The 72,089-nt window shown below is 36.5% G+C and overlaps 2 protein-coding genes and 1 pseudogene across 2 annotated transcripts; 2 read left to right on the top strand and 1 right to left on the bottom strand.

Annotated features, from left to right (window-relative positions):
• The first annotated feature begins 36,159 nt into the window (after positions 1-36,159).
• On the top strand, positions 36,160-40,000 carry LOC104596966 (uncharacterized). The gene is made up of 3 exons (XM_010258306.3): positions 36,160-36,447; positions 36,897-38,733; positions 39,172-40,000. Exons 2-3 carry the CDS (start codon positions 37,160-37,162, stop codon positions 39,428-39,430), a joined length of 1,833 nt encoding a protein of 610 aa, XP_010256608.1. The 5' UTR covers positions 36,160-36,447; positions 36,897-37,159; the 3' UTR covers positions 39,431-40,000.
• Positions 40,001-40,692: 692 nt separating this feature from the next.
• Positions 40,693-41,386, bottom strand: LOC148801963 (S-locus-specific glycoprotein S13-like; annotated as a pseudogene).
• Positions 41,387-63,768: 22,382 nt separating this feature from the next.
• Positions 63,769-66,342, top strand: LOC104597325 (transcription factor MYB119-like). The gene is made up of 3 exons (XM_010258801.2): positions 63,769-64,226; positions 64,351-64,477; positions 65,247-66,342. Exons 1-3 carry the CDS (start codon positions 63,769-63,771, stop codon positions 66,084-66,086), a joined length of 1,425 nt encoding a protein of 474 aa, XP_010257103.1. The 3' UTR covers positions 66,087-66,342.
• Positions 66,343-72,089: the final 5,747 nt, after the last annotated feature.

Genomic DNA, 72,089 nt, shown 5'->3' with positions numbered 1-72,089 from the left:
TTCACTCCTCAGTATCTCTCCTCCTTGTGTAGGGCCTCTCTTCTTCATCCCGTAGTTGTGTTTGCGCTTCTTCTGCGTTGATATACTTTTCTGCATGGCTCATTAGCGCAACCAGGGTATGCGAGAGGTTCTTGGAGATGGAAAAGTTGAATGGGATGGGCGGAGGCCGTGCTGGATAGCGGTGACAGCCACAGATTGGTTCAGTTTCGTGACCTGTAGTGCTTCCTTGTTGAATCTAGCCAGGTAGTCCCTGAGGGACTCGTTTTTCCTTTGTCGCACCTGCATGAGGCTGGTCGAGGTCTTCTAATGATTTTGACTCGCTATGAACTGAGCACGGAATTGGGTCTCCAACTGCTCCCATGACGCTATTGAGCGTGGAGGCAGGGAGGAATACCAGGTTAGGGCTGGACTTGCAAGAGTGGCCACTAAGGTTTTGCATATTAAGCCCTCAGAGGATCCGTACAACATTAGCTGAGCCTTCAATGCTTCAATATGGTTCGCAGGATCTGTGTTTTCGTCGTACTTGTCAAGCTGAGGTGCCCGCCATCCTGTGGGACGTACCTCGTCTACAATTTCCTGGGTGAAGAGTGGTTCCTTGGTCGTGGGCACGGTCAGTGGCGCGGGCTGATCTACAACCGGCGCCGTGCTTCTCTGGCTATGCTCTAGCTCTTCTAAGCACTGGCAGAGTTCTCGAATCTCGTCATCCCTTTGTTCCAGAGCCGCGGTGTGCGTTGCCCTTTCCTTCTTGGGGCGCACTGTGCGGTATTTCACGGAGCTGGATTCGGCGACGGAGACCCCGTGAGGCGGCGTTCGTCTACTAAGCCTTTCCTTGGCCGGGATCTTCGTGGTTTGGTGCATCCTACTATGAGAGCGAACGGAGGGGGCCGATCTTCTTGTTGTATCCTGCTTTTCTTGGTTGGACCCGCGCTATGCCCTTGTCTGCTCGACGCATTTTGGGGTCCTCGGGATGAGGATCATCCTTCGTGCGCGTCCGTGGATAAGGGGGGACGGTCTTGCTAGGCGGTGCCACGGGTCCTAGGTTTTGCATCATTTCAAAGATCTTGTTGACCTTTTCTTGCATTGCTCAGAACTGCTTAGGATCAACTGTGGCTGGAGGTTGTGGAGTTTTTTGATGGGGAGGACTGCTGTGGCGAGATTCCCGAGATGGGGATCGACCTGTTGATTGCTCGGGTTGGTTCTTGGGCATCTTGATTGCTTTCTTGATTGCGCGGCAAGGAAAGATTTTCGGGAAGGGCTTTTTGTGCATTTTCCACAAACGCCGCCAATTTGATGCTGTTCAATCCGAGATGGTGCACGAATTGAGGAGAGTAACCAGATAGTCCTTGCTGGCAAGGCGGGGCTGAGCTACAAGGACGGGGCCGCGCTTCAAGACTGTGATCAAGGAAATGGAAGTCAGAGGCACGAGGAGTTATCCCCGGGTAAGGACTCCGACGCTCAAGTCAGTCGGACGTGATGGATGGCCGGGCCGAGCTATAGGGATGCCGGTTCGAGCTAATTAGTAGTCTGGGTGTTAGAAGTTGGGGATCCCTTACCTTGAGCATGGAGTACCTTTTTATAGCCGAAGATCCATGTCCTGGTCGGGTTGGGCTTCCAGGGTTGATGGGATGAGGTTAGCCGCCGAGGTATTCGAGATAGAGTCCCACTCCCCAGTAGAGTCATCTTTCCTTATTCCTCCTTATTTGTAGTTGTACTCATCCATATGATGTGTAATTGACGTGGCTGAAAAGATAAGGTGGGGGCCACAGTAATAGCATAGCTTGACCGAGATATGCTGACCTGGCCGAGCTAGGATGACGTGGTAGGGTGATAACTGGGAATCGGCATGTCTCGCAGGGCCAGCTCAGCCATGACCCGAACAACAACTAATATATGCTATTATTAAGTCATGAAATTATTTTCACATTCTTAAAGGGAGAAAAAAGCAAATGTTAAAGCTTGCAAATGTTTATTTATTTATGGTAAAAAATGTCATCCCAACCAAATGGGGTAGGCTATACATATTCCATTCAATTTAAAACCTATACCTTCAACTTAGGTGTAGGTTTTCTAGAACAATTAAATTCATAATGAATTTGATTGGATTTCATAGTTTCACAGTTTCACCTCCTTTTTCTCACAGTTTGATTTGATTTGATTGGATTTCTAGAACAAATTGACCTTCAACTTAAGTGAGACATTAAATCTATCCATCCTTTCTCACAGTTTCACCTCCTTTTTCTCTGGACTGCAACTCTGTAAGCGTATGGCTAAGGAAAGCATCATGAATAAAATGCAATTTCAAAATTACCAAAATGCCAAAGATGATGAATCCCATTTTTACCAGCGCTCTCTTGCCTCATCATGTCCATTTGTGTGTGTATGCATATTCCTTCTGGATAAACTCTCGATGCTTCTACTTCTGCCTAAACTCTCGACTGATCGATGCTTTTGTGTATGGCTTCATGCTTGGGTCAGTGGGTGGATGGGGGATTTCCATTTGCCATGACCTGAAGGAGTGGGTTGAACGTTATCTCATCATATCTGGCTCCTGCACTAGGCCCACACTTGTATTGTTGTTTTGTAACTTTTGTGCAGCCCAGTTTGATATTTTTTTTCCCTTTCGGCTAGATGCGAGAATGGAGCCTTGCGGCTAAGGTCATAGGCCAGGCTCTGAATATGTTATCTTATCGGTGTACATATTCTAGGATTTACAAATTCCTCGGCTGTTTTGCAACAAAGAAAGTTTGAAGTTGGCCCATCCAATTCACTCATTCCTTTAGGTTATATTTGGTTTGAAATTTGAAGAAAAAGGTAGGGAAAGATAGAGAAAACCCATATAAACTTTATAAAGGTTTTCTTACCTTTTTTTGTTTTTTTCCTTTTCCTACTTTTTCCTCCAAACCAAACACAGCCTTATAAGAACCCACAGAATACTGGCCATTAGGCCACAATATATATATGCGTGAGCATGTCAAATATATATGTATGAGCATGCCAAACAAGTAATAACTTTTGTTTTTTGTGATTGGCCAAAATCCCCTTGATTTGGTGGTTCATATTTATTATGGGATTTTTGTTCGTTTAGGCCCATTAGCCACATTTGAGATTTCCTACTCACTTTTCCTATCCACTCTCTATCCGCCGTGAATTGGAGCCATACATCTTTATTATGAATTGAGAGATGTATGGCTGCAATTCACGACCGGTAGAAAATGGGTAGGAAAAGTGAGTAGAAAATCCCAGTACCATTAGCCAACAGACGGCAACCAGGAATGTCTCCTATTTATTATGGGCCGGCCTTGGCTAGCTCAAGATCAATATAACTTCATCCTGGATTAGACATGCATTTGGGCCAGCCGGACCTAGGAACAAACTTGGCACAAGTTCTTACACCTGAATCCTGGATTAGACATGCATTTGGGCCAAGTTCTCATATTTATTGTGGACCTAGGAACAAAGTTGGCACAAGTTCTTGCACCTGAATCCAGCATTCCAGCCCAAGTAAAAGTGGATAGGGTTAGGGTTGGGCCAGATTTTCAAACTAAACTATGAATTATGTTCTACATTTCAAGAAAATAGCAGTTGTTGAACTATTTCTTGACCTTATGCAAATATTTTTGAACTGCTATGAAGATTTTCGTTCTATTCTAATAATTTATTTGAAATAAATAAATAAAATAATGCCATCAAATTATTAATGTATTTGAATGCACTATGCGTCTATGCCCATACCCTCCCAATCTCAGAACGAGACTTGGGCCCTTGGGGTGGGCCTGTTCTTCCAAACCCAATCTGAATTCGGCTACCAGTCCTCAAATTGAGCTTTGGCAAGGCCCTACCCTGATGAACCCACGCTTTTGGGCGACCAACTTGGGGATGAAACAAAAACAAATAGTAGCATCATTGCTGTTGCCGCTGCTAATGAAATCGGTTTCCATGCTCACAAGACCATGCTCATACTATTTGTATAGTCCATTACAGTCTTGCATTGGGAAAAATATACAAATACGGAGATATTCCCAATACACGATGTAAAAAGCTGTGTAAACGGTGGGTGTAAGCACTGAAGCCGATCTCACTGCTAACCTCAATCTTCAAGTTCATGGTTTGATGGATGAAGAAGCTCTATACATGATAACGTGAACCACATATAGGGCTGCAAATAATATCTGTTTTTCTAAATCCAAATTTGGGTTTGATCCAGAGGACGACCCAAATTCGATTTGTTTATAAATTGGATCAAATATATATCCACTCCTATCGGTTCTGATATAAATCAATTCAAATCGATGAATTGTATATGCTTATATATTACTCAAATTTTATATTCAATCTATTAGTAAAATTGGTTTGTATGTTGTGTTTTTACTATCATGATAAACAATATAAATGCCGTTTTTAATTTATTTATTAATGCCATATAATATTTGAGTATATATAAGCATTAATGAGTTAATAAGTTAAACTAACCGGAAGTTGGTCGGGCTGGATTTTGATTTCCATGATGTATTCCTTCCAGAATTTGTGGAGAATATGGGCGTGGGCTATGTTAACTGGCATCTGGAACTCGGCTGAGGTGGATTTTGATTTTTGAAAGCAAGTTGATCTTAAAGTTAAGTTTGGAAGAAAAGTATAAATAAAAATATATACAATGTAAATACATATAAAATAATACAAAATTCAAGATTTTGCACTCTACAAATTTATAGTTGTATTCTGCCACCTTAGAATTTGTTAATCAAGCAACTTCAAAAGGAAGGTAAAATAATACAGGAAAAGACATAGTCCGCCTTGCCCCAAAACCCAACAAAAGAACACACTTCCTTACACTCTCAACCTAGCCCTCAAAAATTAAAAGCCAAACATAACAAGAAGACAATAATACATTGATCAATACGTAAGACAGGAATCTTCATATATAATATATATATAGTCTTCCCTCAAAAATTTTCTAAAGGTCTTGAGGAGTATCTTGAATTGAGCTAAAACTCTGGAATCTCTTTTCTCTAATCCCCATGTTCGCCAAGAAGTCTGCACTTCTATTTCCCTCTCTAACAGTACGAGAGGATTTAATTCTCATGGAATTGCACATGTTATTGATATTTCTTAGTAAATAGGTAATATTCCAAGGATAAAAGGTCTGTCTTTTGAAGTAAAATCTTATTATCACTCTCTACCTCAATCTCAGTAATGCCACTATTATAGCATATTTGTATTTACACTCTTCCTATTGTCAATTCGGGTGCCCCACCTTAGAGCACTGAGGTTTACAATTAATTCCAATGTTAATGTTTGAAAAAAAAAAACACTGATGAAAGGGGAAAAAATGGCAAAACAATAATGCATCTTGCACCATGGTTGGTTTTGTTTTTTGGAAATAAAAAGTCAAAAACTGCTACATCAGCAAAAATAATATAATCTTGTTCATGTGGCAATTGTTTTTGTCATGGTTTTCAAAACTGGACCAGACCGCAAAATTAGGAACCGGTCACCATTTTATCCCAAAACTGTAAATTTGCTCAAAAACATTGATTTGGTCAGTAAACCATTGATCTGGATGGTCAAACCATTCAAACCGTTTGAACCATTCAGCAGTTTTGTCCATTTTTTTAAAATTTTATTATTATTATTATTATTTTTGTTAGAACAGACTGTCCGTTCAATTCGAATGATCGGACCATTTGACCCAAGAACTGGACCCCTAACCGATTAATTATCTAATTCGATTTTAAAAACCTTAATTTTTGTTTAACTACTACTATGGGTGGGTAGAAGTAGTCAATGTTGGGTTGTGATTTTCAGTTTTTCACTAATCCAACATGTTAATTAGTTTGCAAATATTAAGTTTTTTACACCAAAAATCAGACCAATGTACAAGAATGGATTATCTTTGAACAGTAAAACACATGGTTTATAATGATTTATATTCTTGGAAAACAGTCCATATATTTGATGATTAGATGCATTAACTCAATCAAGCAAGCTGGTTATTTAGTTCACACCAGGTCTAAAATAACTATGCATGGCTCAGCTTCAATAGATCTTCAACTTGTAATTCCAAATAAGCCTAATAGAATGTTTCTCTTTACATACGGAAGAGGGTCGAACTAACTGCCAACAAGATAATGACACGTGACAACATCAAAATATATGATTGAAGACCTTGAATTCGATAGAATCACATCCTGTCGATATGAGCTTGGGCCGATAGAAACACTACTTTGCCAAGTGCCAGGATGACCTCACATCACAAGAAACAGATCCATGTACGTGTGGTGTGGTAAGCAACAACCACCTGGCAATACGGTCATCCGATTTGGCAGAGAGTGGGGCCTAGACTTTCTCTGCATATACTTGCTTACGTCTCTTTGATCTAAGTTCTAACAGTAACAGATGTTCCACAGGTGATTGGCAAGATAAATGCCCCATGTTATATAAAAAGGTAAATCCCAAAACTCTAAAGATAAGTTGCATTTATTAGCCGAAACAGCCTCTTCACGTTACTGATTCTGACTTGGGGGGTGAGGCCACACCATGCCATAGCAGAACAGGCATTGCCTTAACCATCTCATACGTTCAAGCCACACCTTTTAATTTGATTCCGTGTATCTCATATATATAATATATGGTAATTTATGTCATTGATTACAAGTAATTTTTTTTAATGTTTTTAAGCAGAATGCAAATCAATAATATGAATTAATTTAATATATGATATAAATTAAAAAAATAATAATAATTAAAAATTAATAATATTAACAATAAATTAAAAAAAACTAATATTGATAAAAAATTAAGTAATATAAAAATATAAAATACATACACAAGAAAACTAATAAAATAGTAAAATAAAATCAATTAACTATGATTCAAAATATTAAAAACTAGACCGCAAAGCATTATAAACAATGTTGGGGCTATAGCTCGTTGTGACGTGGTTGAGACCAGAAAAATAACTTGTGGCCAATATTTTGGGTGTGGTGAGAAACACACCATGATATTATATCATAGGCTCTTTGACTTATTTTCCTTTTAGCTCAGTTTGGAAGGAGTAGAAATACAAATATGTACATACTCTTCCAAACTGAGCCATTACTGCTATCACCTTATCCCAATTTGAATCGCTGTCCGAAGAGCTTGATCATCCCTTCTTTTCCTTATTTGGTGACTTTTATTATCATCACATACCCAATAAGCTTGTGATTGTGATGGAGGTGAGATTCTCAGTTCTCAATTCTCACGCACTAAGCAAGGATGGAATCCCGCCTAAGTCTTACTGGTAATGAATTTCCACTGCAAAATGCAGAATCATGTTTTGCCGGTGTGGTCTTTCATTGGAAAATTATTTGTAGCCATGAATTAATTTTAGAACCTAAAAAGAACTACAAAAATTGAAAATAATCTATTTTGTTTACCTATTTTTAACTTATTGATTATGTAATAAGTGGGACTCACCCCTGAAAATGAAAATAGACAACATATAAGGAAAGGTTTCTATATATTGGCGAGTACCACTTTAATTTGCCAAACAAGAAAACTATTTATTAACTTTTATCTTCCTCATTAATGTCAACCTAACCATAAGACCAGCCACCTAAAATCATCATCCAAATCTTGGTTCTGAACCATTCATATTAAACCTTCCCTGCAGCCATCCCATTTGGAGTAGGAAGTTTGAAATCACAACCGACCTGAGAGGTTTGGTTTTTGAACCGCCTTCCTTCTCCTCTAATTGACAATGAAACAAGCTAATAAAATTTAGATAAGTTACAAAGACCCTCTTGTAATATGGGGTCAGTGATAAATACTCCCCTGAACTTTCACTTGCTATAAAGACCTCCCTAAATTTTCACTTTGCGACAAATACCTCCTTCGATAGAGTTCTGTCAATTAACTTTAAAAAAGAATCTCCTTCAGCAGTTTTAAATTTTTTTAAGTCCCCAAATTACCATTTTCTTATTTATTAGAACGATTTATGATTAGATTTATTTTTTAAATATAACATTTAAGCCCTCTTAGTTGTACCAATAGAATTTTGCAGATTTCTAGCTAGATTCAATATTCAAATAAAATGGTAGACGTTTCTTTGGTCAATTAAATTTTAAGAAAAAGGGAAAGAAAAATAAAATAAGAAAGTTTAGGTGATTATTTTGGTAATTTAATGCATTTTGTCATCTAACTTACAAGTTGGTGGGTATTTGTCACAAAGTGAAAGTTCAAGAGGGTCTTTGCCACAAATTAAAAGTTCACGGGGTATTTGTCACTAACCCTATGCTATAAGGGGGTTTTTATAATTTATCCTAAAATTTAAGATGATTTAAATGGTGTTTGATAGGGCTAGTTGTGTGGCCATTTTAGGTTGTGGAATTTTCCCTAGGAAGGAGTTTAGCTTTGGTCAGTGCAACTTCCGTTCAAACAACCTTTAAGCATTGCATTTGGGAACATCTCCATATTTATGTGCTTTATTACATGTGAAGATATTCCCAATGCAAGGTTGCAAGAGGCTATTCGAACAGTGTGAGCACCAGCTTGCACTGACCGAAACAGAATTCTCAAGGAAGCAGTCATGCCAAACAAATCTGAAGGGGGCATTCTACAACGTGAACATACTACTTTTCTTGTTGCCGGTTCCAAAAACAAATCAAAACCATCTGGTTTGAAAACAATTTGTTCTTGAATCTGGTTTGAAAAACATGTTTTCTTCTTATTATTCAACTTCATGCTCCATAAATCATATAATTTCTATACAAAAAAAAGAGTTTTTGTTTTAAAAACCAATATTTTGTTCCAAAAATATGTACTATTTTTTGAAACAAAACCAACTTATTTTTCCTTTTGTCTCAATTTGGAAGGAGTACAAATGCAAATTTGTAGAGTGTAAAACCTTGTATTTTGTATTATTTTACACTCTACAAATTTGCATTTGTATTCCTTCCAAACTGAGCCTTTGAAACAAAGATAGAGTTCAAGAACATGTTTTTTTTTTCTTTTGCCAAACAATGCCTTAGATAGATACCAACTTCTAGTAGAGGCTATTAGATACCATCATACAAGCATCCCAGCCCAGCTCCTATCACTATGCCTGAAGCACTAGTGCAGCCCGAGTCTAGGGGTGGCAACGAGTCGAGCTTTTCACGAGCTGCTCAAGCTCGGCTCGGCTCGGTTCGGTTCGGTTTCAACCGAGCTTGAGCTTGAGCTCGAGTCCAATTTATTTGCTCGATTATTAAATGAGCCACGCTCGAGCCTAACAGAGCTCGCCCCGTGAGGCTCGTGAGTCGGCTCGAATATATATATTTTGATATTTAATATATGTATAATAATAATAATAATAATAATTATTATTATTATTATAGAAAATAATATATATAATAAAAATATTATAATTATTAATTATTATAATTCTTAAATTTTAAATATCAAATAAAAAATATTTTTATATATAATTTTTTTAATTTTATAAAATATTTTTTCTCAAATCGAGATCAAGCTGAGCTAAACTCAAGCTTATGAATTTTTGACTCGAGCCGAGCTTAAGCTCAAAGTTCTGTCTCGAACCAAGCTCGAGCTCAAGCCTTATAGAACAGTCTCGAACCGAACTTGAGACTGATAGTATTCAGCTCGGCTCGGCTTGAATCCATCCCTAAGCCCGACCCTAATGTTGCCCCATTTGTCTGTTCCACTCTTCCACAACCTTGTAACCTTAATGAGAATAGATTTTTCAGATGGAAGCTCTTGATAAGTTACTGTTCAACGGATTAATATCCAATTTGACTCCGATTCTGATTATTCCGGATTTGGAAGGACAAAATGGGCACATAATAAGTTAATAACAGGGCCGGATTTGTAAATACCCTATAAATTATAAAACATTCACCAGTCAGTTTTGGTTATAGGTATGTGTGTGCCACAGTGCCACAGTGCCAGAGATATAATGAACTTGGGGCGGGTCTACAATTAAAAATTTAATCATGCAGTAGATCCTTATTGGGTTGTTTACTTGTTTCACTCATAGAGTCGTAGGGGTCTGGGAATTACTCGCTCATGATTTGGGCAGAGATACATCATGGGCAAGCAGGATTGGGCCAATCCAGGTTTAGGACAAAACCATTCCCAACCTTAATATTTGACCAGAGGCCCAGATATATGCCATGGCTTGCCAGCACAAGCTCATCCAGAGCTAGATCCAAACACAAAATGGGAAGGGCCTGGACTTGGGCAGATTTGGCTATAAATTCCTTGTGACACCCTATTCAAGTTGAAGCTGCAGCCTTTCTACAAGGACTGAAATTTGCACTAGATTTGAAACTAACTAATGTGGGTTTTGAAGGCGATGCAGAATAAGTTATTGACCTTCTGTTGGTAGTCTCTCTATCTCGGCAGTGGCGTATTAACACTAAAATTGCAGATTGCAGAGGGCTATTCAATCGTCTACACTCATTCTCAGTCAATCATACCAAGAGAGAAGCTAAAGTTGCTAAGTTTGCGCTTCATTGTAAATCTATTACTACTTGATCAATTTGTCCCGACTTTTTTTTCTGAAAGTTGCAACTGAGATGAATGAAACACTTTTTTTTTTTTGAGTTCAATAAAAAAGGAAATAAAATAAAAATTAAAACAATAAAAAATTATTACAAATCTTTCTTTTTTTCGAAAGCCCTAGACATTTCTTTCTTCAGAATTTTATATAGTTTATTTAGATGCGTGTTGCTCTAAGGTGCGAGCTGAAAACACAAGTCCATTTGTGTAAAAAAAACTCGGGTTGGCATGACTTCAGTTGGGCCCACCCAAGTTTGACTTCTGGATTTGAACCAAGGCCTCCAACATGAATGATCCAGAGAGCCTTGTAGGGCTCTACGGCAAACGGAATGCCCTTGTTAGAGTTAGAGGTTGTGTAAAACGGGTCAGGCCGAGATGGTACGACCTGAGGGCCGGGTTTATATGGCCTGCGGGCTGTGAGGGCTCATCCCGGCCCAGCCCGTTATATATATTAATTTTATTATATTTTTCAATTTCATATAATTGTATATATCAAAATTTATGTAGAATCAAAATTTAAGGATTTTTTATTTCAATTTGTTGTCTACCTTATTAATTTATTTTACTTTTTCAAATTTTCTTAAAATATCGTGTTAACCCGCAGCCCAGCCTGACTAGGCCTGGGCCTTGGTCCGTGCCGGGCTTCCCTTTTGAAGAATTCATGCTAGGCAACCACGGCCTGCTACAGTGAAGGTGGCTTGCAAAAGTTGGCCATGCTGGCCTGGCCTAACCTACAGCGCAAGCAGCTTTCAAAAGTTGGCCGCGCCGGCCTGGCTCAGCCCACAAGACAAGGGCTAGAGGTGGACCTTGCTTTCAGACTCGGACTGGAGTCCTGGACCGCATCTTAACATTCTTTAAGTGTCCAGTTAAAGCTGCTCCATGCGCTTGCCATATCACACATCCCCATTTGACTGAAATTCTGAGATTTTATGGTTGATGTGGACTCTTGTCGACGTAGATTTAACTCTACAGCTTCAATTTGAAACCCACATTCCAGATCAAGTGATAATAATAACTCAATTTCATTAAGCAAATTATGAACACATTACGATTTTTATTATCATTACCTCAAATTTTCATTAAAAATTATGAGTTTCTTCTATTTTTAGGCAATGAGTGATTAATAAACACAGTAGGATGCTCATGGCTTTGCTGAATTACTACTTTCAACTGATAATCACTCTTTCTTAGCAAATTTTTGGATTTTGGTGGACATCAAATTCAATTAGGTAGAGGGGAATTTAACTTCAATGGCCCACCAGGGCCATCTGTCTCATGGGCAGGGCAGCCCTTCACGGTTCAGAATAGCCATATCTTTGCGATCAATGGTATCAGTATTAGAAAATTAAAACCTTCTAATAACTTAAGGTTGAATGGTTTATTTATATAGATATAGTATAGGAATCTGGTTGGTTAAATGGTCTAATATTTTATTTTTGTTGCCTTTATTATAATTAATTTAGGTAGTGTTCGGAATTATGACCATCTTGTGGCATTGACCGTAGACCACAGGATGGCGATGGCATTTGGTTTGCTGTAGATAGGATTGGTCCACAACATATCGTGGATCAGTACCATCCACACCCCAAAATCTCCTCAATGCATAAATATCATGGATGTGATCGGTTTATGGTATTTTAATTGTATTTTTTGATACAGTAGATTCTTTTTTTTTTATCATTGGAAGCTTCTCCGTTGCCACTCCTCCACTGTTGGTCTCTGCATTACAAGCAAAAGCACTCCTTCATTGCTCCTTCATTTGTTTAAATATCAATGTAAACAATAAAATAATAATTTTTAAAAAAAAATATTTTACTACTATTTTATTAAAATTAATATTTATTGGTTAGTATTAATTTATTGATGTCTTTTTCAATTTATTATTATATAAAATATAAAAATTAGACATTTATGATTAAATATGTAAATCACTTCATAAACAATATATGAGATACATGGAATCAAAAGAACATCATTGTAAGTATAGAATGGTCTAGTCCACACAGTCTATTTATCCTAGTTCGTAACAGGTATAAATAGTAGTGTAGTATAGATCGGTCATTGCTACAGTGGTGTAGTATTGACGGGCCCACACTCATCAATTTCCCATCCAAATTACAGAAAACCTATTAAATTTCAGTACAATGTATGAATAGGACTTGTGCTAGACTGCTAGTCTAAAGGCTTCAAAGCCAATAAACTCTAGTGTGAGAGGATGTTTTAAAACCCGTTAAAGACTTCACCTAACAGCTTAAATTTATAAGTTAAACAATTGTTGTAAAAGTAGATTGGGAGCATTACCGGTTAAGGTACGAAGCAATTAACTTGTTGATCTGGATAGGTCATAGGATCATTGTCACAGGTTCAATCGTCTCGTCCAGTCCCAGTCTACGACACTGCTTGCAATACTCAGTAGTTTGTCAAGTGAACTGATCCCATCAGTAGGCACCATATTTGTGAGTAAACACAACAGACTTTCTACATTGATTTTTCTATGAATTCCTTCACCCGTTTGATGGGCGTGGATTTCAATGAATTACGTTGGATCGATTTGGTCATTCTCACAAAGAGTATTTGCCACATATAATTCGAAAACAAACTTGTCCCAGCAGCATTGAATTGTAAGAGAGAGCTACATTGAAGTTTGAATTGAGCAAAAGCAATGATTAAAATTTCTTAACGTATCGACCGAATCGATGACCCTCCAATGTGCCCTTACAGCAACCATTTTGGGGTCCGGCCTGTTTGGGGGATAGACAGGCCTTTTACCAATCCCCTGAATCAGTTAAAAGAAAAAAAAAAAAATAAAAAGTGATGGAGGCCCATCCCAAGGCCCATCTCACTCCTAGGGGCGGCAGCTCCTAGGATAAGGTCAAGATTATCCCAAGACTCATCAAGAATTCAAAGAATCCAAAATTCATCAAGAATTCAAAGAATTCAAGACTCATCAAGAATTCAAAGAATCCAAGACTCATCAAGAATTCAAGAATTCTAGATAATCCAAGATTCATGCATGGATAAGATCAAGGGAGATCGGACGGGGGAGATCAAGTCAAGAAGAGTTCGATCCTATCTACAAGTTTCAGATGTTTAGATAAAATCTAATTTCTTTTCCTAGTTCTTTTATAATTTCTCAATGTATTATAAATACTGTTATTTCCCAAAATTATGAATCAATTCATACTTCAGATTTCAGAATTTATTCAAGTTCTCTTCTTCTTATTTTCGCCACCTTTTCTCTCTCCTAGAGAAATCGGTGTTATTCGCTAGGTGCTAGCGAACGCCTGGTGCTTGCATAGCCAGCTCCGGTTCTCATTGCTTCCACGCTGCATCAGGTGGTATCAGAGCAGGGAATTCGCCCAGTCATGTCCAACCTAGACGGTAGCAGTCGCAACTCACCCCGTGACAGAGATCAGGGGTTCCCAGCTGTTTGGAGAGCAATCGAAGAGCAGCGTACAACCACACGTAACATCGAATGGCAGTTGGCAGAGGTGACTGAACAACTGCAAACCTTGTTACGGGAGGTTGTCCCACGAATCCGGGAAAATCCACAGCAGATCGCAGGAGACGACCATGACAGACCACCCGTCGCTACTGCGTCCCGACGCCCAGTTCTTGACGACGACAGTGATGACGATTTCGAATTTGGTGGTGCTCCAGTTCTTCCCGGCAACGACGAAAACGGTAGAAATTGGCACAATCAAGGTAATTTCAACCCCCGTAGGAATAATGATGAATTTAAACTCAAGGTAGATATTCCTACTTTTAGTGGAGATCTTGGTATAGAGGGACTTCTGGATTGGATCACAGAAGTCGATAGGTTCTTTGATTACATGGAAATACCATAGGAACGAAGGGTAAAATTAGTAGCTTTCCGATTAAAAGGAGGCGCATCTGTTTGGTGGGAACGGATGAGAGAGACCCGGATGAGAGAAGGAAGGGGTCCTGCTCGAACCTGGAGGCGCATGGAATAATTGATCAGAGGTAGATTCTTACCTCCTGACTATGAACAATATATGTTTGAATCTTATCAGAGGTGTGCGCAGGGTTCTCGTAGTGTTAATGAATATACATATGAATTTTTGAGATTAGCTGAAAGAAATCAATTATCTGAAAGTGATAACCAGCAGGCAGCCTGTTATCTAAGCGGTTTAAGACCGTCTATCAGAGATAAAATTGGTGTATAGATGGTTCTTAGTGTGCAGGAAGCAAGGAACCTAGCCTTGAAAGCAGAATTAATATTCCAGGACAAGGCACGCAGTGATAATTATCGTCGGTACAGCGGGAGCGACAACATGCCAGCAACTGTCGACAAAAACAAATCAGTTCCGGCAGTACAACCTTCTCACTCGGAAAGTACAAGTAACGCTGGTAAGGCTACTACAGGAGGACATACACGAGGTAATCCTTCCAACCCTCCTAAACTGAGTAACCCTTATGCAAGGCCTGCTCCTATTAAATGTTTTAAATGTAATGAGGTTGGACATAGATCCAGTGACTGTCCCAGGAGGAAGGCAGTTAATATGGTAAAAAGGGAGGAGGAAGAAGATATTGAGGAGGAAGTATATTGTGGACCTGATGGGGAGGATGAAGAGGGTCCATATGAACATGAGGAGTATACTTGTGTGGTAAGAAAATTAATGTTGCCCCAGAAAAATAAGGATACTTCTCAAAGGCATAGATTATTTCGTACCAGATGTACTGTCAAGGGAAAATTATTTAATTTAATTATTGACAGTGGTAGTCAGGAAAATATTATTTGTAGGGATGTCATCCAACAATTACAGCTGATTCCTGAAACACATCCCAACCCATACACAATTGGGTGGATCAAGGAAGGAGGCGGCATACAAGTGGAAGAACGCTGCAAGGTACCTTTTTCAATTGGTAAGTACCATGATGAAGCATATTGTGATATTGTAGATATGGATGCTTGCCATATTTTATTAGGGAGGCCTTGGCAATTTGATACAGATGCAAGGCACATGGGTAGGAAGAATACCTACCAACTTGAAAAAGAAGGTACATGCTATACTTTGTTACCCATAGCAGAAAAAAATATTACAAATGCTCCAAAGGCACATGAGAAAAATTTCCTTACCATCACCCATCATCATGCTGAATTTGTTAAAGAATGTAAGGATACTCATGAGATACATTTGTTAGTAGTAAAAGGAGAAGATGTTAATGATGAAAATACAATTCCAGCTAAAATACAGAGACTACTGGATGAATTTAATGATATAGTTCCAGAGGAGTTACCAAATGAATTCTCTCCCCTGAGAGATATACAGCACCATATTGATTTTGTTCCAGGTGCTAGTCTACCTAACCTCCCATATTATAGGATGAGTCCCACGGAGAATGAAATTTTACGTGAAAAAGTAGAAGAATTATTGAAAAATGGACACATTCAAATCAGCATGAGTCCTTGTGCAGTACCTGCCTTATTAACACCTAAGAAAGATGGTAGTTGGAGAATGTGTGTCGACAGCAGGGCCATTAACAAGATCACCATTGGGTACAAATTTCCCATTCCTAGGCTGGACGACATGCTGGACCAACTAAGCGGAGCTGTAGTTTTCTCAAAAATAGATCTCAGGAGTGGATACCATCAAATCAGGATTCATCCTGGAGATGAATGGAAGACAGCCTTCAAGAGTAGAGATGGCTTGTTCGAGTGGTTGGTCATGCCCTTTGGACTAACCAATGCACCCAGCACTTTCATGAGGCTGATGAACCAGGTATTGCACCCCTTCATTGGTAAATTTGTGGTAGTCTATTTTGATGATATTTTGATATACAGCAAGTCTATCACTGAGCATGTGGGACATATTAGGGAGGTCCCAAAAACATTGAGGGAAAATAAATTATATGCTAATTTGAAGAAATGCATATTTATGAATGATAATTTATTATTCCTGTGATTTATTATAAGCAAGGATGGTGTTAAAGTAGATGAAGAAAAGGTGAAAGTCATTAGGGAGTGGCCGACCCCATCCACTGTCACAGATGTTAGGCGATTTCATGGGTTGGCAACCTTCTATAGGCGTTTTATTAAGAATTTTAGTAGTATCATGGCTCCCATTACTGAATGCTTGAAAAAGGGGAAATTTCAATGGGGGGAAGAACAAGAGCAAAGTTTTGCTCTCATAAAAGAAATGTTATGTACTGCTCCTGTTCTTGCCTTATCAGACTTCAATAAATTATTTGAAGTTGAATGTGACGCCAGTGGAGTTGGCATAGGGGCTGTATTGTCCCAAGAGAAAAGGCCCATTGCTTTCTTTAGTGAAAAATTATGTGAAGCCAGGAGAAAGTGGTCTACCTATGACAGGGAATTTTATGCTGTGATAAGAGCCTTGAAAACATGGGAACACTATTTAATTGCAAAGGAATTTGTTTTCTATACTGACCACCAGGCCCTAAAATATCTTAGTGGGCAAAAGCAATTAAAGAGTGATTTACATGCCAGATGGTCTGCTTTCCTAGACAAGTTCCCATATAAAATTGTGTATAAGACAGGACAGCAAAATAAAGTGGTTGATGCACTTAGTAGGCGTGTAGTTCTCATCAAGACCCTCAGTGTTGAGATCGTGGGTTTTGAATGCCTAAAAGACTTATATGCCCAAGATGAAGACTTCCAACAGGTATGGGAGAAATGTGTGAATAAGCAGCCAACAAAAGATTTCTTTATTTATGATGGGTTCCTTATGAAAGGGGAACAACTGTGTATCCCTTGCACCTCCCTCCGCGAAAAGGTCATCAGGGATTTTCATGGGGGTGGTTTAGTAGGACACTTGGGAAGGGACAAAACAGAGAAGCAGTTAGGGGGCGATATTACTGGCCAAAATTAAGAAGGGACGTGTCTACCATCGTAAGCAGGTGCTATGTTTGTCAGACAGCTAAGGAACAAACCCAGAACACAGGTCTCTACATGCCCCTACCCGTTCCTACTGCTATATGGGAAGACTTGTCCATGGACTTTGTGCTAGGCTTGCCAAAGACCCAGAGGAACATGGACTCCGTCTTCGTGGTGGTTGATAGGTTCTCAAAAATGGCTCACTTCCTCCCATTCATGAAAACAGCAGATGCATCCGCAACAGCCAAATTATTTTTCAGGGAGATTGTTCGCTTACATGGGGTACCCAAGACCATCACTTCAGATCGTGACACACGGTTCCTCAGTCACTTTTGGATGACCTTGTGGAGGTTGTTTGATTCATCACTTAATCAGTACAGCCCATCCGCAGACAGATGGACAAACAGAAGTGGTAAATCGAACCTTAGGGAATTTAATTCGCAGCATATGCCAGGAATGGCCGAAACAGTGGGACTTCGCCATAGCCCAGGCTGAGTTCGCCTATAACAATGCAGTGGACAGTTCTACAGGCAGATCCCCATTCTCCATCGTGTACATGAAGGTCCCTAACCATGCATTGGATTTAGTGAAGCTACCCAAGGAACCCAGTGCCAGTATCTCAGCAGAGCAGATGGCAGAACAAATCCACTCCGTCCAAGAGGCCGCCGTGAAGCAGAAACTAGAGCAATCCAACGCCAAGTACAAGATGGCCACAGACAAACACCGCCGACCTCAAGTATTTGATGTAGGTGATGAGGTTATGGTCTTCTTAAGGAAGGAAAGAATTCCCGTAGGTACCTACAACAAGTTGAAGCCTCGGAAGTATGGTCCATACAAGATCGTGAAGAAGATTAATGATAATGCCTATATAGTGGACCTATCAGATCATATGGGTATATCCAAGACCTTCAACGTGGCTGACCTTCACCGGTACCTGCCAGAGATAACACTTGCCTATCCTTGTCACGACTCGGGGTCGAGTTCTCTCCAAGTGGGGGAGAATGATGGAGGCCCATCCCAAGGCCCATCTCACTCCTAGGGGCGGCAGCTCCTAGGATAAGGTCAAGATTATCCCAAGACTCATCAAGAATTCAAAGAATTCAAGACTCATCAAGAATTCAAGAATTCAAGACTCATCAAGAATTCAAAGAATCCAAGACTCATCAAGAATTCAAGAATTCTAGATAATCCAAGATTCATGCATGAATAAGATCAAGGGAGATCGGACGGGGGAGATCAAGTCAAGAAGAGTTCGATCCTATCTACAAGTTTGAGATGTTTAGATCAAATCTAATTTCTTTTCCTAGTTCTTTTATAATTTCTCAATGTATTATAAATACTGTTATTTCCCAGAATTATGAATCAATTCATACTTCAGATTTCAGAATTTATTCAAGTTCTCTTCTTATTTTTGCCACCTTTTCTCTCTCCTAGAGAAATCGGTGTTATTCGCTAGGTACTAGCGAACACCCGGTACTTGCATAGCCAACTCCGATTCTCATTGCTTCCACGCTGTGTCAAAAAGGCCATAGATACAGGTCGATACGCACATATCGCTATTTAGAACCTTTAACAGAAATATAGATTTTTTAATTTTATTGACAAAACTAACAGAGTTAAGAAGCGTTCAGAGCGTCATATAAGCAACTAGGTTGATTTCACCACCAAAGTACCAGTTTGGGAAAAACAATCTTTTGGGATACTGCATGCCAGCCATACTCTCATTTGTGTATAAATATAAACAAAATAGATAGATACAGGTCATACAAGGATGTATTCCCGCCATACTGGTAATGAATTTCCACCACAAAATGCATAATCTTGTTTGCCAACGTGGTCCTTCATTTGAAATTTTGAAAATTATTTCTAGCCATGAAATTTGTTTTAGTACCTAAAAAGAGGAACCAAAAATTTGCAAATAATCTACTTTGTTTACCACTTTCTAACCTATTGGGACCTACCCCTGAAAATGAAAATAGACAACATATATTCTAGAAAATACTTCCATATTGGTGTATTACACCTTAATTTCCCAAACAAAGAAAAGTAGAAAACTATTTATTGATTTCCACCTTGCTCATTAATGTCAACCAAACTACATGACCTCCATCCAAACTGAGTCTAAGTTTTTGAACGGTTTTGCTTCTTTAATAAGGTTCAGTTTGGAATGATTAAATATAAAATATATATAATATACAAGGTTTTGCACTCTATATATATATATATATATATATGTATTCTTTTCAAATTGAATCTAAGTTTAGGAAGAGAGTAAACACAAATATGTACAGTGCAAAACTTTGAATTCGTCCTCTTCCCAAAGCTCAGTTTGGTAAGAATGTAAGTACCAACATAATCTGTTTTAAAAACCATGTGTATGGCTTTTATAAATCTTGTATTTGCATTAAGCATATTTGTATTTAATTTGTACTCTTTCTAAACTGAGCCTAATTGACAAGGAAACAAGCTCATAAAAACTTAAGATGATTCAATGGATACCAACTTTTAGTATAGGCCATTAGATACAATTAAATATAGTGTGCCAACCCAGCCTCTGTCACTAGGCCTGAAACACTAGTGCAGCCCAGCCCCTGTCACTAGGCCTGAAGCACTAGTGCAGCCCAGCCCTAAAAGTGTTGCCTTACTCTGTTTCACAGCCTTAATCACTGCAATTAGATGGTCAGATTGAGGTCAACTCTAACACAATCCAGGTTGTTGAATGGTCGAACCCCAACCCTAAAACTTGCAATTGGGATAGGATTTAGTTTCTTTTCTTTCAAACCCAATACAGTTAAGGATTCATGTTATTCAGAATTAACATTAAAGGATTCATGTGTAGTTTTCGTGTTTTGAAAACATTACTGTTAAGCATATAAGTAGGGAACTAAATACCACTGCGCATGATCTGGTCTACAAGGTTTGTGTATATAATATTATAGAAGATGAAACTGAGATGTCCAAGATGTAAGGCAATTCCACATGAATAGTGAATATACATAAGTATAAAATGAAGTAAAGTAAGGTTCAGGTTGGATTGGGTTGGTCAAAGCCTTTACCCTAACCCAATCCAAAATTAAGTTAGATTCATACTTTTAAATCCTAACCTTAATCCAAACACTAATTTTGTGGGTAGGGTTTACTCTAAGCCAGGTTCATAGAATTATATACAAATTCCGTCCCCGCCTAATCCTGATTTGAATCAAAAATATTTTCCGCGTTCTCACTTTATCCCCATTTAAGAGTAGGGCTGTTCATGGGTCGGGTTGGGTCAATTTATTGCAGTTTTTCCAATATGAAAACCGAAACCGACCCGTGTTGTTGAAAACTCGGCCGACTAAAATTGAATCGATTCGGGTTGATCGGTTTGGTCGGGTTGGGCCTTCTTATGAACAACCCTATTTAAGAGTAGGGAAAACCCACCTAATTTGAGGCGGGTCGGGGCAGGGCAGAGCCACACCCCGGTTTTATGATAAAAATTGCCATCCCTAGCAAATTGGTTGATTTCCCACCAAGTACAGCTTGGGAAAACAACCTCTAACATTGAGGGAGGGCTACTGCATGGACCGCCATATTCATCTACGTTGATCTAAAACATTGAATTATGTAAAGTCCTTATAAAATCTTAAACTCTTATCTACCCAAATAAGCAAATTACAAACAAGCAACAAGAGAAATATTATTGAAGTACTGGATGTGGATGTGTAGGTAATCAAACCAACCAACATAAAAGAAGGAGACAATGGGGTTTAGTGCGTGGAGAAAATAATCAATAAAAGGCTAATTAAATAGTAGACCCCGCAAGCAAATCAATAACATGATGCCTAATATATATGAATATGATATACTGCACTTCTAAATGAAATGATGTTAGAGTTGGATTCTTTTATAAATCCTAGCCCTTAAAATGATTGATGATTAATTGCGACGTGGAAGCCAGATCATAATACACATCCGGATTGGCTTATCCAAAATAGAAGATTCAAAATTCACACATAATAAATTAATAAATTTATATTATTTGAAAAATGAAATATCATATATAAGAAAAGGACTAAATTAAAGAAGATCAACTAGTATACATGAGAAAACGAATGACGAATATATTAAATATAATAATAGAAGATAGCCACGCGAACGGATAAGCAAAATAATCCTTGTGCTGTGCATATATATGAATGGAAATAGATGGATTAACTTATCAACTCCACTTTTGTGATTTGTATTGACTGGGTTGGCTAAGAAGGTCTGACGCGGCGCTGAGGTATCACTTGGAGCTTCAGTCTCTCTCATGGCTACGGCCTATCCGGCCCACAAAAGAAAATAATAATAATAAGGGACGAGGACACTCGACATCGACCAGAGGACCCAGCAGGGCCCATCTAAGATATTTTTTGATTCCTGAAATTACCAAAGTAACCTTGGTACTACAATCGAAGTAGTCCAAGTGCGTGACCAGGTTGTCACTGTTCTCCTTAAATTTGTCGTCATCCCTACTCTAGTCTAGTCATGGTCTCCTGGACATGCATGGCATGGCTGCTCATGAGGAGGAAGGGGGCCTCCGCATTGCAGCACAGCTGCATTTACTTAATGGGATTTCCGGCCGAAGAGATTTTGACATTTCTGATGGATTGTTCGTCATTGGTGTGAATGTGAGTATTATATGTATATATATTGTATCTGAAAGGGTATAACAACCATATATACATGGGATGGTGGAACTGCAGAAGAAAGATAGAGATGGAAAAATTAGCTAGAGAAAGTGAGAGTTGTATTATTTGATATTACTTGGTAGAATTAATGAAGTGAAGGGGTATTTTAAGTGGGAGAAGAGGAGAGATGGGTGGATGAGGAGATAAGGAGATCGATTGGCGAGGCCCTGGCGTCTGCTAGTCCCTGTCGATGGGGTGGGTGTTGAATGTTGACGCTAGCTATCTAATTAGCTCTCTCTCTATATATATATATGTATGGTGCTAATTAGACTGTATATAAGTGTGTGTATGTGTGTGTTTGTATATGATGTAAGGGTCTATTAGATTTAAGTCCATTGATTTTGATTCCATCAAATTAAAGCGTGGGACTCGAGAAGGTCCCTGTGTTGGTTATTCTCTCCTCTGAATGCCAACAATCGAGTGTAGACGACCCACCCACATGCGCCAACGCCACACCGACTAACTATATAACGGCCCATAGAATAAATATATGAAAATCAGTTGACACTTGAGAGGGACTTAACACCTACCTACCTTTTTCTTTCTCTTTTAATTTTATGCTTTTGTCAATTCTGCATGTATTTACATACTCGTTCACGTATGTTGTATATGTACGTGTATATGGGATATGGATGGCCATGGCCTTATTAGCTCTGTAGTAACTGTACTGTTTGGAACATCGATCCTGCAACTTGCTCCATGAACTAGCTAGTATTTATTGCTACATGGGTAATTGACAATGTATGTACGATTGATATGATTCATCACCAATAATACAGATTAAGTCGATCAAGATAAAAAGAAGGACGTGGGCACGAGATGGATGCCGCTGCCAACCTAGATATCATGTGATGTGAGGTGGTGGTATTTAGCTTGGAGCATACTGTCTGTCTTGAAGCTGTTGGATGTTTTGAATTTGTGTGCATGGGGAGTAACTTGAAGCTTTTTGCTCATTCATTTGGAAATACACACTAGCTAGCTAGGTCAGTCCTGATGTTCATCATCATCGTGACCCTTGTCCCCTTCAAGGAACGTCTAATCAGGCCACTTTAAAAATTAATCCTGATTTCCTGAAGCATGCATGTGCCGGCCATCTAATTAATTTGAAAGTGCTCATTTAATTAATTTGCTTACAATGACGTAGCCGAACGTGAAAGGAAGAAAGAAGATGACAACACAAGAGATTTTACTCATGAATTCTCTCACAAAATGTTCAACTGGAATAGCCACTGGATCAATTCCGGAGAGTAAGTGCCTTTTCTGATCCTCCCTCCGATTATGATTATATATCCCTTCTTCTTACTCTGTTTTGTTATCTAACTTTAGTCAAAACATCGATTCTGGAAAGTGGAGTCATTACCCAATTCCTTTTTTTTTTTTCTTTCTATTCTTTTGATGATAATATTAATTACATATATAGCTTCAATTTAAGTTTGCACCGTTTCACTCTCATCTGAGAGCTTCGGAAAAGTCCATACAAAATGATAATAATTAAAGACAAGATGTTTGAAAATGACAGAATTGTTGTCACACTGTACATGAAATCTGCAATCCGACAATTTGACCGAACCACCACCCAAATTACTCCGGCTCTGTTAGCCTGTTACTTATATAAGATAATCCTTGATTGGATGACAACAACTGTATTCTCTAGCTAGCTATCTTCTCTTGTGGATGGGAAGGAAAGATGAAAAATTAGATTGCAGTTGATAAGCGTTCCAAAAGCCATCTTATTGTATATTATTATTTGGCACAAGCAAATTTCCCGAGGTAGGTACATGGGAAAAGCTTCAGAAATGGGTTTTATAATAGGAATGGAATGATCAGGCACTACCCAACGTTGATCCTGGTTAGCTAGCTGAGGTCTTGGAAGAGAGATAATCGGGTACAGATCTATGTTTCAGCATTTTATTGCCCCCAAGTAGCTGCTCTCTCATCGGTGGGATATTCTCTGCTACCAATTAATGGATCAGAAATGTTATCATGAGTCAGGAATCAGGATTCCTGTGTTTTGCAATTTCAAACCAACGTGCATGGTAAGAATCATTAATGGTCTGATAATTCCTTTGTTGATTCCAAAAATCGGGAAGGAAAAAAGTTCAGTCATTGATAAAGAAATGAAACTGCCTTCAAAAAAAAAAAGATAGAGAAAAGAAACATGTAGAGGATTTAATTAAAGGGTTACCAGCTCTCTGAGAAGTTTCAGGGAGTCCATGCTAGCTTTCTTAGAAACAAGATGTATATATAACACGGGCTAGTACACCAAAACATGTCAGCGATTCATGTCTGATACGGTCTTCTATCCCATGTTATATTGTTATACATCTTGTTTCTAACTGATCTCCCGACTCCATTTGAGGTTCATAATTTCTGCATTATAGGGAAGGGGCCTGTTAGTTGGGTCAGTCGGAAAAATCTGAGGGACCCAAGAATATTCCACTTGAGGGTGGTTTGGGAAACAAATTAAAAGAAACCCATACAATTTGTGTTCAGAGGATAAAATGGATTTGTGATCTAGTAAGAGCATTTGGTACGTAGTATGTTCTGTCGAAGTAATACTGTATAGTCTATGGAACTATATTTCTATTGTATTTTAGACTTTTTATTTCGCAATTAATTACAAACTATTCATTTATTTATTTACTAGTTACTAAAATACTTAATCATACTCATGCATGGACATGTCTTAATTATTGACATCCATGGGTAAGATTAATTAGGATACACCCTAACCCTGTATTTTGTTAAGAACTTTCCCTCAACTTTTATTAATTTTTATTTTCTGTGAAGCCAAACATAATAGTTAATTGAATTACTAGCTCTTCAAGAAAAACCAGACCAAAGAGCTTTCAACTATTACAATCAAGGACAAAATATACAAGGAGCATTAGTAGTGGTTACCTTTAGGATACCATGGGTAATCCAATAAAGAAATAGAAACTTTTACAGTGGGAGAAAGTTGATTGTTACTTATATATATATATATATGTATATACATACATGTTGATTTACAATTGTTTCAGAAGAAGGAAAAACAAAAAGATATTGTCAAACAAAAGAGAACCAACAAACTATATACCCTCACCTCAGTAAAGCCTTGAGATGGTGAAGTGTAGCGATCAGGGGATCGAATCAAGTAGGTACAACAAAATAAATACGTTAAATGAGCATTTGATAAATATTTGGATGGGTCCGGATGTAAAGGCACGTCAGGTAAGCATAGTGAGTGAGCATGTAATAGCTGTGTGACACATGTTCTAATTAATGTATCTTTTATCCAAATGGTTTTATTCTGTTAGACAGTAATTATTCATTATTTTGTTATCTTTTGTCAAAATAATTAAAAATAAAAAACAATGAAAAAGGAGAACGTAAATGAGTTCCATCTCTCAATACGTTTAGGTTTTCCTTTTTCATTGTTTTTATTTTTAATTATTTTGACAAAGATAATAAAATAATGGATAATTTCTATCTAACTAAACAAAACCGTTTTGATGAAAGGCACATTAACTGGGACATGTATCACACAGCTATTATGTGCTCACTCATTGTGCTTATCTAAGGTGCCTACTACATCCGGACTCTATTTTGACAACTGTCAAAAGTAGGTATTAATCTTTTTCAATGATAGACTGGGGTTATTTGAAGGGACAAGTGTCAAAAAAATATTATAAGTGCTCATTTAACGAGTCTAGATTTTCTACTCATTTTTTCTATCCGCCGTAAATTGCAGCCACACATTTCTCAATTTATAATAGAGATGTGTGACTATAATTCATAGCACATAAAAAACGGGTTAGAAAAGTGAGTAGGAAATCTCAAGTATCAACTAACATGCTTTGTGCCTATTCGATCCGGTCTTAGCGCTTAGATGGAATGGAGAAACAAATTAAAACATTGATAATACAGAAGTTGGTAGTTTTCCTATCTGATGGTAGATGTGGGTAAGCTGATTACTATACTATCGTCTCTATATGATTCAATGGGAGATATTAATGTGTAGAAAAATGGCATGACATAAATGAGATGAGATGTTTCAAATAAATGAGGCATGGATTGGAGACCCATGCAAATATTACATATGAGATTGAGTCATTAATTTCTGATCATCGGGAGAATGCTCGGCAAAACTGGGGTCTCAGAAAGCAACCTTCTCTAACCACGTAGTGATAAAATAGCAAGTCCCACCTGAGTGGTTTGGAGAGGTGAGACTAGTTTTATTCTCCCAATCCTCGTGATTTAAATTCTCAAATATATAGAAGATAAGAAGAGTGAGAATAACATTTCTTTTCTATTGAGACCTCGTCCATGGTCTCATTTGTTATGGATGGTATATGGCAATAACTAATTAAGTTGGTGATTTATTTAGGCTTAATTTAAAAAGAGTATAAATATAAATATATATATATATATATATATATATAATATAAATACATATAAAATACAAGATTTTGCATTCTTTATATTTGTATTTATACTCCCTCCTCCAAACTGAGTCTTAATAATTAAAATATTGCAACTTGGACTTCGATATTACCACGCACTGTGCGCTCATCATTATGATGTGCCACCGGATAAATCCACTATATGATGTAAGATTAGAGAGCCCAGGCTTTTGAATTGCCACACGTCTGAAGAATATAGAAGCCAAAATTTGTTACCCACTTTCGAGACTTTGTGAAGTGATAAGGGATATCCTCTTTAAGTAAAGCGAAAATTTGATTATCTTTTATGGGTAACCTGCTGAATGCTGATGGGGGCCATTACTTGGGCAGTAGTTGTGTTTGTTGAGAAATCCAGTAAAGGCATTGTAAGGAAGACGAAAAGCATGTGTACAACGATCAAAATAGCTTTGCTTCACCATTTGAAATTGCACCAATGAATAAATGATTTACTAATCCCTATGTGCTAATTATTAGGGATAAGGCCTTTTTTACATCCCCTCTGCTAACTTATTTTTATCGATACTGCGGTCTTCCCACCAATTGGACTAAAGTTTGAAGTTTAAATAAATAAATGATTTATTAAATATTATTAAGAGATTAGTTGTAATTAATAAAATAATTAATTGATTCATTTGATATTATTCTAGATAAATCATACATAAATACATTATATATATATATATATATATTGTATATGAGAATATATGAGATAAAAATAAATCTTTGTTGGAATCATTGTAAATGTACAGTTTGTAGACAGCAACATTATCTATCTACACTGGAAGAGGCAGGTTGAGTGGTTTAGACAGGTGGATAATGTTGTTATGCAAATCGGCTATTTTTCCTAAAATATCCATACCACTGGAATCTAATCATCCAGAGATAAAACAACAAGTGGGCTAGCTGAAAATAACACTTCTTTTCCCGTAAGGCCTTCATCTAATTGCCTCTTCTGAACAGTGATAAAATGCCCACACAATGTGTATTGCTAATTAATTCTTTATTAGTTATTACCCAGTGCAACTGCCCATTTAGACAGGCCTAACCCCCTACTACGAATTGAGGTTTTTGTCTCTACAGGAGATGCTATCACACCAATTCACGAGCTGATTTTTGTTTCTATTCTATATATCATAAAAGAGGAAATCGTCCGGTTCATGATATATATTGGTTTAGTATTGAGCCCATGGCTGAAGAGTGAGAACCCTCGGCCGGTCCAACCAAATGAGAACCCTTAATCCCAAACCCTGATCCTAGTTGGTCTCTTGCTACAATAAGTCAGAGATCTACTACTAATACTGTATATATTTTGGAAGATTTAATTTGAGACTGAAATTGCTAAAATGTGGAAGAGGTGATGCTTCAAAACACGTGAATTATTCTAGAAGCCCAGTTGAGTAAAAGTCATCGACTTTTCAGATTTTGAAAACTCGAAAGAAATATCAACATCAAATCCCTGTATAAGAAGGAAATCCAATGCTTTAATGCCATTTATTCACTTTCCGAGGTACATAAATACCTCTGATACATTCAAGGGCCGTTACTCACAGCTTTTTCCCAACGCTACAATCCTATCTCAATGGGAATAGTAGACTATTCTCATATGTATCGTGGCTCAAAAATCAGCTATTTCCGTTAGAGCGTATCAGGGCTAAAATCGTGAATTGCAACCCTCGATCCATTGCTATGGCTCCACTTTGAATCGGATGAAGTGATGTAAGATGGGCCACACCGCCACAACAATGCATAGAAGGCCGTGCAAATTAGGGATGTAACTCGGGTGGGTTGAGAATCAACCCGTGCCCACCTGTAAGATTTAAACCTCGGATTTGGGCTGGTCCAATCTGAGGTTAGAACCTATGTTTGATTATTTTAAAGGGTTCGACTATAATATGGAAAATATATGATATTTGAAAAACTTTTGATTAATCAAATAGAATCATAAATAGGATAGTCAATAAAGTGTTATTTGGTTAAAATTCTTCCTATGCCATATCTTTTCGGCATTATAGATTTTTCCTATTTTAAAATGGAACAGATTGAAAATATATACAAATCATATTGAATTTAGGTCAAGTCCAATTTAGCTTAGACTCAACTCAGATCTCAAAATTTCAGGCTCAACCTGTGTAAAAATTGGATTAACTTGGATCAAACTTGGTTGAACCCATCCCAGCTGAATTTTTTATTTTTTTTGAAAAAATGAAAAAAAAAAGACCGATAAATGGTAATACTAGAATAACGTGAAGGACTGTTGAAAAAGGATTTAAGGCTGTATTTGGTTTGAAATAAAAGATAAGAAAAGAAAGGGAGACAAAAACAACCTTACGGTAGAGGAAGGTAGGAAAACAATTCATTTTTTCCCTACATTTTCTTTCAAATCAAACTCCAAACACAGCCCACAAGAAAACCTTCTTTCCCTATCTTTTCTTTCAAACCAAACACAGAATATGAGAAAAAAAAAAAACTGGAAAAAAACAGGCATGATGCAAAAACAACGCCTGGGATGTGGGAAGTAGCTAGGAAGAAAAATGCCACTTTTGATTCCAAATAAATTTCAGTGTGAAATCACGACCCACTTACTTGCGGTTGTGGACGACCACGATCATTTTCTACATGCTTGTTGCTTTGTTGCGTAGTTGCAGGTATTTAGTTTAAAGGTACATTAGTGCCAGCCTGCCAGGGGTGGAAAGCGGTTAGCGTGTGAGTGACCTTCCTAGGTTTAAATAAATTGCAACTTTCCAACCATTTGCTTGTTTCAATTTTCATGCTTCGAATCTCCGATCCCCGAAACCTATTCGTCGGATTAGGTATTCATACCCTATTCCGATTCGAATTTATTCAGTTAAATATTTGAAAGGATTATTGTCGATCCCCTCCACTTCTTTCTCTCTCTCTCTCTCGTCGTCGTCGTCTTCTTCTCCTTCTCAACTTAACCAAAACCTATTTATTCTATAAGACTTAGCCCATCTTAGGTGGAAAGCCAGTAAAGTCGGTACATAGGTTTGGTGGTGGCTAGATTGAGGAGGCGGTCTCTTTAAAAGACAAAGAAAGACCGTGGGTAAAGGGGATTGAATCTAAAACTAGGGCATCAGGCTGGGATGATAGAGTTGGGAGTCAATGATAAGGATACTCGATAGCTTACTGACTTTCACTTTGGGAAGGATCTCTATTAATGGGAGAGATCCCGAGATCCTGAAAGGAATGAGCTATAGGTGCTAATTTCCTATTAAAAAAGGGAATATTGGATTCATTGTCAGTCGATAAGGGCACTACCAGCGTTTCGCAACACGTCCCTCTTGGGATCTTTCCGATGATCTGCTTTCCTTTTACTCAGAGATCCTTATAACTCATGTATGCTACTACCTTTTGTGCATCTTACTTAACTGGCGTGACGTTAGTGACGTCACCATCTGGCGGACAACATCTCATTAGACCTATGTGGCGCTTTGTCACATTCGTCCCTTCGACATTACGCGCACAGGTAGCGATTGAGGGTTTATCACAGGGTCGAGTGCGTGTGAACCTCATCACAGGTTCAACCTGGGTTTGCTTTGGCTCGAGCTAAGAATGGGCTCATCACGATCGTGCGATGAACTGTGGGTTTATCACAGTCCTGCGATGCGCACTGTAGGTTCATCACAGGCCTACGATGCTCTGTGGTTTCATCGCAGAGGGAAGATTGGCCGTAGACTGATCGCAAGCGTCCATGTGGTATAAATGCGGTGTTTACAGAGCTTTGAGCGACTGAGTGAGTACTATAAATCTACAGGGTGCATTCAGGTGCGGCAAATGTTCTTCATCAACAAACTTGGTAAGTTGTTTGTCTGTACTTCCTCTCCCTTTCTCTCTCAATCTCTCTCTTTTTCATTATTCATAGCAAAGCAAGGTGGAGAGGGATCTCACCATTCTGTTATGTTTTGAGTTTGGAAGAACTCAGATGGGAAGAAGAAGAAGAAGAAAAAGGGAGAGAGAGAGAGAGAGAGAGAGAGAGAGAGAGGGAGAGAGTGTGTGTGAGAGTGAGTGAGAGAGAGAAAGGAGGTGGTGGTGAGCAAGATTTATCGCTGTTGTTCACCGTTTGGAAGAAAAGGAAGAAGGTGAACAGTATATTTACCTTGCTTTGATATTTTTTTAGAGATTATATTAAAATAATTATTTTTATTGATATTAGGGGCTAAAAGTTGCCCTTATCGACAATAACCCCATATTTTGAAAGGTTCTGTCAGTAGTGGTAAAGTCACCAAAGTGGTGAAAAACTTAGAATCTATATCTATATCTATACTATCTATAAAATTGCAAATGTCCCTTCTTTCTGAAATTTTCATTAGATGTTTTCTATCCCCCGTTGTTAAGCATACGACGGGCATAAAAGAGGGCGTATATATCTTTTACTCTCACCTTATAAATTGACCATGAATTATAAATAGTTTTGTTTTACAAATACTGCCATGTTGCACGTACAAGTTCACTAATCTGTAATGTGCTAATTTAGCACATTGCTGCGTTTTGGTGAACTTGAGAGCGCACTTTGTTGCTTCCACGATTTTTTGAGTTTTTTCCTTTTTTTTTTCAAAAAATTAAATGACAATTAATTTGAGTTAACTTGGGAGCACAAGTAAGTTATTACCTTTGGGTTTGGGAGACCAAACATCTCAAACCTCTTAGAACCGAACGTCTAAAACCTTTTAGAACCCTCCCACTCTTTCTTCTCTTTCAAACCTCTAACCGAACTGTAGTTGTTTCAGCGCTTTCAAATCTCAGACATCTCAGACACCAATGCAAGTTTCAAATCCTTAAACCATCTCAGATATAAATCTCAGGACCGTTTCTAGTCTCTTCTCATCTCACTTTTTACATTATTTAACTGGTTTTCTTCCAAACTCTTCTTGGGTTGAGCAGACGTTTCAGATCCTCCAGGTTGCAAACGCTTCGGCTGTACCAACTATAGCTGTTTTAGCGATTCAGATTTTCCTCCAACTTTCAGATGATTCAGATTTTCCTCCAACTCTCAGATGTTTCCAAGCATCAGGAAGAAGGTCAAACCACTTCTTTATTGAAAATGCATGTATAAACAATTGAAAAATGGAAATTAAAAAGAAAAGAAAAAGCGTCAAATAATTGGTGTATACCAATCGGGTCAACACAGGACCGTTTTGACCATCCGGGCGAAGAAGACGACCAAAACAGGTTTGGATCCGATTCGACCGAATCTGATAGGCCTCGATATGAATTCGAATCCTATCGGTGAGTTGGATCTTTGGATCTAATCCGATCCAACTTGTTTTCATTAAATTCTAATAAATTATTAAAAGAAAAAATAAAATATGCCAATTTAAATAAAAAAAAAAAATACAAACATTTTTTGATTATTTTCATCATATATACATGTTTTTATTAATAAATAAATAATACAACAATTTATACAAATATAATATAGATAATATATTTATAAATAAATAAATAACATATATATAATATATTTATATAAATAAATATATAACATATATCATATCGGATCTTCTCAAATCGGATAGGAGGTGATCCGAATCCAATTTCGAATCTGATTCAATATCTAATCAGATACTAATATTCGATCTAATCCAAAGATCCGAACAGGAGTCATCCAAATTTGACGAAATAGGATTGGATCATCCAGTTGCACCCCTAACGACGGTTATGTGAGCGTACCTTTTGTTTTTCATTAACAGGATATTTCAGGCTTGAGCCTGAGCCCGACCCGACCATCGGGCCTACAACTTAGGCCCAAGCTCGACCATCATAAAACGCCCGAAGCTTGGGCCCGAGATCGAAGCCCAATTCACACAATTTTTGTTCTAAAAAATTCTCTAACTCTGTTCTTACTTCAATTCTTCAACAGATGGCAAATGGGTTTAACTTCAATGCAATTGTGATTTTCACTCATAAGTGATAAGCCCAAAACCCATGTACTCGAGCTAACAGAGTTGAGAAATGCATGATTTATATAGATTACAGACTACAAAATGCATGATCTGTACAAATTTGTGAAATACAGGACTAACCATCGGAGAGAGGGGCGACTGAGTTCATTGGTGGTTAGGCTAGCGTTGGTGCCTAAGTTCCCCGGTGCTTTGAGTTCATTGGTTCCTGAGAAAGTGAGAATATGCGACAATGAGTGAGAAACTGAAAATGAAAACTACGCGAGGGACAAGAGAGAGAGAGAGAGAGAGAGAGAGAGGACTCACTATCGGAGAGAAAAATAACCGATGCCTAAGATCGTTGATGCCTGAGCTCACGTGTCACTTCTGAGACTGAGAACAGTGGTTATCTATCTAGGTTCGTGCCAATTCTTGAGAGTGAGAGTGATGAGAGAAGATAGAAGATGAAGACTAAAGAGAGGGAATAGGAAAGGGTTATTTGGCTAGGGTTTAGAATAGATTACACTTGATCGGGCTGGACCTGGCTCGAGCTTGACTTTTGTGGCAAATCCCAAGCCCGACCAATAAAATAATAGGGCTCGGGCTTTTAAGCCCATGGTCAAACCCACGGGCTTATATCTGTGCGCAAGTCCGTCCGGGGGTCGAGCCGGCCCATCGAACTAACCGGCTTATGAACAGGTCTATTCATCAATTTATAAAAGGGAAAAACAGTGAGAGGTCAGAGCTCCAGGACCTAGCAAAGGACCTGAGGGTAAAACAATCTCCATCGTTATAAGGGAATTGCCGTTAGAGGTCATTGGCTGCCTTTTGCCTGCAATGATATAGACGTTAGCAAATTGGTGATTCCCGGCTTAATCTCACCGTCCGTGCCTCACATTAAAGTTATTAAACATTTCTTTTTTCAACTTTTATTAACCCTCTTTGTTGCTTCGATTATATATAACAAAAACCACATTGATAGATGACTACATTTTTTTTGTAAAGATAGATGACTATAATGACTGTATCATATTCAATTTTTTTTTAAGGCATATCATATTCAAGCCATACCATTCGATTTTCTATTTATTAGTAAGCAATGTATTAAAAAAAAAACACCATTGACGTCGGTTGTGTTTGCGTAAGTTTCAGTTTGGAAGGATTATAAATATAAATATATAGAGCGTAAAATTTTGTATTTTGTATATATTTATATTTATACTTTTTTAAATTAAGTTTAAGGCTCAGTTTGAAAGGATTATACATATAAATAATTTTGTATTTTATATTATTTTGTATGTATTTATATTGTATATATTTGTATTTTTATTCCTTTAAGTTTCAAAATTTATGCTTTTAAAATTGAAGAAGCATGTGGTTTGTATGTATTTGCATTGTTTATATTTATATTAGTATGTATTTGTCTTGGACTCAGACAAGACAAATTGGCTCAGTCTTGTGCCCAGAAAATTTTATAATTGATTAAACATTTCTTTTATTTTGTATGTATTTGCATTGTTTATATATTAGTGTTCTTTTCAAAGGAGTGCAAAATATAAATATACAGTGTAAATACAGGTTTAACAATACAAAATACAAGGTTTTGTCTTATACATATTTATATTTACTCTTTTTTTTTTAATTGAGCTTCTTGGAAAGAGTAAAAATACATTTCTTCCAAACTGAGCTTTATGTTTTGTTGTTTAAAAGTGATTTGATTTTACTCACTATTTTTAGACCTTGTATTTGCATTTTGTAGATTTGTATTTGTACTATTTATAGACTAAACCCTATCTTTGTTGCTTAGAAGTGATTTTGATTTCAGATTGTGGTGTTTTTAAGAGGAACTCATATCAGGCATCTAAAACACTTTTTAGCTGATTTTTTTTTTTTTTTTTTTTGCAATATTGTGAAAACAACGTTTATCCAAACAAAGCCTTAGGCTCTATTTGGCATCAAATATGGTTCTTGGTTTTTACGATTTTGAGAAACAGTGTAGGTGTTTGTTACAAAACTATAACTCTTGTTGGTGAAGCATGTGGCGATTCTGTTTTCAACCAATGTTGTTCGAACAATAGCTTGGGTGTTTGATTCTCAATGGCAATTTGGAATGGAAGAGGTGTAGGGGTTGGCGATGGATTGGCCGAGCTGACTTTGCTATGTTGTGATTCAAAAATGATGAAGAATAGGGATGGAGTCGGTCAGTGCTTTCTAGTTTCTAGTTTGGTGGTTGCATTGGAACAGGACAATGAAGACTGAAGAGCAAGTAGCGGCAGTTGAAGTAAAATGCTACAGTGCATTTTATTTTTATGTTTTCAAAAAACGCAAGTGAAACAATGGAAAACACTTGTAAAACGAAACGTTTGTAAAATGCTACAGTGCGAAACACCCACTATATATGAATGATGTTTTCTGTTTTTGTTGATTTAAAAATATGTGATTTTTGATTATCCTCGTTTCTCCATACCTGATTTGTTCTCCCTTTCCCTTGACACAGAAAGACACGATCAAGTTTTACAGATAATAACCCAAATAACGGGATCTTCATGGAGCTAGCATGCAAGTATACACATGCCCACATTTACATCTGTTGAGTGTTGACGATTTACTCTGTCTAAGGCTCTTCGCTCTTCTGCATTTGTGATAGAAACTCCCTACCAAACACAATGTCCTCTCTATTATTATTATTATTATTATTATTATTATTTTTACAATTGTTATGGGCCTTCTATTCTCTCTCTCTCTAATATATATCTTAGTGGGGAGATGTAACATGCATGCAACTGCAAGCAGTTGAGTTGGCAAAATGCAAACAACCCATTTGCTTAATTGAATCATCTAATACAAACTATATACGTCCCTTTCCAACCTCGACCTCTGTCTGTCTGCCATCCTTAATTTCTATATAAATAATTATCTCTCTTCATTTAATATAGGATATAGTTTTGAAGAATTTGCATGAACGCCACTTGATCAAAATCCAACGGTTCACAGCTCATTTTCCACCCTATGAACTATCTGCCAAACAGAGTGCTGCGTGTGCTGGTGATACTCGGCCACCAGTTGAGAGGAATGAGGATCCCATAAGCTTTTGAGTACATGTGTTTTTTATTTGTGATCTCCGTACCCCCCTCCATGCACAAGGCGGCATCACATGTGTATTTCTGTGGTCGTTCGATCTCACGGCCTCGTTGCTCGCTGTAGCCCAAGTTTCAGAGGCTACTCTTGTAAACTTAACCCTTTTTATAGAATGAAGCCACGGCCACCTCTTTGCTCATAGGTCATTTTTCTTCTTAACTCCCAACTCCAAACCATGAACCAATCAATCCCACCTCTTTTGCCCAAGGGTATTCTCGTCTATTTTGAAAATTCCAAATTTGCACTCGTAAGGTCCAAACACCATATGAAAATATCCTCTCCGGTCTCCTCTGTCCTCTATCAACTCTCAGACAAATCCCACCTCTTAACCCGGGTTAAGCGACTAAAGTGGGGTCAACTTAAATAACTATGTACACGTGTTACCATCAAGACATCCAGGTCGGTGATTTCACGGTTTTACTATCATTTAATGGTCTCTGTGTAACCACGTGGCTACCAACTTGGGCCGCCACATTGGCTGGAACCCGTGAATTCAGCCGCCTCGGGCTAAATATCTGTGGCTTAGACTTCTTCTTCAACCCTTTAACTGTCTCTGTTGGAGAAAAAACCGGTTCAAGCCTAGTCCTAGTATATTCTTTCCTCATGACACGGACCCTACAGAAATTTGAGAAACCGTATTCCTACCGTGATTTATACTTTATACAGTAGTCATGGAACGTATATACGGTTAGATTCTTTTTACCCTACTTTCTGAGAGAGAGAGAGAGAGAGCTTGTATATAAGAGAGAGCAGAGTCTCTACATGAGATGTCAGATAAGTGAAGCTACGGTCGTGCTTCGCTTTGGGCCGGAAATCATCACCGGAGCTTATTGTAAGATAATCGGAACCCGGTAGAAGTTCCAGTAAGCTCCTGAGCTCGTGAAAATACATCTCTCTCAAATTTGTTCCCCTTATCGTTTGCCTTCATTATTCGCATCTTTCGAGTTCCCCTCATAGATTCCTGTGCAAGATAGTGGTCTCGTTTTGCGTTATTTGGATCCGAGTTTCTTGGAGGGGGAATAATGACCTCCAATTTGATTATATTCCCATGATTTCTGTTTTCTGTCAATTGTGAATTTTGGCTCGTATTCGAAAGCTCAAAGCTTTTTTTTCTTTTTCTTTTCCTCTTTTATGATTATCAGAAAAAAAGCTTTCGCGTTCACAAACTTTTCTTGTTACAAGAATTTTTCGGAATTTTAGGGTTTTGTGTTGAACTAGAAAGTTCAAAGAAAGAACGGAACCATGGGAAGATACCACTTTTCACCTGTACAACATGTGCAAGTTTGACTCATGGTTGCGATTTTTATTGCAGGTTGGAGTGAACTGGAAAAAAGTGATCCTGAGACTTTCTCCGAAACCGATCAAGAAAGAAAAGGACAAAGCAGCGAGTTTTCCGTTCCAGAGAGAGAAAATCCCCTTTGCACAAGCTGTCCGGGACTTTGACCCTTTTTTAATCGTCTCTGTTTTGTGAAGCTTCTCCTTTTTTCTTCCTCATCCTTAATAGCTCTTCAGTTTCATCTGTTTTTCTCCCTCTGTTTTGTTTGTCTATCTAAAATTTGTTCCCCAAATCGAGGAATGGGAATAAAGGTTGCTGCGACTTGTTTGCATTGGTCGCAGTCTGTCGTTCCTCACTCACCTTCCTCTTCTCAAACACTCGCCTCTGCAATTGTATCTCCGTCGAAAAGACGAGGCAGAAACGACCGAACTATTGTCTGCCAAATTGTTCCTCGAGGCGACCAGTCGTCTCTATTCCGAACGTCATCGATAAGGTTCTTGAGGTCAAGGTCTTGCGAGTACACAAAAACCAGAGGCCAAACGTTAAAGAGAGCTGCCAGCGCCAGTTCAGATGGGTCATTTTCTGAGGAAGAAATGGCCGAGCACATTCGAGAATTAGCGTTCAAGTTCTTTTCAAATGGGGACAGCGAAATTATAAACAATAAAGATATAGAATCAGATGAAGCCGGCAATTCGAGGGATGAAGAAAGCGGAAGCCACAACGGTTGCTTCAATGAAGATTTATTCAGAATGAGTAGTATCATAAACCCTGTACAGATTCCCATACCGTTTTCCCCTTGGAATCTTCTTGATTCTGTAGAGACTCCGTGGCTGGGGATCAGTCCAGAACCCCCCGACTGGCCGGAAAGGGATGACATTATCCCGGCGAACATAGAGCGGAAGGCGAACAGCGTTAATCTTCCCCTGTCCCTTCGGATGATAAAGAAGAAGAGGCAATGGAAAGAAGGCTTCAGAGAAGCTGGTGAATCCGCTTATTGCTCCGTGAAGAAGGCCTTCTCTTCCATGGTATTCATCATCCGAGAGCTTCACAGTTATGCTTTGCAGATGCGGGAGATCCTTTTCTACGAAGATCTGCAAGGGATTCTGGATCGAGTGCAGAAGGAGATGCACGCTTCGTTCGTCTGGCTCTTTCAACAGGTGTTCTCACACACGCCGACTCTCATGGTCTACGTCATGATCCTTCTAGCCAACTTCACCGTGTACTCGATGCGTCACAACACCGCCATTGCAGCACCAACAATGGCGTCGGGGTATTCGGGCGCCACGGTGGAGACTGTAACGATGACTGACATCAGGAATCAAAAGCAGTCCAAGTTTGATGGTTCGACGATTAAGACGTTTTCTGTTTCGTCTTCGGCTGGTAAGAGCACCTTCGTGGGGGGAAGCAATGGTGGAGGTGGAAAGGTCCGCCCGGTGGCCAGTGGGACCGATGGTGATGGCCGATTCGACGGTTCATCATCGTGGAACGAGAATCGAACCATTGTGCCAGACGAGATATCTCGGGTGTCATCTTTTGGGAACCCTACGTCGACACAGGAAGGTGGGGAGTCGGAAACGGTTATGGAATCAGAGAGTCAGGAGGGGACGGCGAGTGAAGAAGAGGTGAATCTATGGAATGCAATCGTGGAGGAAGCATGTAGACTGCAAGAGAGCATGAGGGACGAGGCTCTGGACCACGAGACAACGCAACGGTTCGTTTCGCCGATAAAGGTGGAGATTGAGCCGGAAGACTACACAGATTACTTGAGGACGGAACTCATGTATCAGCTGGCCTTGTCCCAAGAGCCTGGCAACCCTCTCATCCTGGCAAACTATGCTCAATTCCTCTACCTCGTCGTCCGCGACCATGATAGGTAAACCAAAAACTTAAACCCTGTTGGCTGTTCTGGGCTGTTTTACATTTACGTTTTCAAATCAAATCGGCGTTCGGCGTTCTTTGTGGGTTGTTGGTGGTCAGTACTCAGCGGATGTCATGAACCAGAGTCCCGCTTTTGTGGTTTCTCAGTACACTCGAGAAACAGAGAGGGAAATAACTCGTGTTGACGGTGGCAATTGGTTCAAAAATAGAAATGCTTTAGATAGTGTGATATTCCTTTTCGGGCAAACAATGAGTGGTGGTTTGTTTCTAATAGAGTTGGGCTTGGGCAGCTTTTTTATCTCTTTTCGTTTTTATTCTTTTTTCTTGGGGTGGGTGGTAGAGACTAGAGAGGGGTTATTATTTAATATTTATTAAACTTATTAGATGGAAGCATTGTCCTGTCTAATTTGTGAATTGGTTGGAAATAATTCAGAGCGGAGGAATACTTCAAACGCGCAATCAAGGGAGTAGAACCCCCGGATGCGGAGTCGTTGAGCCGGTACGCGACCTTCTTGTGGGTGGCTCGAAAGGATGTATGCGGAGCGGAGGAGACATTTCTAGAGGCCATTGCGGCAGACCCAGGCAACAGTGCTCACGCAGCCAACTACGCTCACTTCCTTTGGAACACTGGTGCCGAGGACACATGTTTCCCTCTCGACGCTCCCGACGACATCGACAGCAACGACGCGTAGAGAAATTGAATGGTCAAATTACTGATAAATACATGCACCACATTATCCACCACTGCAGCACCGATAGCCCCAACCCAATCCCCCCTTCCCTTTATCTTCTGTTGATATAACGATTATAAACATAAAGAAAGCGAAAAGGAAATCAAATTAGTCAAAGAGTCTTTGAGCGAAGCTACAAATGAAATGCGAAACGTATTCTTTTTTTGTTAAATTCCTTTTTTCTCTATATTTTATTCTCACATTTCTTTATCTTTTATTTAGAAAAAAAAATGTATACCTCTTTTTCTTGGTTGGGTAACTGCAGCGAATGAGAGAGGATGGTAACTTGGCAGTTACAGTCTTACAGAGTGGAGAGGTGATGGATGAATCCACGGTTGGGCGGTGGGCTAGCAACAAACGGCATCATGGGGGTGTCTCATATGTCTGTTGCTCGGTGTCAGGTCCATTTTAGACACTTCTTTTAAGGTGCTTGTTTCCTTCTTCATTATTATTTTTCGAGATGTGTGTGTGGTGTGACACAACGAAAATGTGATTATCATGTGAAGTGAATTAACTTTCTTAATTACTTTAGCGCGGCTTTATAACGTTGTATAGTAGAAAAGTAAAAAAAAAAAAAAAAAAAAGAAAAACAGTGAAAAACGAAAAAGAGGAAGGAAAAAATTAAGAAATTATAACTGATAAGGTAATTTTTGGATTTTATTATTAATAAAAATAATCTTGTTAATATAATTTCTAATATAAAAAAAGGGTAAGTACACTGTTCATCTCCTTCGTTTACGTATCGGCTGGCATAAACCACACCAGAACAGTTGTTCAAACAATGAACCTCGCACTCCTTGAGGTTCATGGTTTCGTTCACCCAATATTGCAACAAGTCGGGAAGTTTTACCCCACTGATCTTCGCAAACCCCTCTTCTTTTCTGCAATCCAGTGGTGTTCTCCATACACACCAGATTTCAGTCTCCTGGTGATTTGGGAGTGAACCCCTTCAAACAGTCGCAGATGGGTCAATAGTTAAGCTTACAAAGGCCGTTAGCACCACACTGGTCATATGGATCACATGGCTCCTGCGGAATCTCATACAAAAGATCCCATGCCAGTCTCTGTTTATTCCATACAAGGCGTTGGAGAGAGCCTGATGGGTTCAGAGTAAACCTCATGACAATGGAGTCGTCGTTTCGTTCACACATATAATATTCTTCGTCGGTGTTGGAGATGAAAATGGGTCTGAACAGTGAGTGCATTGGTTTTGACGGAGCACCGCTAAATCGAACTCCATTCCATGGTCCGCTTCGGTATTTCTCGATTGATCCCTCCCTGATAAGTAGTTGAATAACACGGAAATATCGATGCTGTAAGATGGGAAACCCAGTTTCATTCCTGGTAAAAGCGTGTCAGTGATCTTTAATAACTAGTCGGGGTCATCTGCCTTCTTCCACGATGTCATATGGCGACTCAAATTTGTCTTAAAATTCAAACCCAGTTTCATTCCTGGTAAAAGCGTGTCTGATGGGAAATCGAAGCTCTGCCACACATAGATTTCTGAGTTACCATTGCTCTCGTCTTTGAGAACGAAGTTTCCGGAATCTAGAAACTATGCAACTGGGCTCTTGGCTGCTGCTGCTGCTGTTGTCATCGATGATGATGAAATAGAAGACCAGACCAGAAAACGCTTAAAGTTTTATTGAGTAGGACGAGATTTCCGTCTTCAGTGATCTTTAAAACTCCTGTTTCATCCAGAATTGGGTTGTTTCTGTTTGCGACCCATACGATTGTTTCTGGGATATTCTTGTACTAGATGCCCAAGTAGCGATTCTTGGAATTGCCGGGACTGAAGAAACCTAATTCGAAACTTTCATCAGATGAAACCAAGGTCTGGCGTTCGCCATCACTGATAGATTGTGCTGGACTTAAGGTGTCAGTGGCAAAGGAGTTGTGCGAGACGAATGAGATCATCAAAAGACAGCACTAGATGGGAAATCAGAGGGCAACTTTTGAGTGATTTTACCCTGTTGTGCGAGAAATAATTTGTTAGGTGTTAGAAGAAGATGAACGGTATAAAAAAGTTATTTAGAAATTATGTTAAAAAAATTATTTTTATTGATAAAATCTAAAAGTTGTCATTCTCAACTATAAACCCAAAAATTTAACAATACACTACTTACTGTTGAGGATTAAAAGATCTGGAATGACCATGTGCGAGTACTGCAACTGATGACGCAGTACAATACAAAGATGTACCGAGATACGCAATGATCTTCAGAATTTTGATATACAAAATTTCCACAAATTCTGAATTTCTGAGTTGTTAAAATGAATGTGATCATGATTTTGATATTTATTTTTTTTTTTTTTGTCAAGTCATGCACAAAGGTTCTGATTGCGTGACACACATTGGTTTAATTAGCAGTACATGCAATAATATTATTGGATCGTGATATTATAAAGTCATTTTGTTGACACTTTAGTGCCACAAAGGCATTTTTTATTTTATGAAACCAAATGTGGTTTAGTTCATGGAGTCATATTGTTGAAACATCAGTAATACGCAGGGCTGCTTTTAATTTTTAAATGCGGTGTAAATATATCGGATTGGAGGTGGAGGTGGAGGTGGAGGAGGTCTGCACTGCACTTAGTGATTTAAAAAAAAAAAAAGTGGCGATTGTTGATATAAATATTTACATCATTTTTATGAGACAGAAATTTCCTTCGATTATCGATATACAAAACTCGGCATGCATGCGAGGAGTTTTACGTTGATTTTCGGTGGTAAACTGGTAATTTACATTTCACCCTAACTGTTATAAAAATCACACCAAAGCATAAAATTTCTCCCATCCGATATTTACACTGCAAATAAACTCAGCCAAAGGTATTTTAATATCATTTTTCTAAATTTTCATCTCAGGTGTACTTTGAATTTGAATTTAATTAGGAACAATTATATATATTGTAAATCAAGCAAAATATATTCCCTGTGCAATATCATAAAACCTTGTAAACTATCTCATAACAAAAACAGATGTAACCAGTCCCTACAGGCTGTCAAATTTAGATGGTCAAACTTTTCCTAGCATGGGTCTCAGTTAAAATCGACACCGTTAATCTTTCCATCTGTGAGCTTGGTTAATCTTGGTTCCCTTGCAGTTTAATAATCAGACCATAAATTAATGGAGGAATTTGTGATCCCTGTGCTCTATAAATAATAACGTATTTTTATACAACGTGTCGACTACAAGCCTACCATTTTTTCTCATCACAAATAATTTATATAAAAGAAAGCAATTGAAACTTGTAAAGAATAGAAACGTGGTGGAGGGTTGGTTACAAAGGTCGTTTGCTGCTGTCTCCTTTGTCTATCCCCACAACAAACCCCACATAGCTTAGAAGCTTATAAAGTAGCCAAAAAGAGTAAGGCTATATGATAAACAACAACATTCACACTTCACACAATCATTCTAACTCTTTGCTCTATAAATCTAAAAGTAAGGTTTCATATAAGGGTGGGTGTCAATGGACCGGTAATCCAGTCCAAAATCAATTCGAACGGATTGGACGGACCAAAAAGACATAATGGATTGGACTAATTCGGTTCAAAATATTTATTAGATTGAACTGGATCTGGTCTATCCGTAATAAGTTTCTATTGGATTTGGTTGGATTAAACTAATATCTGGTCCATTGATATAAGATAAGAATATAGGTGTCGATGGATCAAGTTTGGGTTGAAACCAATCTAAATTAAAATCGATTTGAATAAATTGGACAGTCCGAACCAAGGTTCAAAGTATCGACACGTATCAGCTGATACGTATCGTTCCGGGACCCCACCAATATGCTCCTATAGTGGGTGTACCAGGGGTCTGACCGGTTCAGGGGATGGAGGAGACCTAAACCGGTTTCAAAAATAAATAAAAAAAACTAAAAAAGATAGTATTGTTTCGCTCGATACGCCCATATCGACATATTGGGCGTATCGATATTTTGAACCTTGGTCTGAATATTGAATTGGATCAGTCCAAAATGGTCCAAATTATTCATTGGATTGGACTGGACCTAGTCCATTTGTAATGGGCTCACATTGGACTAGATCGGATTGGACCAAATCCAGTTCAATCGACAACCCTAGTTTCATATGCCATGCCAAGCACCCACTATATTAGTGTGTGATTGTTAGAGAATAAAACCTATTCAAGAACTTCACTAACAACTTAAGTTTTTAAGTTGAATGGCTCTTTAAATTAGTATCAGAACCACTTTGACCAACTAGTATAATTCGATTCTTGTCACCCCATTAATAATTAATTAAGTTTCAGTACAAGATATGGATGGACTTGTACTGTTGTCCAGGCTATTCCAATGGGTTTTCGCATAAGGGGGCATGTTAAAGAATAAAACCTATTCATAGACGTCACTTTAACAGGTTTAGCTTTTAGGTTGAATAATTCTGTAAGAGTGATAAACAAACGCACGAAGCGTGCCTACTGCCTTAGTGAACTGTATAGTATTATATATTTATGTACCGAAGTTTGAAATTTCAATTTGAGTGGTACGGAGTAGTCACTCGCTCACTACTCAGCCCAGTTTTTTAAACCCAAATTGGAATACATTTCTATTTCATCATTCATGTTAACGTGGCGTTTAATTGAAGAAACCGATAAAAACTTGTACTTTGTTATCTCTCAAAGAAACTCTAACGTGTGATTCCCAGCAAGGCTGGAGGCTGAGGAATGGCCACACGGCCATTGATCCGGCTGGCTCTCGCTAGCGAGCTCTCTTACATCTTCATATGTCATTGTACTGACGTCATACATGGAATACATGTGAATCACGATATAAAGGGCTAACTACTCATTGGTGTTGTCCATTGGGGTCTCCTCCTTCATTTCTTTTCTTTTAGGTTATATTTGGTTTGAAGGAAAAGGCAGGAAGAGGACGGAAACTTATACAAGGCTTGCAAAGGTAGGATAAAGAAAAAATTAATTACATACTTACAACAGGGTCCAGTCCCTAATTACTATTGTATGAACATAGCAACTTAAATTCTTATAAAATAGTATATACCCCAAAACCCTTCACATTTCAGTATCCCTCCGGCCGGCCTCCCTCCAAATTTAAATAACAAATACTGTGAAATTGAAGAAAAAGCTTTTTATCATCATTATTTTTACCAAACACATGGAATGTTGTATATTGTTCGGTGGATCATCATCTATTAAGGCGTCGGAGCTAAGACAAGAGGAAAATTCCACCCCCAACATGTGAAAGAGATATGGTCGTTGCTATTCCCATCCTCATCAATTCCTTTCCCATCGCCTCTTGCCTAGGTTCCCACTTCCCACTAAATTATTAAAGTTTAATTTTAGGAAAATTGTATAAAACTCAGCATGAGTTTTCACCATTTCTCTTAAATTCACTACTATTTTTCAAAATGTCTAAAACTCACCATGTCACTAACTTGACGTTAAATAGACCAACAGGTGTTAATATAAAATCATCTTAACTTTCATAGAAAAAAAATAAAATATATACAAATTAAATTAACGGGTGTTAATATATTACCATTTTAATATTTAGACATGAAAAAAGGAATAAGTTCAAAAAAAATATTTTCAAATATAAAATACATAAAAACATAGAAATTACAAAAAATATAAAAATTGCAAACAAAAATTATTTTCAAATTATAGAAACTATAGAAAATGAAAAACAAAATCAGAAAATAAAAAATTGTAGAAAAACACCAAAAAAATATAGAAAAAGACAGAAATTGCAAATAAATAACAAAAAATACAGGAAAATTTATAGATTATAGAAAATAGAAAAATGTAAAAAAACAGAAATTATAAAAAACATTGGAAATTATAACAAAACACTAAAAAAAGCAAAAAAACAATAAAATTAAAAACTGAAACATACCATTTTTCCTCTAACTCACCATGCAAGGGTAATTTGGTCATGAAAATTGTTATTTATGCTGACATGGACACCTCTATTAAGAAGCACAGTGCACTAATGGAAGGTGAGTTTTGGAAAATAAAAACTTATTGACATTGTGAATTTTAGACATTTTGAAAAGTTGTGGTGAGTTCAATAGAAACGTTGAAAACTCATAGTGAGTTTTAGACAATTTCCCTTAATTATATAATGCTTTTGCCTTTACAGTTAAACCCACTTCCTTATTTTCAAAAAAAAAAAAAACCTTCCTTTGTTGGAGCTTAAACAACGTACAATAAATGAGTAAATGCATGCTAGACTTGTGAGGTGGGCCCATCGACAATAAATTGACATATTTTTTCTTTTTTATTTTATTTTATTTTTTTTTTTGGGGGGGGAGCAATGTATTAAAAATGACCTAGAACTAGAACTGTTGTTTCCACTGTTTTTTTGGGTCAGCAGTTTTGACTGGCTAATTTGAATGGATGGCTCATTCTAATTTAAAAAAATAAAAATAATTAAAATAAAATGGCCAAAATCATTGTCTGAGTCAAATGGGTTGATGGTTCAACTGCCCAGGTCAGTGGGTTGTTGACCAAGTCAGTGGTTTTTTTGCCAAAGAACAGATTAAGGGTGAAACGGAATGGGTCGCGTGCATGGCTTCTGGGCAAAACGGTCTGACCATCCAGGTCAATGACAATTCGAAAACTACGGCAAAGAGGGAAGATGGGGGTTGATTGGTGGATTAGGATGTGGTTTTGTGCATAATTTGCAATAAGACTTTTTTTGATTTTTTTGTGAAGAATTTATTATTATTATTATTATTATTATTATTATTATTATTATTATTATTATTATTATTATTATTATTATTATTATTATTATTATTATTCACTTAAAATCATTTGCACGGTAAACTTTAGGTGAAAAGAAAGATACCTAATTGATGGCATTTATGGTAATGTGAATTATCTAAGGTGTCACATGTAGAGGCTCCCAAACCAGCTCATGCTGTTTTTTCCAAGCAGCCAAAATGATCTCCATACAAACAGCCTATAAATTATGCCTGGTGAAAAATCCGAACAGCCCAATTGGCTGTCAATCAACCATTTAAAGGGTGATTCACTTGTGTCTTTGAATAATCCTCCCAAACGAGCCTTGGCTCAGTAGAGCCCCACCCAGAGCTAGCTGCAGACTGCAGTAAGAGTTTATTCGAATTGGATACATAGGTCTACACCTACTCAAATGCACGCTGTTTTCAATTCCAATATTAATAATCAAGAACTGGGCAAAACCATATCTCATGTCCGTGCGGGAGTGTAAAAATCACAGGGACATATTCCTCCTTTTTCTTAACATGAATTGATTATTAGGCGTAGGCCTACGTATCTTTAACCGTTGCCAGTTGGTAAGAAATAGACATTAATTATTACTTTGTTTCCAGTTTTTCTAACCACTCTCTCAATCTCACCATCCTCGTAAATCTTAATATATATGTTCGTAGTGTGACCCAGGCCCATCTTACTGTAAAGATCTAACGTGTGGGCCGATCACTGTGTTGCAGGTCGTGCCTGCCTGGCCTGAAATCCATCAAAAGGGAAGCCCGCACAGCCCACTTCTTAAGCTTAGCTGGCCCCATGTTGTGCTGGGCTACAGGCGTGTCCCTTTTTTATTTATTTTTCTTTTCACTTTTTTTGCTAAGTGAAAAATGATACAAGTTTTGGAAACAATAAAAAAATTAACATAATAACAATAAATTGAAAATAAAATTCCAAAATTGAAAAAATAAAAAATAAATTTTAAATAAAAATAAAAAACACAATTTACAATAATTTTAATAATATTATACAGTTATTGAATATTCCAAAAAAAATATTGACTTCAATGTTTTCTTCAAGTTCCACCTACTCCTTGATCTTGATCAGCATCATCTAATAAACAATCAGTTGAAGTATCATGTCCTCCTTGATCTTCAAGTTCCACCTACTCCTTCAATGTTTTCGTCATCTTTTCTTGCTATTTGATGCCCTGATAACAATACTAAAATAAGACTCCAATGGAAATGTGAACACTGGAGGGGATAGTAGATCATGTGCCATGGTAGTATGGATTGGATAATTTTTTTTTTCATGTTATTTGTACAAAGCTAAAATATCAAAATTACATAAATCCTCTGAGGTGAGGAAACCTATCAAATTGTGAACACTAGGGGTGGCAATTTTTAACCCAACCCGCTGAACCCACCCAACCCGCCCATTTACTTGGTGTGTTATGTGATCAACCCATCACCCAACCCACCCATTTAAATGGGTTGGGTTGGGTTAGGTTGTGGATAACCATTGGGTTAACCATTATAGAGATAAGTATTAATTTCTTAGCCTTTTCTTTTATTTTCTTCATGTGAATTAAATAATTTATAACTAATGCATTAATTTTCTATAATAATTGACTAAATTTAGTTTTGTCTTCAATAAAAAATACAGTTCACCCAACATAAATCCAAATCAATTTGATCCAAATTTGGACCAGTTCAATGCGGTCTGACCCGATCCAATATATATTGATTTGGGTCAGCCCGAATCCAAAATAGACCCAGGGCGGGATGGTTTGGTTCTGCTTGCTCTATTTGATTTGGGCCATCCGGTCCAACCAATATTCACACAATCCGACCCGACCCGACACAAGTCGATCTAGGCCGACCTAAATTAGAAACGGTTTTGGGCTGGATGATTTGGCCTCGACGTGCTTTGCCCGGTTTGGATTGTCCATCCGACAAATATCCACACGGACCGACCCGATTTAGCTACATTGACCCGTTCGGGACAGCTAGTCTGGTCCTGGACCCGTGTACAAACCTGATATGGTCCGGTCCAAGTCAATCCACCATTGACTGAACCAGTTTGGTCCGGTATGACTAGTTTTATCCATATCTAAAACGGTTCAATCACCCTTGAACCTAAGTGGTTTGGTCAAACCCGAAATCCGAACATAGTCAAATGGCTTCGCCCCTTGTGTAAAAATAACATGCATGTAATGTGATTTCAACCTTCATCACTTATATAAATAATAACTACAATAACCACCAAACTACAACCAACTTATTTCTTAAGAGAGAGATTGTTTTTTAAGTCCATAAATATAAGATTAAGGGATTTGGGCAGGTTGGATTGGGTTAAAAGCAGGTTTGGGTTGAACCCAACCCATTTAATTTTATATAACTAAATCATTAATGGGTTGGCGGGTTGGATGGGTTGGGTTGAAACTCAACCAAAACCCAACCCAACCAATTGCCACCCCTAGTAGAGCCTATACAAATTATCTTATGTCTTAAGATTTATCATTCATATATATTATACATTTAAAATAACAAGTTTTTAACTTCATCTTTTTTGTTCTAATATCAATTCCCATATTTTTATAATAAGATTCAAGTAAAACATATACATAATCTTTTTTTTTTATCTTAGAATCTAATATTATAACTAAGTAATATATAAAAGAAAATATTTTCTCAATATTTTTTAAATTTAATTTCTATTGCATCAACACTATTTTTAAAATTTTAAATAATTTCTATATTTTACAAAGCATTCACTAATTATATATAATTGATTAAATAAAATACAAGATGCTGGGTAATAAACACCCAAAAATAATCAGCTGTATCATAAAAAAGGTAAAATATCTTTTATACAAGTTGAAACTCCCCAATCATTATAAAAATTAGTAGTACTGTCTTTATATAAAATTATAATTATGGAATATAGTATATGTAGAATTCCACCTATTAATATAATTTTTAATTTTGGAAGGTGAAATAACATTTAAAGATTCTTGTACATGTAAATTTGAAATATGACATACAAAATCGTGAACCAGACCAAAGTGGATCAAAGTCTATACCGTCTACTTTCCTCAACTGTATCCCTACTAGCTGACTCGCTGTAAATTTAAATCGAGAAGAATAGACAGAAAAAGTGTGAATTGAATTGAAGCAACGGTGACCAATGATCGGCTTATCACTATCACCCACCACTTGTAAATATTATTTATTAAATCATGTCGGGTCACCAATTATTCTATATTATCTCCAAGAACCTAGATTGAGAGAAATTCCTTTTTTTTTTTTTTTATGTACCAGGTTGTACTTCTAATAAATAAAATAAAATCTTGTTTAGCCTTTTAAAAGTATAAAAACAAATAATATTTGTCACAATCCTTGCTTTTATTTATTTATTTATTGTTTTGTCATAATATCATGGGATCAAACTCAAATTAATAGACTCCTCAAACGTATCGCCGTGCTTCTAACCATTGGTTTACGTGCTCAGTAAGACCCACAATTTGATCTGAGTACATGCCTTACTGATGTACCTACTTGGATGAATGATGATGATCATCAAGGGCATATAAATACATAATTACTTGATCAGAGGGACCCCCAAACGTCTACGGTATACGGTATATGGTATGCCCACTTGTAGTTGTCTCGCTCGCATACGTGAATGAATTACGTGTTTTTTCACTATAGGCTCTTAGAACGCCTACGTGTTAACGTGCTGGAGCGCACTGCAATGAGTGGACTTGGGAGTACCCACTGCCACCATCCTGGTTTAGGCCTAGGGTGGTCTAGCGCCCCACAAGCCACAAAGGGGGTGCAAATGGGGTATGTAGGGCCCATCAAAATCAGCCCAGGGCCCAGGGGGTGAGGGCCTGACCTGCCTGCCCTTGTCCTCAAGTTTTTGAATTAAATTAGGGTTTAATGTTTATGATGTGCAAGTATAATGTCTCTTCAAGCCAAGAGGAATTTTTTGCAAACTTTCTGCCTTAATTAGAAAATCATTGATATGTTTTTTGATAAAAAAATCAGAGAATAAATATTCGACCGAATTTTTTCATCTATGAAATGTGATGACCCTAGTGTTTACCTGCACAATGTCAATGGGAAAATTGAACACGCTCCAGATTTAGGCAAAGAGATGAAAAGCATTGTCAGGTCAGGGTCAGGATTTCCCACTTTATAGTGGATGTATTCAATCCAGTTGGGCAGATGTTTCCAACATACTGCGGGAAGAATGTATTGTGAGAGGTTGTGAGGACAACAACCACCCCATCTATCTACTTTCCCAAAGTCTAGTTTGTTGCCCAGCCCATCATCCCTGTAATGCTTTTACATGCTCCAACATTTAGTTAATTGAATATATAAATATGTAGTCACTAGTTCCAACCATTTATTATGTGCCATTCCAGAGGTCACCCATTATGTAAGCTTTTTTTTATTATTTTTTTTTAAAAAATAAAAATAATTGTCATTTTGTTTTTTGTTGGCGTGACAATTACTTTTATTTAAGCAAGAAAACAAAATCCTACATATTGGATTATTGGCCAACACCCCCTAAAATGATTTCCGTAACAAAATCTGTGATATTTAATTTATGAATGTCATCCTTTTTCTTTGGAGTCAACTAAGATGTATTCCATTAAATTTTCACACAAAAAAAATAATAATAATAACAACAAGATTCTTTAGAAATATGTCTGCAAGTTACCTTAGTATGGCCTATGAAAACACTTCAGGCTGTAAATCTTCAGCATTTGGCTATAAATGTCGCATTCAGCACGCACGATCAGGAGAAGTCACCATAACCCTGTCAGTTTACCAAAAACCCCTTGTTTACATTGTTTTGTCATATAAAGGGGATTCTATAGCCTTATTCTAACACTCCTTTTATTAAATGATTAAATGCCAAATTACAAAGTACAAACCTTCCAAAAACAAATAATTCAAGATTTGAGAGTTGATCGTCCTAGCCTTGTCTGGCCCTATAATTGAGCCCAAAAACAGCTTTTACCAAAGACCTACATACCTGGGTCCTTGTCTGGGCCTAGTCAATCTCAATGTAAACCTTGAATGGATGCCATTCTTACATATATGGATCCTTGTGAGAGGAGTGTCGTTATTGCAATAGCAAAGCGAATAGTGTAGAAACAACTTGGGTAGTTTCTTCTTCTTCTTTTTTTTTTTTTTCATATATATATATTTGTAGAAACAACTTTGAGTAGTTTGAAGCTGGGTTGGGGCCTGAAGGGAACTAACTACAGAGTAAGAGTCATAATATAGAGGTTTAAGAGGAGTAGACGTTGTTATGAGATATGACTGCAGACTAGTAAACGTGTACGTGCATTTGTACATGGCAGTGCCTTCGATGAAGGTAGATTTGTTTTGTTTCATACTTCATGCATTTGTTATGTTTATTTAAGCCTTATCTATCTTTTGATAATAAAGTGTGGGGACTATATGCATTATTTCTCTTTTTGATCCCCATGACATTCTTGTCATAAAGATTCTTTAGTAGACCTTTTCTTATATGGTTATAAGTTGGCAGTTTCTGAAGTGAGAGTAAAGGACATATATGCCCTCTTTATGCCCACTATATGCTTAGACAAAGGGGGGTAAAAAACATCCAGTGAAAATTCCAGAAAGAAGGGGCATTCGCTCCTTTATAGGTAGTATAGATTAGACTCTTCTTTTTGAAAGGTGTACTTGTTTGGCTAGACTCTTCTTTTTGTAATGTTTTATCTTTTTGGTGTATTTTTTTCTTTTCTTTATTTATTAAAAAATGTAAGATTTAAATAAAGGGAATTGAATGAAGTGAAAATTCATAGTTCAATTTACAATTTAAACCTTACAATTAAATATGGACTAAATTCAAAAATGAGTATTTTAACTAATGTTTTAAAGGTTGGACCAGACCAAAGATCAAACCATTTGGCCCAGGAACCGGTCAACGGTCAGGTCACCGGTTCCGTTTTGGCCCTAAACTGCTACTTTACAAAAAAACCATTGAAATGGTCAGAATCGTTGACCCAGATGGTCTAACCATTAAAATGTAACCCAATTATTGGTTCTCAGGTTGCTTTCAAACTAATTCCAAATTTTTTATTTATTTAAAAATAAAAATTATAAAATAAAAAAATTGAAAAAGAAAATTTCATAGCTCATAATCTTGTTCGATTATTCCCTATGGCCAAAATTACTGAGGGCTTTTAGTTTTTCCATTTTGATTTTGAATTTTCTCATTTTTGTGATTCTTTTTAAGTTGTAATAACCAAAAAATTGCAACTCTAATGAATAAATCTAAAAAACGATGCAAGAGATGAGAGATTAAACACTGATCTTATATTAAAATCTAAGATACACCAATAAAGCAAAATATCTAGGATTTGAGAGAAATGAGAGGGATGTAAGAAGAGGGAAAACAATGTTGTAGTGGTGGTAATGATGAATATGGAGATAGCCATCGGCGGTGGTTCATTCTTCTTCTTCTTCTTCTTCTCAAGGCAAAACGGTTTTGCAACAAGGATTGGTGAACATGGTCTTCTTCTTCTTCTTCTTCTCTTTCTTTTTTCTCACTTCTCAACTTTAACTAGATGCCTCCTTCTCGAAGTCCTATACTCCCCTCTCATAATAATGTATATATGTAGTGGACTTTAACCTAATCCTAATCTAATGTTTAAAATAAAAAGTTACATTATATTTTATATCTTATCAGTTTGACCCACTCAAATTGGATGGTTGAACCACTGACCCAAAAACCGGAAGATAAAGCCATAATGTTTTCAAAACCGGATCGGACCAGACGATCGGACTGGAAAAACCGAAAATTGGCCACTTGACTGGTTCTGTTTCACCCTAGAACTGTCTTTCGTCCAAAAACCATTGATTTGGTTAGCGAAGTGCTGACTTGGGCGATCAAACCGTTCAAATTGCCAACCCAAACAACAATTTTTGGTCATTTTTATTTTATTATTTTTTGTTAGAACGGGCTGCCCATTTGGTTCAAACGGTTAGACCGTTCGACTCGGGAACTGGGCCCCTAAACGATTTGTTGTTTGGTTAGGTTTTAAAAACCTTGCAAAGTGATTTTATTTATGGATCAGTTTTTAAAACCTTGATTTTAGTCAAAAAAAAGTTCCACAATCTTATTCATATTTTTAATAGTAGTGTAAATATAGAATTATAGATGTGTTCAATTTTTTGAGCACATCTATAATTCTATATTTTTTTTTGTATTTTTGTGTGTAAAAATAATTCTAATATGTCACACATACTTTTTGTTAAGTACGATAAATACATGATATTATACACAAGTGCCTAAATGCTTTTTTTTTTGCAAAATTTATGTATTTTTTTATTTTTTTTATTTTTATATTTTGTTAAATTTATTTATTGCATTAAAGGTTAACACATTTAACCCAAAAGTTGAACTATTTATTATTATTTTTTAGATTTCATTTTTGGTCAGTTCTAAATTATTTCATTGTCTTTATCAATAATAATAATTATTGTTTATTACATTTATTTTTTTAATTTGATTAATAAAATTATCATAAATGTGTCTTTTTTCGTAAATCGCTATATTTATTTCTATTTAGAAATTTTATTACCTAACTATGACTTCATAGGTTGATCAATTTGATTCAGATGGTTGAATTTCTTAGCCATCAATTGGATAAAGAATGGTTTTGTTTTTGAGTCAGTTTTAAAATATATTGGTTTATATTGTTAAAAATATTGACATAGATCTAATTGGTAGCATTTATTAACGAAAATTAACTTAAAAATATAGGATTTAATAAGAGAAAATTGGATTTAATATCTTATATATAAGGCTTAATGAGAGGGGATTAAATGAGGTGGAAAGTAATAATTAAAGTTATATTTTCAACCCTTACAATTAGAGATGAATTAAATACAATGACTTTTATACCCTTTATCAAATAAAGAAATAGAGGTAATTTTAGTCTAAAAAAGTTTCACACTTTTATATATAACTAGTAAATAAGCATGTGCATTGCATGTGAGAAATTTTTTTCATATTAATTACTTGAATTTTAGATATATCATAATTAAGATAAGAAATGAAAACTAACAAAAGTAAGAATATGATTAAAAATAAACTCAAATGCTTGTAGTAAATGTGCATGTGCATTGCATGTGGAAATTTTAAATTACAATAACAATTATTATTACTATTATTATTATTATTATTATTATTATTATTATTATTATTATTATTATTATTATTATTATTATTATTCCATTTTTCATAATAAAAATAAATTTTATTTTAACAAATATTTTTATTTATTATGATGAATATATAACATTGTAAATGTTCTCAAATGCGATAGAACTTTGTACGTTTTCATTGTTTGTGTTCTATATTTTCTAAATATTTATTATTCAATTTGACATCATGAGTTTTTTTTGAAAAGTTGGGTCATTAACCCACTATCTAGATAAGAAAATAGCTTTACTTTCAGATTTTTAAAATCATATATCATCTATATCATATAAATAATTTTTACTTATCTTATTTAATTTTTGTTTGACATAATTAATATATAAGTTTTAATATATTCTTTTAATTACTTATACTTTTTTATTTTTTAAGGATTTATTATTTGGCTATCATATCATCGGTTAATTCATTTGACCCAAACCACTAACCCACAACCCAAAAAGGAAAATAATTTGATTTCTAGGTTGACACTAAATTTTATATTACATTTCCATCATTGATAATGAATGTATAATATTAGAGATGTACCCAATATTTATTTTTATGAATATACAACATTAGATATGTGGCCAATTATTTTTATTTTTAATAATTTTATTATTTGACTATGACATCATTTCATTTATAGGTTGATTTTAACTTTGGCATTCCATTTTCATCATTAATAAAATTACTTCTTACATTTCATACATATTTTTGTTTATTATAATGGATATTCAATATTAGATATATCAAATTCTTTTTATTTTTTGTATTATATATTTTATATATTTAATTTTTGTATTATTTAATTATAAAATTATTTATTAACTCATTTGACCCAAAATGGTTGAATTCCTTACCCACCATTGGGAGGGAAGAAAATTGTTTTGTTTTCAAATTTTTTTAAACTATTTATTTTAATAATATTAAAATTAATTTTGTGGATTTAATAAGAGAATATACGTTAATATGAGATTTAATGAGAGAGAATAGGAAAATAGTTTTATTTCTAATTATTTTTAAATTTGACATTCCATTTCCATAATTAAGAAAATCATTTCTTATTTATCATACTTATTATTTTTTAATATGTCAAATATATGATGTTAAAAATGTTTTTAATTTTTTTAATTTCTATATTTTTTTCATTTTATCTTTTTTTCTTCCATTTTATTATTTAATTATGACAATATGGATTGACCCATTTAGCCCAAAATGGTTTAATTTCTTACCACTGCCTAGATGAAACCGCTATTTTTAGGTAGATTTAAAAGTATGTTTTATGTTATTGGATTTATTAATTTATTATGAATGGATTTAATTAATAGAATTTAATGATGGGAAGAAATAAAATTGCCTTAAATATATGATTCAATGAAGGTGAATGCAAATTAATACCTTAAGTGTTGAATTTAACGAGAAGAAATTGAATGCATTGAATATTTTATAATTGTATCTTTTCAACTCATTTAATATTAATAATTGATTACCCTTTTGCCCTCATTTTTTATCAATAAATTTAAATATGGAAGGATAAATTTTGTCCTCAAAAAATTCCAGAAATATTAATGAGGCTATTCGTGCTTTTTAAAGTAAATGATGAGAAGAAATAAAAATGCCTTAAATATATGATCCAATGATGGTGAATGCAAATTAATACCTTAAGTGTTGGATTTAACGAGAAGAAATTGAATGCATTGAATATTTTATAATTGTATCTTTTCAGCTCATTTAATATTAATAATTGATTGCCCTTTTGCCCTCATTTTTTTATCAATAAATTTAAATATGGAAGGATAAATTTTGTCCTAAAAAAATTTCAGAAATATTAATGAGGCTATTTGTGCTTTTTAAAGTAGATGATGAGAAGAAATAAAAATGCCTTAAATATATGATTCAATGAAGGTGAATGCAAATTAATACCTTAAGTGTTGGATTTAATGAGAAGAAATTGAATGCATTGAATATCTTATAATTGTATCTTTTCAACTCATTTAATATTAATAATTAATTACCCTTTTGCCCTCATTTTTATCAATAAATTTAAATATGAAAGAATAAATTTTGTCCCCAAAAAAATTCAGAAATATTAATGAGGCTATTGGTACTTTTTAAAGTAGTAAAGATATAGATGAAAAGGATTTTGTAAAATTTATACAGATGCATGCATGATGGATGTTTTGGTATGTGTGCTTCTTTCTTATTTATATACAGAAGTCAAAGAGAGTGTGAATTGGTTTTGTAGATGAGTCCCATCTTCGCTCCCCAGCTCATTTAACACTATTTTCAAAGGATTCTGTGTTTCTTCATTAATAGTTTAATGCTTATTAGCCTGATATTTTCTTTCTATCCTATATCAGAGATACACACATGTATTTAGAATGGGACCACGCAAACTTGAATCACAAACATATAAATGTACGTTTGAGATGCAACCACTCTACTGTATAAATGTATAAATGTAGAGTGGCAACTTGTTACGGCCTGCTGTAATATCCACATTCCTGACATTCTCATGGGTCTTGATCATCTACCTCTAAGCTCCAATCTCATCTCTTGAATTAGGGTCTTATTTGGATCATCATATTTTTCCTCATTAGGGTCATCAGTTTGGCTTAATTTCAGCTTCCTTATGAATCATATCCAACTCTAAAAGTTTTAGGGTTTTTGTTGAACACCTGTTTAACTAGTATGTTCTCGTTGAAACTATTCAACCATAAAAAAGTTGAGAAAAGAGAAGTTAACAGTCTACTGATACAAGTTGAAACAAGAAGATGAAAATTTCTCTGCAAGTTCCAACTTTGTTCTGTGTTGGCAAAATCACCTGATTTTATGGGGATCGTAACCAGGGCAAAATAGTATGACCGGTACAAAATTATAAGCATCAATACAATGTCAGCATAAACAATCAAAGCTGGTTGCAGAAGTGTGTTGACTGGTTATCACTAGGGTCACAACCTCTTGCAGAAGTGTGTTGCCGGGGCACTATGGACCAAGTCGTCCACGGGCTTTATGAAGCACAGCAAATTAGTTAATATAGAAACAACTGATAAAAGGGTGGGAGTGATCGTCGTTGTAGCTGCAAATGCAAGTTGAGAGTGTTGATACGAGTGATTGGAATAACCTTTTGATGTAATGATAAATCTTGTGGCCGATGGCATAGCCTACATCAATGGGTAAAAATGTTTTTATACTTTATTCTTAACTGTGATTATTTGTTTTATTATTGAATAAACTATTATCATGTCAGCATAATTTGCTTGGCAAGGTCTAGATAATTGAAAATTTTCTGGCACCTAATCCTATCTAGTGGACACTTGTGATTGATCCAACAGGCAGAACAGGTCCAACTAATGCTAAAACCAAACTGACTTGGTAACTGTTGGAATTCCTCTAACAGTAATCTTTTTCTTAACGTTAAACAAAGCCCACACCTATAAATAGGGCTTCTTGTTTTGAATACAAAACACACAGAAGTTGTCAGTCTTTGAGAAATAAGCCATCTTTGGACGTCTGCTATGCTGGGTCATTATTGAGCTCTTTGGTGTTTTACTAAAGTGCCATTTTGGTTTTTATCACAGAGGCTATCAGAGAGTTGAGACAACTGCTTTAATCCCTATCAAAACCGGCGTAATGATTTCGATTTGTGCACAATATCAAATTTCTCAGCACCTAATTTGTATTAATTATCCCTTTTATTTACATTAGTAGGTAGGAGAGCCAATAGTAATAGGGTTGCTCATGAGATACCTCTCAAGAAATGCTATCATCATACCCTCTTCTGTTTTCAATGAATCCATCCCTTGTCTGGTTTACAATAAATGAGGAATTTGACTCCAAGGTAAAGGGAACCTCAATCGAGGGTGGTTTTTTCAGCACGGAGGATCTATTCCCCCTGGTTCTATATATATATTGATGAGTAATTCTATAACCATGTACTTGGTTGTAATAAATTTTTGCTGCCTTATGTCTACTGAAATATAGAGTGGTGGTACATGCTGTTATGGGCATCACATGATCAATATCAAAATTCTTCTGTTTTTCCAACTCGGTCTTTGTTCGAGGCAACAGAAGCTAAGGATCAAATAATTTCTTTTTGTTTTAGAATTTGAGCAAACGTCTGTTTTATATCGCCATTAATAATCGGCAACTACTCCTTCCAAACTCAAACCAAGGAATGGTTTTGGGAGCAGCAGCCGGGGAATTTTGTACGTGGTATTGCAGTCGTTTGGCCACATAATTAAGGATGTGTTTGGAAGCGGTGTAAAACATCATTCATTAATGTAAAAGTATATTGATAACATTTTACACCAAACTGTTTGAAAATCTGAATCATTAAATATGTTTATCAATGTAGTTTTTACATTGATTTTATCCGTAATTTTTACATCGATAATCGTTATAAAATCTCATCATAAGTAACATTTTACATTGATTTACGATATAAAATTCTACTCCATCTAAATACTTATAAATCTGAATCGTAGTAAAATTTTACATCGATCTTGATTTACACTCCAAACAAACATCAACAAAACTAAATCGATGATAAAGTTTTACACCTCTTCCAAACACAGCCTAAAAAATTTCGGACGTGGTACACTACAATTTGGGCCTATAATTTTTATCTAACAGTCAACACTCCAAAGCCATTTTTTCCTATATCTGCTTACACAAATATAATTTCTATCTAACAGACGACAATAAGCAACTCTTGGTTTTATTTGCCTTACAAACAACTTAGGACTCATTAAAAAAAATGTGCTGTCTATGATTAAAGTCCAGAAATGATGAATAAATGTAGAGAATCAACTCCTAACCAGATCCTATATGGTCTGTAAAGCTTAATGAACATTTTATACATATCTTATCATGTAGTATATTACATATTATTTGATTCAACATATTTGCATTTACAAGTCTAGCTCAAGCCTGTGTAGGGCCCAGCTTGGGCTTATATATCTTTCAGGCCTGAGGTGTGGTCTTAGCCAAACATGGGCCCAGGGTATTCTCAATGCTAAACCTAGCCCGATCTATAATCACCCAAAATCAATTGGGTGGGTTTGAACCGATAAGAGAAGATAATTGATATTTATATTTTAGGGTCCGTTTGGTTTATAGTTGGAATTATAATCAAAATCCTTCATAATCGGAATCGGAATTGGAATGGTATACTTCCATAGTTTATTTGGTTCAGACAGAAATGTGAATGGGAATTAGACTCAACTAGAATGAGATTTTATTCTCAAAGGAGGGGGAATGGAGAAATGCCATTCCACCAAGAATTTGGAATAAGGTTCCAATTTCACCCAAACAAACAGTTGGAATCGAAATGGCCCATTCTGATTCCGATTCCAAATCCCTATTCCTCTAAGTCATATGGGCTCTTAGTATAAAACTATTCATTTGTTAGAAATAATTTTTATTGGGCAAGTGGCATTATTTTATTTATTTTATTTTTTGTTTTTGTTGCTGTTGAATTTGATAATAGATTAAAGAGAACAAAATCGGAAGTCAGATGAGCCAAAGAGAAGTTGGACGAATTTGGTTGTTTCCAAAAAGGTTTGCACTACCCGCAAAATCAGAGGTCCTTTGAGGAGTGTCCCAGGAAGAACCCTTTGACACTTACTAAGTCAATAAATGGATGAAGAGACAATAGACTGGGTTGAGGAGGTTGGACCAAAGAGGAAAATAAAATAACAAGGTATGAAAGCCAAGCGGGGCTAAAGTGACCAAAGAGGAAAATAAAAGAACAAGGTATGAAAGCCAAGCCGGGCTAAAGTGTACATACCATATCATAAGTGATGCAGTGCAAGTTCATGCCCTGAGAATCACTATATCATTTTAAAGAAAAGGCAAATGAGCCTACATTTGAACTCACTAATGGGCTTTTAACAGCTATATTGGTTAATGGGTTTTAAAAGTTAGTTCATTAAAAGTTTCAATAACTTCTAACAGTTATTTTTTCATTTAATGTTATAATAGTTAGTTTCCCATTTAATGTTCCAACAATTAGTTTTATTCTCTATATAATGCCTTATAATATCAAGTTCCTTGCTTTTGTTTTGAAATTTGAGAGTTAAGAGAAGCCTTTCTTTGGATGAATGAGTCCCTTATTCTTTGGGTGAATGAGACTCAACCTTATTGCCTCATATTGTAAGCCATTTCCGATTAATGAAATTCCATCCAATTTTCTTCTTCTTCTTCTTCTTTTTTCTTTGAGCATTCTTTTTTTGTATTTTCTCTTCATATTTGAATTGCGTCAATAAGAAATCTCACTTACTTATAGGGGAGGTTCTATGCTCATCAAGAAGTTCTAATCTAGAGATGTTTTTCCGAACTGGCCTGAGGAACATGTGCATGAGAGCACCCTTATTCAATCTCAGAACCATATGGCTAGCTTTGGTTGGCGGTCAAATTTGGCCTCGTCACTTTTCTAGTTAGCGGTCAAATTTGATCTCATGCATGAGAGTACCCTTATATGGACATTTTAAAAGGAGAGGAGTGTATGAGAGCCTAGAGGATCCCTTGCCCTCCATCCTTCCCTTTATCCATTTGGAATATGCGGACTATACTCGACCATTGGTGCTCCTTCTTACTGTAAATTTAATCTATCCATGTTCTTATACATTAAAATTGTTTAAATATTATACATTTATCATGCATTTAAATTATACATGAACCTAGAGCTATTAATGGACCGGATGGATATTACTCTAAGCCGACCATTTCCAATATGAATTCATTCCAGATGGACCAGATCAAATCAAATCCAATGAAAATTTGAAGGTACAATTCAATGTCGATACTTTTCAATCTGTTCAAGTTGGTTTTAATTTAGATTGGGTTCATCCCACACCTGGTCCATTGACACCCTACTTGTATCTTCTGTTAATTGATCAGATATTTGTTCAATCTGACCAAATCCAATATTAATCCATCACACATAGACCAGGTCCAATTCAATCTAATTCATACTTTGGATCATTAAGGATAAATTTGTCCAATTCAATGTCTTATTGGTCTGTCCAACCAATTCAAATTGATTTTGATTTGACAATTCTAACCCAAACCTGATCCATTAACACCCTTACATGAACCTAATCCAGCCCAGACCAAAATTAGGCCTAACCAGATCAGATCTTTAATCAAAGCCCAGATGCTGTAGCAATTCCAAACAGGTATCTGGTTCTCATCCTCACTCTGAAGTCCTCTATGTCAAAATTGGACACAGGATATGAAAAAATTATCATGACTTTAGTGCTCTTATCAGATTGTTGTCCAATGATCAGCTAGTGTAATGAGTGTTGTCCTACAGAAAAAAAAAAAGAAAAAGAAAAAAAGATGATACATATAGAGGCAGTTTGGACTACAGGATTATTAATGTGGCCACTCACATCATCCACTCAAGTATATACATATACATACCTTTCTTTTTTTTTTCAATGTTTTATAATTATATAGGTGCAATGCTACTAACAGCCCAATACAATCATCCTCTCTCTCTAAACTGGAAATCTAGTCATCGGGGGTAAACATGAATTGAACTTTTCACGACTTATTTGAGATATGTAGACTCGTTTGTTAGACAAACTGAGTTTGAGTCTAATGAAGTTGGCTCGTAAGGTTTGTTATCCTAATCGAACATTAATAAGTGCTCTTATTTGGATAAGTGTTTCCCAAGAAACACCTACCGGGATAAGTGCATTTACTCAAATTAAAAAATCATTTTACCAAAGATGCGAACAAGGTTCATGGTAAAGATTAGAAGGTAATATAATCTATTGCTCTATTGTACGTTACAACCTCCAAAGATGAATACTTATTAGTTAAAGGTCCTCCATTTGCACCACCGCCAAATTAGAAAGAAAAGAACAGAAAGTTCACACCTAGCTAGAAAAGACACTTACATAAGATGTGCTGTTCGATCCAATGATATGCTGTCCAAGACAGTTCCAATCGTGAGGTTTTGCAATTGTTAACTCAAAATCCAATCAGATTCTAGGTAGGCCAAATGGAAAATCAATTAAAGAAGTAGGGGGAGGTGGTAGAGAGCAAAATTCAGGTTTCCATGGAAAAGATCCAACCGGGAAAAAATTGCAGAAAAAGGTAACACTTCTCAGAGGGATCAACAGGCTTGGAAATTTTTTGTTGAATTAGCAAACAGAGAGCCTTGGTGGAGCTTAACAGTAATGTGAACACTCTTAATTAATAATTCTAGCAAGCAAGGTTGTGCTCATGGTTATATTTAATTTGTTCCTAATGAAATTGTTTGTCGAGCTTTTCTCTTACAGGGGGAGAAGTTTTCAAGTGAAAGCCAGATATAAGATGAATTGAAATCAAATCCACATATGTTAAAAACATATGCCATATATCAAATTGAATTTGGGTATATACCAAATTTTTATAGTTTTGTATTTGAATATAACCCTATTCAAATTCGATCTGATGATCTGTTTGCTCCCCTAACAATATGGAACCAAATCCAACGGAGAGCTGAAATGGTTGTTTATGAGTGTAATGGGCTTCATAGTAACCCTGGATCCATTTAGGTGGAACTGTAAAAGTGAAAGAAAGTAATGGGGAGTGCTTTATTTCTTCAATATGAAGAAGGTGCTAGTGTTTGTGGTTTTTACCTATTGGGAAGATTTGAAAAGTTGGGGATACACAGGGAATGTGAAGGGAGGAACATTTTTTTTGGTGTTAATGGAGAGAAAAACGTGAGAAAGGAGAAAGTTTAGGAGAGAATTTAAAGGGGAAAGGAGCAATATTTTAAAGGGGAATAACTACATCGAGACTTGAGAGAGAAATATAACAATTTAAAGACATAATTATGAAATTATAGGTAATAAAGGACGAATCATGAGGAGAAGAGGATACTTACTTTAAAATATTGTTATGATGGGGCCGTTTGGTAACGGCTGAAGTTGCTTAATTGACAGAATTGTTGCTTTGTCTTTTAATTGCTAAAATAATTAAATAATAAAATTTTCAAGGATATGGTGATCTACAACTTCAGTTTCAGCCATTAAGTAACTCACAAGTCACAACCTCCTCAAAAAATCATTCACTAAAAGCCAAAACAATAAGCTTTTCAGTTCAGCATCCTCAGCAATTATCAAACGGCCCCTTGGCCAGTTGGCCGTGAGGCTTTGTTTTTCTTTCTTCCTTTTTATTTTTAGCAAAATCCGTAATTGCTTTTCACACATGTCTCCACATTGAGATGATGTGGAAACATGCGTGGAATGAGGGGAGCACCGATGTAAGCTTAAACAACCACCCTTTTATCTATCTATATATGCATAGATTTTTAATTTTCCTCAAGCTGTCATCATGGAAGGGGGTGGTTTCGGCTATGGACTCTTAGAGAAGAAGCCTCATTCGCTACGACCACTTCCGCCATTAACTGCCATAGACAGATTTCTATGGAGCCCAAGCGACTTATTTCCGAAACACACCGAGATAAACAAGATAAAGCGAGACACGGTTATCTCTGCAAATGGGTTTAGGAGTTTTTCGTCCCCAAGTCCAAGTGGAGGTGGAGCAAGAGCAGCCGACGATGGTTACTCGAGCGGGGTTTTATTACCTAGCAGCACTCAAGATATGAGCTTCATTGATGGACTTTTTGCAGAAGGAGATTCAGTTAATTATAGGCCTGATAGGAATCGCAGTGAGGGTGTAAGAGAGGAGATGAAACTGGGAGAGAAAAACGCAACATGTATGGGAAAGAGAGTGAAAGGTGGCTCTTCTGCTAATTTAATTAAAGGACAGTGGACAGATGAAGAAGACAGGTGATGATATCGGAGACTTCCAGAGGACATTGTTTGCTTTGTTCCTTCTTATAAAATTTTTACTTGATTATGTATGGTTTTGATGTTTTGATGTTTTCTTTCTTTTTTTTTTCATGTTCTGAAGATTATTAGTCAGATTAGTGAAGCAATATGGTGTTAAGAAATGGGCTCTGATTGCTCAGAAGTTGGTCGGTCGGGCTGGGAAGCAGTGTCGAGAGCGATGGCATAATCATCTACGCCCAGATATCAAGGTTTCTTCTCCTCTTCTCCGTTATTTTTCTTCGATCAGCTTATTCACTTTAATTCTCTTGTCCGCATGTTCTGCTTCTTTTTTTATTTGCACCGGTCATGATGTCTCGATGAAGAAGTCTCTCACTTTAGGCCTTTCTGCATCTGAGTTTTCTGTATCTGAAATTCTTCATGAATTCCGGTCTTGTACACATAACATAGATTGTGCACTTTGGGACAAAAATTGATGCCTTTATGTACAAACTTATGCCTTTCAGTTAGTCTGTTATTATTATTTTATTGTTGCTTTTTGCTGGTTTAATTAACAAGGCAAAAAGGGGAACTTCATTTGTTTGTCTTGTTTGCTGATTAAATGTTTCCGTATAGAATAAATTATATGTTGTCGTAACATCCCAGAAGTCGGTTTTCAGTTGCGGATTCTTCTATACCAAACCTCAGAATTCCTTACTTAGCCTTTGTTATTTTCCTATCACGTTCCTTCTTCATGGCTTGTTGTTGTTCAGCTAGCCTTCATTTTCATGTGACACAGGAAGAACTTTTCCTAAAAAGCATCCTATATTACGTTATAAATTAAGATTTCTTACTTGGAATTTTCTTTGGACAAAAGTACAAAACTTCATCAATACTTGATAATTATTTTTGCATCCCATATACCAATTTATGATGCATTCAAGATTCAACCATGCTTTATGATTGATTTTTTCTTTCCACTTATAATTAATGCTTTATGCTTGCTATTCTCTCAAATTTTCTTGGGTAACTTTGTTGTAGAAGGATACATGGAGTGAAGAAGAAGAGAAACTGTTGGTTGAAGCTCATGAGAAGATAGGGAACAAGTGGGCAGAGATTGCAAAGAGAATCCCTGGAAGAACCGAAAATGCAATAAAGAACCACTGGAACGCCACCAAAAGAAGGCAGAATTCAAGGAGAAAGATCAATAAAGCAGCAAACCAAGGAGAAAAATCTCAGTCATCTATACTGCAAGAGTACATCAGAAGAAAGAGCATGAAAGAAAACTCCACCATTGTCAATCCATCCCTCCTCACTAGCTCCACTCTCTCCACAAACCCATCAAGACAATTCAATGCTGTCACACTTCCAGACCCACCATCATCTGATCACTCAACACCAAGAGATGATTCTGCCCGCTCATATGACGAGGAATTGCTCTTCATAACAGAATTCTTGGAGAGCATTTATCAACAACCATCTGATTATAGTACGGTTGTGGTCTCTACAGAAGGGGATACGTTTGATGGTTGGAATCTTCAAAAACATATGTCGTCTGATGATGAGCTTCTGCCCTTTGCCGAGACGGATGAATGTGGTTTCTCCGCCTCTACCGTCCCAATCACAAACATGCATCATAATGTTGATGACATCCCAAGAGAAGTCACCAACCCATCATCACATCTGTATTCAGATGTTTACATCGCTTGTCTCCTGAATGGATCAACTCCATCATCTTCCACAAGTGATCAGAACTACTTCTCTGACAATCCAGAAATCGACCTGCTGATGGACATGGAACAGTCTTGTTTAAATGTTAAGAAAGAGATGGATTTAATAGAGATGGTTTCTTCTTCTCGGTTCTCTCAAAGCAATACGTAGCGGCAGCGTTGTGTCCCGAATATGAATCTACTGGAAACTCTTTTCTTAACTTGGAGGTCTCATAACTGTTCTATAGATTGATTGAAGTTTGATCTTCGCAGAAATGTGATTCTCGTGTAGGATTATTGACCGAACAGAAAGCGTGGTTCTCTGTTCTGTAGTAAGCGTTTCTGACAAATACTTAAATGTCGAGTTGTACTGCAGTCATCTCTCTAGCTTTGACGAGAATTATTATAGGAGAAACTCAGAAACTTACTTAAACATCCCTGTATTTTCTGACAAATGCTTTGTCTCGAACAAAAGTTGACATAATGCATTTATCAAAATTTATGAGTAGGTTTTGATTAATTAAAGCTTTTTCTTTTTTTTGGTACTAATTAAAGTTTTTTCCGTGTCATGTCTTTCTGAAATCATAGATCATAGATTTTCAGATATATATATATATATATATATATATATATATATATATATATATATATATATATATATATATCTTTTGAGAGGAAGGCTATAGGTATAATGTGAGCCGGGCCGGGCCAGAAGAGCCCACTTTTTTTTGTGGCACTCACATGGCTTGTGCCCTGTGAAATAATTGGCGCAATGAAGTGAGATGACATCTTGGGCATTTGAAGAGAGAATAATATAATGGTATTAACTGTATATATTCATAACAAGGACATAATTATAATTCTATAAATGAATTCGGATGGGATCCAGTCACATTCACATCCGATCTTGGATCCAAATCCGATACATCAGATTTTGGTTCGGATTCAAATTTAATTCCAATCCATCTTATTCTGCTTAAAATGAATAAGAAGTTAACACAAGTTTTGAAAAGTTAATAATTTTTAATTAATACATATGAAACAAATAATAAATGTATTTAAATATAAAATAGGGTTATTTATTAAAACACCCCAATAATTTCATTAATTTATTAAAACATACCTTATAGTTTGTGTTTTACTAAAACATCCTCTACAGTTTGCGATCAATTTACTTAATCGACCTTTCATTAGATAAAATAGAAAATGACAATTTTAACCCTAATATCCATTCAAATAAATTTAATCAAAAGAAACTAAAAACGAAAATACCTTTTCTGCTCCTAGTAAAACACAAACAACCACTCTATTTTACTCTATTTAGTCAATTTTATTTTCTATACAAAAAGTGTTAGGGGTACTTTTGGAATAATAAACCATGGATCCATACCCTTGAACATTTTTCACTCAGTTTAGGGGTACTTTTGGAATAAACAACCATGGGTTCTTGCCCTTAAACATTTTCTAGTTACTTCAGGTGATCGTGCTACTATTTTTAGATGGTAAGATAAATAGTTCTTAATGAAAGGTCGATTATGTAAATGGTTTGTAAACTATAAGGGATGTTTTAGTAAAATGCAAACTATATGGTAGGTTTAAGTAAATCTGTGAAACTATATGGGGTGTTCTAGTAAATGACCCTATAAAATAGGGAAATTTCCCGATTAGTACCCTATACTTTGGGCCTAGTGCCACTTTTGTTCCTGAACTTTAAAACGTGACAATTCAATATCTGGACTTTCAAAACGTGTCAATTTAGTACCTACTATTAACTAGCTCGTTAACCAACCGTTAAGTGGCATTTGAAAAGACATAAATGCCCTTCGAGTGTCACCTAATTTTCTTTATCAACCATCCAAACGTTGATAAAAATACAGTCCCAAATCCTTGCCTCTTCTATTCAAGAAAGTTGGGGTCACCGGAATGCCTATTGAGACGTGATCCTAACTTTCTTGAATACAAGAGGCAAGGGTTTGGGACTGTTCATTTTTTGTCAACATTTGGATGGTTGATAAAGAGAATTAGATGACACTCAAAGGGAATTTGTATTTTTTCAAATGCCACTTAATGGTTGGTTAACGGATTATTTAACGACATGTACTAGATTGGCATGTTTTGAAAGTTCAGCTACTGAATTGTCACGTTTTAAAGTTCAAGGGCCAAAGTGATACAAGGCCGAAAGTACAAGGTACTAAGAGGGAATTCTCCCTATAAAATACTATAAAAAGAGTGAATTAGGTGTTTGTAGAGACAAAAATACACAAGGGATGTTTGGAAGCGTGACCGTTTTTCCGAAAAACGGTGCCACGTTGGATCCACATAGGTGATTCAACAAACACCCACATACATAATTGTTTGGTTCAAGCATTTTTTGAAAAATCGCTTAAAAACAGGCATGACTCGTAAATTGGGACCCAACTGTTGCATGAAACGTCAAACTTGACATTTCATGCTTCGTTGAACTGTTGCCCCAACGGTTGGCTGATATGGAAAATACGTGGCAGAAAAATGATGATGAAAATCACCTTACCAAACAACATAGTGTTGCTCACCGCCTACATGGCAGAAACACTCCCAAACATATCAAGGCGTTTTTTATGAAAAACAGGTCTTGCAAGCATGGGCATTTTTTTTTTGAAAATCGATCCCAAAAAACGCCCATGCTTCCAAACACCATCTAAATGTTTATGATAAAGGAAACACATATATGATAGATGTGAGGATGTATGGTTGGTTATCCATGAAATCGGATTCAGTCAACGCAAGGTCCTTGCCAACAACCTTTATAGCCTTGCATTGGAAATATCTCCCCGAAAACACAGAAGTACGTAGATGTTCCCAATGCAAGGCTGTTTGAATGGGTCTTGCATTAACTGAAGCTGATCTCATTATCCATGTATGCTCCTGTGCATCGCATCTTTGCTTTGATTGGATTGGAAGCATTGTTACGTTTTTCCCATTGCGTAGACCCACCAGGAAAATCGTTGGGTAATTTGAATGATTGAATTTCCAATTTTGAACAAATTAACAACTCGAATCCCAAAGCCATCATCAATAGGGGTGTCCATGAAAAACCGAACCAAATCGAGAAAATTGAATCGCAAAATGCAGTTAATCGAATCAGTCGGTTCGGTTTTGGTTCAAAATTTTTGAAAAACTAAAGGACCGGTTCGGTTTTCAGTTAACCTATAAAAAAATCGACGGTTAACCGAACCGACCGGTATATATATTTATATGTATATTTTATATATATTTTTAATATATGTCACATATTTTCTATGAATTTTATATAAATATATATTCATTATATATAAATATATACTTATATTATATTTATAATGATCTATTTACAAATATATTATATACTTTTAAAATATTTATAATATATTACATATCATTTATTATTTATAATATAATATTATACATATATTTATATAATATATATTATAAATATAAAAAACCAAAAAACCGAACCGGTCAAAAACCGAAACCAGCGGACCAGTTAACCGGTGGTACCAGTTTGGTTTCGATTTGGCAAAATGAAAAAACCGGTACCACCGGTTTGGTTTACAAAAAGGGGCCCGAACCATGGACACCCCTAATTATCAAGCATCATGCATGGACAATAACTAGGGGTGGCCACAAGCCGAGCCTTTCATGAGCTATTCGAGAGCTTGAAGATCGCTTTAAACCAAGCTTTGAGCCGAATTTGAGCCTAATATATAGGCTTGTTTGCTAATCGAGTCAAGTTCGAGCCTAGTGAAACTCAACTCGTGAGGCTCGCTAGCCTAGTATTAAATAAATAATTTTTATTATATATATGTACATACATATATATAATAAATAATTGTATTATATATATAATAATATTTTTATTTTTTACGCATAATAGTAAATAATTTTTATAACTTAATTTTTATCTTAAGAATAAAAAAATAATTTTTACGCATTATAGTCAAACTTGAACCAAGCTGAGCTCGAACTTGCGAGCTACGAATCGAGCCAAGCTCGAACTCAAGTAACTCAAATTGAGCTCGAGCTCAAATAGCTAAGTATCCGTCTCAACTCGAATCCACCCCTAACAATAACAATACCAATAAATAGAATCAAATATAAAATTTAAAAGCATTTTGATTTTTTATACAAACGCCCCACATGCACATCTCAGTGCGCATTGGAAACATTTTTCATACTTATCAATGGGAGATATTCCCAATACACAGTTGGGATGTACAATGGGGCACAAATGTGCATTCTTTGGCCTCATGGACTGTTCCCCAAGCTTTCGCCTTCCAAATTCGGATCCAATGGTAAGAATTGAAGTGGCATTTGATAACACTTTTTAGAAGTCTAGTGTTGCCTCTGAAAATTGATCTGAAATTTGTTTTCAGATCGGAAATTATAAGCTTGCAGTCCGGCTCCCAACGTGCTCCAGAACTAGCACAAAGTCGAAAATACCCTTTCAAAAATTTTGAAATGACGCGATTTACCCTGTTTAACCCCAAAACCTATAAAATTCATTCATTTGTGTTTTCTCTATCGAGCAAAGGAGAAGGAAGATCTCCGCTACGCGTTTGAAGATTTCTCCAGGTTTCATGGCCGCCTACACGTCTGAATATGGACTCACAAAGCATAACCAACATCCAACTGCAATCCCCCCCAGCAAACCGTACCCGCATTCGGAAGATCGCCGCTGCGCGTCTGAAGCTCTACGTTTCACGACCGCCACCTGCACGTCTGAAGATTGCTCTAGGTTTCATGGTTGCCTACACATTTGAATATGGACTCACAAAGCATAACCAACATCCAACTGCAAACCCTCCTAGCAAACCGTACCTGCGTTCGGAACATCACCGCTGTGAGTCTGAAGCTCTAGGTTTCATGGCCGCTGCCTGCACGTCCGAATATGCCGTCGTGTTCGACAGCAATGGCTTCTTATTGTCTCCAGCAACTGCAATCCTCCTGACAAACCGTACCTGCGAAGACTGTTCGCAGAAAACCCCACATCAGCATCGACTGCTCTGGCAATGGGCCTTTGTCTCCTTCGGAGTTTTCATGTGCCTTGACTACTCCGACAAGCACCGAAGCCTTGGGGTTCACATAAGCTTCGTCCGTTTTCAAACTCCACCTCAAGAAAATGGTCTTCACCTCCCGTTTCGTCTCCGGCAACTACAATCCCTTAACGTTTTCTTCACCACCCACGGCATCCCAAAGAATCTCATAGAAATTGGTCTTCACCGCCCTTATAACAGTAATTTTTTATTTATTATTTTGAATTGAATATAATTTACTTTTTATGATTTTTTGTATTAATTATTTATTATTTTAATTTTTATTACTGTTCATTATTTTAATGTTTTTTAACTATTTTAATATCCGCGACTAGTTATTTATTATAGGAGTAATAGTAAAATTAGGGAATTTAAGATATTAAATGTTTGATATAAAATAAACAAGCTTATTTATTTAAAGCCTCTAAAAAGTAAATCTTTCTAACTTTTAAGATTTTAGATTTCAGATTTATCAAATCTCACGGCCGGCCACTTTATAATTTAGATTCACAGTAAGGGCTTACTTATACAATATTGGTGGGGAATCGGGATCTGATTGGTGGGTGGGTACCTGTTATTAGAGGGCCCAATCGCTGGTTCAGGGGAGGGATGAGATCTGACATCTGAGCAAGTAAAGTGCTCTGCTATAACTTGACTGCACTCCACCTCAGATTTTTGAATTCAACTGCAGACTACACTTGCGCTTAACCTACCCATGCGAAAGTTTTTCAAATGGGAATTCGCCCGTCTCTCGGTCAGATTCAAACCATGTTTGGGTAGTATTTCTGCAGTCTGCAGCTCATGCTTACACCACCATAACATGGTCCCATTGTCCCAATTCTCTGATTTCCTGATTAAAGTGTTAGAGAAGGGAAGAACTATGTACCAAGATTTATTTGATTTAATGGAATTATTAATCTTTCAAAAATATTATTAGAATTAATTGTTATTAAAGGTCTTTTGATTTTAACAAATTTCATTTCAGCACCAGTTACCCGAGGAAGAGATTGGGTCATCTTTCTAAACCCATAACTGTTGTGATCAATGCTTCCATCCCATTATTTCAGTCCTTATTTTGTTTGGGCAGTCATTTCCCTCTCCTTGGCCCACTATCAGCTGCAGGA

Source organism: Nelumbo nucifera, chromosome 2, assembly GCF_055504915.1.
Source record: "Nelumbo nucifera cultivar China Antique chromosome 2, China Antique-T2T, whole genome shotgun sequence".
Classification (NCBI taxonomy): Eukaryota; Viridiplantae; Streptophyta; class Magnoliopsida; order Proteales; family Nelumbonaceae; genus Nelumbo; species Nelumbo nucifera.
This window is presented reverse-complemented; position numbering and strand designations above follow the sequence as displayed.

Excerpts from the sequence above, each read along its gene's own strand:
- LOC104596966 (XM_010258306.3), top strand. The coding sequence starts at position 37,160 with ATGGGAATAAAGGTTGCTGCGACTTGTTTGCATTGGTCGCAGTCTGTC. Across the intron at positions 38,734-39,171 it reads GTCGTCCGCGACCATGATAG|AGCGGAGGAATACTTCAAAC; the intron begins GTAAACCAAAAA and ends GAAATAATTCAG.
- LOC104597325 (XM_010258801.2), top strand. The coding sequence starts at position 63,769 with ATGGAAGGGGGTGGTTTCGGCTATGGACTCTTAGAGAAGAAGCCTCAT. Across the intron at positions 64,227-64,350 it reads TGGACAGATGAAGAAGACAG|ATTATTAGTCAGATTAGTGA; the intron begins GTGATGATATCG and ends CATGTTCTGAAG. Across the intron at positions 64,478-65,246 it reads ATCTACGCCCAGATATCAAG|AAGGATACATGGAGTGAAGA; the intron begins GTTTCTTCTCCT and ends ACTTTGTTGTAG.